The 58057-nt window shown below is 35.5% G+C and overlaps 1 protein-coding gene across 1 annotated transcript; it reads left to right on the top strand.

The window, feature by feature from the left end:
* Window positions 1-15106: 15106 nt before the first annotated feature.
* On the top strand, window positions 15107-49308 carry LOC128858967 (putative uncharacterized protein DDB_G0271606). The gene is made up of 3 exons (XM_054095596.1): window positions 15107-15559; window positions 43965-44443; window positions 44503-49308. The coding sequence occupies exons 1-3, from the start codon at window positions 15539-15541 to the stop codon at window positions 46196-46198; spliced, it is 2196 nt and encodes a 731-aa protein (XP_053951571.1). The 5' UTR covers window positions 15107-15538; the 3' UTR covers window positions 46199-49308.
* Window positions 49309-58057: the final 8749 nt, after the last annotated feature.

Below are 58057 nucleotides of genomic sequence, written 5' to 3'. Positions count from 1 at the left end.
GCTTCGACCCATTTTTAATAAAGCTTTCATTCATTTTTGATACCAAATAATTTGGATGCTTCAATAATTAAATATTCGTTATGTGACAGTCACTTTAAGCTTCTAGAAGTCCCAGAATCTACTTTTATTGAATTAAACTATTTGTCATAAAAAGCGCTGCAGAAAGCTTTGGGCCATTTCTGATTTAAAATGTTTATTTCACAGCCACACTAAGCCTCTGCAAATTTTCTCAACACAGAATTGAATTTTGTTTTTATAAAATTTAAGTTTTTTCAAAGTGTGTCAAAAAAAAGCTCACCCGAAAGCTTTCATTTTTTTTGTTTTGCATTAGATAATTTGAAAGATACAAATAAGAAGATACCGCAAATTTTCCTAAAACAGAATATATGTACTTCTGTTGAATTCCCTTTTTTTGGCACACAAATCTCTACCAAAAGCCTTAGTTAACACTGGGCTTTTGATATCTTTAAAGGCCAAAATTTCTTATTTGGCAGTCAGCTCAAGCTTTCGAAACTTTTTGCAAAAAAAAATGTCTTTATTGAACTAAAGTAGCTTTCGTCAGAAAAAGCTCAGCCAAAAGCCTTCATTTCGTTTTCAAATGAAATGCTTTTAAAGTTGAATGAAACTGCAAGAATTTTTTTTAAATCAGAGTACACAATGCGACTATTCCATTAAGTTTAATTTTTTGGCACACAAATATCTGCCAAAAGCTTTTGAAGCTTCCGAAACTTTTTTCAAACCAAAATCTACTATTATTGAAATAAAATTTTTCGTCAAAAAAGCTCTATAAAAAGTTTTTTTAAGCTTTCATTCTTGCTATTTGATTTCAGATATTTTTCCCGTAAAAAAAAGCTCTGGCAAAAGCAAAGTAAGCACACGTCTCAGAAGGCATACTCGTATGAAGCGCACTCAGGTCGCTCCTTATTCTTGGATTTCCTAATTTTTTTTTTTTTGATGAAAAATTAAGTTCTGCATCCCCTTGATTTTTGCTGCTGGACTAAATGATGCTCATAAATTTTAAGTATTTTTATACTAGAAAATTTATTATTAAATCCTAAAGCCTAAAGCCTAAATCTTTTCATCATCTTCGTAGTGGTTTCAAGCAAATACTCGTATCTTCTATCAGCTTCCAATTGCTTCAGTTACTTCCTGTATGCATAAATTAAGTAGTATTTTTTTGTTTGTTATTATTTTTTGTTTTTTGCTTGAGAAACTTAAGCACGACTGCTTGCCTGGCTGCGGCAGATGTTGCTCAGCGCGCAAAGAAAATCAAATCAAAATATTTTTTTTTTTTGTAACTGCAATCGAATTAGTGTTGGTAATCATATGGTGACAGCACTGGCGCCATCAATTATCGTACCAACAACTAAAGAAAGATCGAAGAGAAAGAAAAAACAAGAAGTGCAATGAAATGTCTCGACTTGACAGCGTGACAGTTATTGAGATGCTGTTAGAAAAGAAGAATTTCTATTTAAAATCGGAGGCAGAGCTTACGAGACGAAACAAGGAAGCAGTAAATAAAAGAAATAAATGTAAGAGGTATAAAAAAATAAAAAAATAAAACAAAAATAAACTAAAAATATAAATGGAAGATAAATATGAAAAATTGACTTTCATGGGTTAATAAATCGCGGCGTGTGATTTGCATTTGATTTATTTGAGAAAAGTTTCTTTGCGAATACTTTACAAATTATCGATGGGAAAATGGAATGTGCAGTATATAAAAACTGGGCGAAAAACGGTAAAAGTAACGAATTAAAAGACTTTCTCGCAGCTTTACGTGCACATATTCGAACACCCTATTTTTTCTATTTTTCTTTTTTTTTTGTAGTTCAGTAAAGCACTGATGCAGCCGGTGAAGCTTATGTGAGACTACCCTTCAGTTGGTCATGGATTTCAACATCCGCTGTGGACATGAAAGACGAACAGAAGGGAAGAACATTTTCTTATAGAAATCGGGCACCCTCCTGTAGGCGAGGGCAAAGTGCACTGCGAGTGTATTGCTGCCGTGAGAAAGCTTCTCATCTAAAACCTACTGCCGCGCGCAGGCGACAAGTAAACAAATTTGACATTAAAAAAGTTTAGAGTTAAAATGTGGGCAAGTAAAAATATATTTTCAATAATTTTAGATAAATTTTTAGAAATTTTAAGACACATATTTTTGTTTCGTTTCGTTTAGTTAATATATTAAAAATTTGTGGGGCGCTGCAAAGAAATCGATTATTTTTGGATGGCATTGCAGGCTTTATCCAAATTAGTTAGAATGATGGGATTTAGGATCAAAAATGTTGGATATCTTCTGGCCATTTTGAAGGTAAATCCCATATGCTTCGTCCCTGTTAGCTAAAAACAGTTCCCATTCGATTTTCACAACATACTCCTAAGGCGAAATAATTTACGAAGAGGCAATAGGATTTGTCTAGCAATTTGCTTGGGTGTTGCCGTAGGAATCACCGCTGCAGACATTTGCTGGTGACTACGCCACCTCTTAGACATCTCACTAGACATCTCTACAACTACACCTACGAGGTCGAGGACAAAACACAACTGCAACTACAGGACCGCACAGTAGACATAAAGAAATAAATAAATAACTGCGGCGTACACTTTTGTTAGGTAAATATTTGGCCGAGCTCCTCCTCCTATTTGTGGCGGGCGTCTTGATGTTGTCCTGCAAATGGAGGGACCTACAGTCTTAAGTCGACTCCGAATGCCAAATTGTTTTTTATGAGGAAGACAGTAGACATAGACACACGCTAAATTCATCGGGCAACTTGCACCACCTTTCTTAACTACCACCACTTCATGTTTTCATCCAAGGAGTGGCCTTGAAGTCCATCTGAAGGCTGAAACACAATGGGAATTGGTACGGCCCCTGTCCGGCATTGGACAACAGAGTAGGCATGGACTTCCATCCAACATTTTCGACATGCCGCTTCACTTATACCCTCTTGAAAAGAGATACAGTGTGGTGCTACCAGAGGCTCAATTGTGGTCAAACTCGGAAAATGAGCCCGGCAAATACTGTTCTCGCATTTTCACGGATGGCTCCAGTACCGAGCACGGCCCCAGCTCTGATATCTATGTGTCTGCAGCGACAGTAAAGCTGCGCTTATGGCCTTAGACAGCCCTCCAACCACTTCAATGGTAGTTGAGTCCTGTAAATCTAGGCTGAACTATGTCGGTAGACATAATATCCTGATGATAACATGGGTCCCGAGACCCGGGGATATCGCGGGTAACGAGATCTCTGACTCTTTAACTAGGATGGGCTTTGAGGGCAACTTCTTTGGCCCGGAGCCCCTTCTGCAGCCTTCAAAGCCACGCTTAGCAAACGGGTTACTTTAACCCACAAGCGAGCTTAGCAGGCTGAGAGAGGCTTCTTCTTCTTCTTCATTGGCCCGATAGCGCTTACAAGATTTTGGCCGAGCTTAACAAAGCGCGACAGTCGTTTCTTTCTCGTGCTAATCTGCGCCAGTTGGACACACCAACACTTTCTGTGTGTCTGTCCGACCTTCGCTCGAATCAGGTTTAAGGTCTTTGGCACTGATATGTTAAGAAGCGATCACCATGGCTCCTTGGCACCACAAGATCTAATCAGATGTCTTCGGAAGTCGGATAGATTTAAAGAAAATTAGAAAATTAAAAAGGAAACCCGAGTGCGGTACGATGGACTTAATTGTGTCTGAGTGCTCTACTTGCTAGTCTGTCCCGACAACAAAAAAAAAACCTTCCTAAACTCCCGACCCTCGAATGCCGTCATCGGCCACCACATTTCGCAGACGAAGAGCTTCAGTTGGGGACTAAATTTACGGCACTTTAATGTGCCGTACAAGAGATCGGAAAACCTGCTGTCTGATTTTCTATCGAAATATGATATTTCTTATATCGAAGCTCATTACATTAAAATTTAAGTATTGCACTCAAATATATTACTTTTTCGCATTTGAGCACATCGGATATTAGGATGGATTTTTCATAATTTTCCCACTTTGCGCGTTCATGAACTTCACCAATGATAAAAATGCTAAAATCAAATGCCTTTGCTGGATCGTGAAAAAATCGAAGATTTGTTAGTGTTTAAATACAAAAAATGCTATCGCCTAATAAAAATAACCATTACATGGCAATACTCATAATGCCACTATAAATAACAAAAGTTTTCAATTCGTTTCGAATTAATCTCTAACCGTCATGAAAAATTGCCAAATAATGCCATGAAGCGCAAGTCAGACTACAAATAGACTTCATGAAATGCTTAACTGATCCCATTAAGCGTAGTCAATTGAGATTATTGCCATGCATTACAAAGCATTACAACGATGCGCTACGAATAGAAAGGCTTGTAAGTTTGAAGCACAAAAAAATTAAAAAAAAACATTAAAAAATAATACGAAAAAATTAAAAAAAAAATTAAATAAAATCTTTAACATAAATTTACATGCAAATACTTGTACAAGCTTGTAATTGTATACAAATATATGCATCTATACGAAAGAGCAACAACAATTTCGTTAAATGCATCGTCATGGTTTGGTATTTTCAGCGCATCAGTCAATTAATATGATTAAGCATTGACGCATCGAGCAATTACACACACACACACACATTTACATACAAGATGAAGCTAATTTTGAAGTAATTATAAAAAAAAATTAAAACAAAACAACAGCATAAGCCACCGCCTTAGCAGTAGCTGAAACTGGCCTCTTAGGCCACTGATGCTTTGTATCTATGTAACAAATGGCCACAATAAATTGCGTCAAAGTGGATCACAGACGATCAATACAATGCAACTTTTACCACTGTGGAGGTCACGGATATTTCAAAATAATAATTTAATGTACAAGGCGAGGCGAATCCGGAAAATATTTAGTAGGGCCTAGAGTAGTGATTGCTTATGAAGTAAAAGTTGCCTATACATTTTAGCCGAATTTAAATCCGTATGCAAAGCCTCTTTACACTAAGGAAACTACTATGTTGGTCGTTATCTTCTTTTTGTTCTGTTTGTCAATGATATTTACTCTTGCTTTTCGTCAGCAAGATTCCTGCTTTATGCAGACGACGTTAAGATTTATTCGACGATTACTAGCTCCCTCGACTCTGAATTGATACAATTTGATTTAGATAATTTCAGTAACTGGTATATCAATAATCGTCTATCGCTCAACAGTGCTTCCAATTACCCTTTCGAAGCGCGCCACTGCTTTTGACTCCTCTTTTCACATATCGAAAACACCCCTGTCATGTGTAAGTGTAATTAGAGTTGGGTGTAATATTTGATTCGAAGCTTACTTTTACTAGACATATAAATTTAATTATACAGGCATGTTCTGAAAATCGCGCGATTTCAATTCGGTTCCGAAATGGCAATTCGTACGATTTTGTTTTGAGTGATATGTAATTCGTCCGATTTCATTTAAATTCGAATTTAAGTTCGAAACAGCTGATTTCTCTTTGACAACTAAACAAACCAAATGACAAAAGAATTCGTTGGCATTAAATACGAAATAATTTCAAAATAAACGGATTTAATTAAAAAATGATCATGTTTTTTATGGCAGATTATGTGTTAAACGAACAGGAGCAAGATTACCAAAGTAGAATAGATAATTTTTTCTACTTTAGATTTGTTTCCAACTATCGCCTAAACAAGTACGCTTTTTTAGAAGTGCTCAATGAAGTAAAACCTTTCGTCAAAGAAACGTCCATACCTATTTTACTGAAGCTGGCAGCAAGTCTTAGGTTTTCCGCAGAAGGTTCCTATCAACGTTCCGTCGGAAAGGATACAGATATTGCTATGGGTAGAAGCACATTTTCAAAAATATTATCCGAAATGATCAATGCTTTGGAAAATGTTCTGTGTAATAAGTGGATTAAGCTGAAAATGTCTGAACAGGATTCTAGAAAATCAAAACTTCATTTTGTAGAAAAATTCGGTATTCCAGGAGTAATAGGGTGTATTGATGGAACACATGTGGCTCTGATTCAACTTTTTGAGAACGAGCATCTATTTTTTACCCGAAAATGTTTTTTTTATTGTAGCATAAACGCAATGATTGTAAGAATGAATTTAAATTGTGTTTCTAAAATTTAAAATTTACTGCCTTTACCTATTTTACAGATTTGTGATTTTGTTATGATAATAAGAGCAGTAGATGGAACTCGGCCTGGTGCAAGCCATGACGCTTTCGTATTTAGTATGAGCAGTGCAAAACACTATTACCTATCGCTGTATGGAGCTGGTGACCGAGTGGTCTTGGCTACTGGGAGATTCTGGTTTTGGTATAGAGCCATTTCTACTGACTCCATATAGAAACCCAGACCCAAGATCAGCAGAACACAGATTTAACCAGCAGCATGCAAAAGCATGTAACATCGTTGAGAGTGTTATAGGAGTATTAAAAAGTCGGTTTCGTTGTTTGAAAACTACCCTGATAATAGATAGATAGATAATAAATGTTTGTTGCGCACTACATAACATATGTAGGAGTAATCAAATAGATGACATTGAAACAGAAAGCGTATTAGAAAACAATCCAATTGATGAGGAAATTGCTGAAAATGAGGAAAACAGTAGTTTATATGGTGTTGGCAGAAATATAAGAGAATCTATTGCTAGAAATTTAATATTATGAAACATAAAATTTATTCATATTAAAAGTAAATATATATATAACAGTACAATAAGATTATTTTATATTTATTTTTTAGTCTCTATCTCAAGCATTTTAATTTTAATTTTAACTATTTCATGTTGCAACTGCTCCATTTTGAGGTAATGTCTGTGCTTTTGCTCTATACTTTGAGTCTTCAAGCGATTTTGCTCTGCCAGCAATTCATTTTGTTTCTCAACAGCACGACAAAGTCGTCGAATCTCTTCTGTTTCACCTTCCTGCGATTTTGCAATCTTGTGTTGATTTTCGCAAATGTTATCTAAAGTGGTGGATATTTTCTCCATACAAGTAGATTTTGTTGCCATACACGTCTGAAGGCTGTCCCGCGTTGACACTCGTGGCCTTTTTGCAGCTCTCGGGGTAGCCACCGCTTCCCTACTTGTTTGGGGACGTTCTTCCTCAGATTCGATAGCGCTATTATTTTCTTCTGTCCCAAAGCTTCTAGAATGGTTTATGCCCTCAACGGCTGCAAAAAATCCACAAGTTCTTGCAACACATTCTTCGTTGCTCGTCAGTACATACTTATTAAAGGGTCCACCTCCTGTTGCCCTCGATTCTAGATTGTTATGGGCAACCTTTTTCCGAATGCACCCCTTCCAGTCAGACCATATCTTGAAAAAAGACAACTCAAAAATATGTATTTTAATATTTGACTAAATACTTACCTTTTTCCAACCATTAACATCTTTTTGGGACGGCCTTTCTGCATTTAGCAGCGTCGTTAGCTCTTTCCACTTTTCCTCAACAGCAACTCTGTCGCCCTTCGAAAAATTCTTCGCCAAATCTGGATGAGATTCCATAAACGCGACTAAAATTAGCTCTTGCTTGGAGTTCTTGTGTTTTCCCCTAAAAGTTTTTGAATAAGTTTTAAATATTTTAAATAAACACTTTTATTTACATAAATATAGCAGTTATTTTGAGTAAATACTCACGTTTTGATAAATTTATTTCAACAAACAGTTTATAAGAATGCCACAAACCGCTAACATTTAAGTTGCCGAAAATTTAACTGGAAAATTTTAACGATTTCGATTTCCAGAACAGGGTGACAAAACGATTTGCTGATGTTCGAAAAAAAAACGAAAACGGAACGATTTACAGCACATGTCAAACGATTTGAAAACGGAAAATGCGAAAATATTGCCCGAAAACGATTTGCAGAACATGCCTGATAGCTCCGATTTCTCCGACCCTTATACGCTGAAGCTTTTGTATATGGCGTTTGTCCGTTTCAAACTGGAGCATGCATCTTTTATTTGACCTCCGTATTATTCGTGCCATGCTGCTAGAATTGAACGAATCCAGAAAGTATTCTCACATTTCCCGTTGCGTAATTTACGCTTATGAATCCTATCCCTACATTTGAAGCGCGACGCTTATTGATCAACTTAAAATCATTGCAAATCAGGAGAATAATCCTATCTTTATCTTTCATTTTCGACTTAATCCGTGGGGCTGTTGACGGTCCGAGCTTCTTGAGAGGATTTTCTTTAATATTCCGGCCAGAGCTCTGCGTAGGTCGGAGCTCTTCTATATTGGTATTTCAAAGTCCCTTTATGCTCAGAATGCTCCTATTTCTAGAACCTTAATTGAGTTTAATAAAATCTCTAAATTTGTTGATATAGATTTTTCATTTTCAAAAGATCACCTATTAAAATCTTTGAATATTTATTATAAATAGTTTAATTCTACTTTCTTTTTTTATTGCCTATTGCCCATAAAATATGTCTAATTAGCCTATAAGAATCTATTATATTCATTGGTTTAATCAATAAATAAATAAATTATCATGGTGCGTTTCGTAATTTTACTGCTGGTGGAAGCCTGATGCATCACCTACACGTGGTAACGGCTGAAAACGGTTTGTGTTGGTCAACTAAGGTGATTTATTACACACATTGTTTGATGCACAGACGGCTAAGACAGACAGACTCCTAATCCAAGGTGGACCCGCATATGCCGAGGGATGCGTGACCAAAGATGCGAACTACGGATATCTCATGACCTCCGGTTTCAACTAAAGCCTTCGCGCAGTACCAGAATGTTATTGCGGGTAAGTCCTTTCCCTACTACCCGGCTATCTTGGATTGGATATGGATTATAAAACGTGCAATGATTTCAGTTTTATTTTTGGTGATTTAATTTTTTTTTATTTTTTCTGAAAAGTCGGGATGTACTGATATAGGTTTGGATCTCAAAACGCTGGACATGAAATCAGGCGTCATCAAAATGACGTCAGCTGAAAAACAGCGCTTACAGCACCAGAGCCTGCAAGTCCAGCACCAGAGTAGCCAGTCTAGAGATAAAATGGAGCAAACTGCGAAAAGCGCCTTTGTGGCTGAAACGGTGAGCTCAGAAGAGTCATCAAAGGATATGCCAGCGGGTAAAAAAACTAAAGTGTCTCCCCATGCAACCAAGCGATAGCTAATGAAATACATTCATTGAAAGGAACTTGCGAAGATTTTTTGACAGAATCAAACGAAATTCTAACTTATTTTGATTATTCTTAAAGCTCCAAAATTTTTTCTATGGCCAAAAAGTGAGATACCTAATTTTTATTTTCAATTTTTTTATTTTTATTTAACATTTAACCCAGACGCCAATGCTTTAGAAATTATCATTCAATTCCTACAAATCAATACAATTTATTTCTCTCTTTCAAATTTCCTTAACAAATGTCCAAAGAATTATGTCTTGAACGCTTGAATTAAAAATAATAACAATTTAAACTATTTTTTACAAATTCCATACATACTTTGTACAAGAGCTATAAAAACAACGACAACCCTTCATGAAAATTTCAAACCTTTTGATCAGAACTAAAAAAATTGGGTACGCAGTTTTATATGTAGCTCATAAAATTTTAGTATAATAAAGTGCAAGTTTGGAGTATCTCAAAACTTTTTTTTTTGATGTTTGCTAGTTTTCCCTGATGGAGTTGGGCATTTGATTCATATAACAAATTCATGAAATGTTTTTTTATATGGAGAAATGCACAGAATTGTCAAGAAAAAAAGTTATTAAAAGTCAATGATAAGTTTAAGCCACTTCAACTTACGCTTTATTGTATTAGATCTTAATGAGCTTTCCAACTCTTCATTTTTATCTTTTTTTACTCTGTTGAAAAACTTTCAAGTTTTGAGAAAATTTTGTTTTCATTTTTATCTTATTTTATTCTGTTAAAAACTTTGAAGTTTTGATGAAATTTTGTCGAATTTTCATACTTAAGTTTTGTATAAAGTTTGAAATTTAGATTAATATTTTACTGGTTGTAAAATTAGCAATATTTTTAATTAAAATAAAAGTTTACTGAAATTAATTTGAAAAAATAAGCTTATCAAAATGAGTTATATTTTTAAAAAAAAAAAAATTATTAATTTGAAAAAAGGAATTTTTAACGCTTACCAATATGACCAAATGAGCTGTATTCAAAAAAAAAATTTTTTTAAATAGACAGAGTTTATAAAAAAAATAATAATTTGAAAAAAAGTAAAATCTTATAAAAAAACAAAAACAATTATAATTCGAAAAAAAACGAAAAAAGCAAAGCTTATGAAAATTTTAAAATGAGCTATATTTAGAAAAATTTAAATTTATTTATAAAAAAATAGTAAAAGCTTATAAAAAAACCAATAATAATTTGAAAAACTAAAATACTTAAAGCTTATCAAAATGTCAAAAAGAGGTACATTAAAAAGAATTAAATTAATTTGAAAAAAATAGTCAGAGCCTATAAAAAAACACAGTAATAATTTGAAAAAAAGGTAAATATTATAAAAAACCAAAATAATAGTAATTAGAAAAAAAAGAAAAAATGCAGAGCTTATGAAACTTTTTAAAATGAGCCATATTTAAAAAATATACATTTATTTATAAAAAAATAGTCAAAGCTTATAAAAACAAAATAATAATAATTTGAAAAAATAAAATAGGCAAAGCATATCAATATGTCAAAATTAAGTACATTAAAAAAATTTAATTAGGTTGAAAAAAAATTATAAAAAAATTAATTTAATTTGAAAAAAAAATAGTCAGAGCTTATAAAAAACATAAAAATTACTTGAAAAAAAGTCAAATCTTATAAAAATTCAAAATAATAATAATTAGAAAAAAACAAAAACAGGAAAATTCTAAAATGAGCTACATTAAAAACATTAAATTTACTTAAAAAAATAGCTAAAGCTTATAAAAATGTGAAAATGAGCTATACTTAAAAAAAATGTAATTCATTTTAGAAAACTAAATAATCAAAGCTTATCAATATGACAAAATGAGCTATATTTAAAAAAAATTAATTATTAAAAAAAACTAGTCAATGCTTATAAAAAATAATAAAAATTTCAAAAACAGCATTGTAAAAGCTTATCAAATTGTCAAAATGAGCTACATAAAAAAAAATTAGTTAATTATGCAAAAAAAAATAGTCAAAGCTCATCAAATGACAAAATCAGTTTAATAAAAAAAAATTTTTTTATTTGAAAAAAAATAATCAATGCTTATAAAAAAAATAATAATAATTTGAAAGAAAGAAACAATAGCCAAAGTTTATAAAACATGAACTATTTTTAAGAAAAAAATTAATTTATTTAATTAATTTATTTGCAAAAAATTGTTAAAGCGTATCAATTTGTCAAAATTAGACGTATTTTTTATAAAAAAAAAATTATTTACATATAAATTTAATTAATAAAAAAAAAAGGTCAAGCTCATGAAAATGTCAAAATGAGCTGCATAAAAAAATAGTATTTCGAAAAAAAAAATGGCTAAGTTTATCAATGAGCTACGTTTAAGAAAAAAGATAATTTATTTGAAAAAAATCAAAGCTTATCGATTTGTCAAAATGAGCTGTATTTTTCATAAAAGAATTTATTTATACCTATATAAATTTATTTAATTAAAGAAAAAAATAGTCAACCTTATCGATTGTCAAAATCAGCTCTATTTAAAAACAAAACAAAAAGTTTACAAAAAATAGTCAAAGTTTCTATGCCACTTCCTTTATTCAAAATTGGGTTGCGAATTTCAGCATTTATAAGCTCAATAACGTTTACTCCGCTGTTTTCGAAAACTGTTTATGATGAAGGTTACGTAACGTTCATATGGAAATATAATCATTATTAGCTAAAAGTTAGCCGGCAATTTTCATTGGGTCCAGTAAACTAATTGAAATTGCAAATAGTGAAAAAAGTTGAAGTAAAGTTGGTAAGCTTAGTAGACTACTTTCACTCTGATCGCTACGAAAATTGCTGGTTGAAATTATGAAAGCCGCCATTGTTCAAACTATACACAAACTGCCAATGGAAGTTTTGAATCTTGCGGTGACTCCTAAAGATGCTACTGCAAGCGGCACTAATTTTCAGCTGCTGCAACAGCTGCTAATGCATGCATATATATTTGTGTGTATGTGTGTATGTATACATGTATGTATATACGTATGTATGTATGAGTGTAACCACCATTAGCAAGCACATTTGATTTGTTACTCGACCAGCAAAAAGTTCCAACGCATAGCCTTAGTTTAAAAATTAAGGAGCTGTTGAGCTTCAGACTGCCAGTGAAGAATACACATAATGACCAACATAAACCAGGCAGCAAGGCGTTCAGGCAGGCAAGAGACATATTTTTGCCACAAAATGCCATTAATGCCTAATGGAATTGAAAAACGCCTTTGTTTCTCTCTTTGTTGTAGCTTCACCAATGCGTTAAATATTTTGATTTTCAGATTTGTACATTTTTAAATTAAATTTATTTTTATTTTGATTTATATATTATATATTCATCCCAAACTACGTCGAGTGCTCTGTTAGTTATTTACATGCATACACTACTGCAGTGGATATATTTATTATACGCAGCCACATGTGTATAAGCATACCTGCAAGTTCGTGCCTTAAGTCTTTCCTTCGGTTAGATACATAAACTGAAAGGAGAACAGCAGTATTGCTGGCGCTATTACATATTTGGACATTTTACATGAAATTTTCATAAAAAATGTGTATTCAAAGAAACAAAAAACCAAAAAATACAACATTTATACCAAAAATTATTTTATGTAAAATTTGTTTGACAAATCATCATAATCCGAATACGCTGATAATTTATGCCCCCTTTTTTGACACAAAAGCTTGTGAGTTTTTCGTTACAATCTTACGTGCATGAATGATTTTATGAATGTAAGTGTATTTAGTTTTATTACTATTTTATACAATTTCAATCTTTTAATGCTATTTCGATTTTTTTTTCTCTAAAATTTCGAATAATGCGCATACATTCACTTAACACCTTCACCACTAAAACACAAATCAGCTGCAGCTAGCAACAACATAAAGGTTTGTATGTATGTATATTCCCATGTATATGTTTTTTGGCGCATCAAAATCAGTTATGCGCTTAGATTGGCAAATATTTGAAATTAGAATACATATATTATAAAAAAGAAGAATAAAAGATTTTAAATAAAAAATTTAATAATCAGTTTTTAGGTGTAAAATTTGACTTAGTTTTCATTTTAATAGCATGTGGAATGCCTGAAATTGCAAAGGCGGCAATTAATTTTGTACTCATATTTCAATATGCGCATTCCGATGCGTGTGTATGTGTGCGTGCTATTACCAGGCATGCATGAATTGAAATATTTTCCCATAAATGCGTGCTTTTGTTATTCATATTTAAGTTTTTTTCTTCTTTTTTGTATTATTTCTACCATCTAATGCTTTATATTATCAAAAGGAGGCTGTTTGCCAAAAATTGCTGTCATTGAATAGCATTCGAAATTTATGACAGTAAAAAGTAGTCTACTTTAATATGAGTTTGTGGCAAACGAAATCCAATATTTTTGCGTTGAATTTTTTCGCAAATGGGTTAAAACTGTTTTATAATCGATCTTTAGCTACTGGGTGATGCTACGGCTACTAACAGGCCGACTAACTTCGATCATTGCTGTAGTTTTATCGAAATTTTCTTTAACATCAAAAATTCCGAACGGAATCGAGGAAACCAAAATTGTACTCCATTCACCATTTCAGTGGCATGGCTTGCGTTTTCGTCTTTATCAAAGAAAAACTGTAAAATGTACCAAATTTTCTCTTTTTTCATTTCCACTTTCCACATCCTGTAACTCACAACTGAATGGAACAAGCAAAATATAGCAAAAGAATTTTATTTAGCAAAATAATTTATTTATTGCGAAATGTCACCTTGACAACGAGCACAAACTTTAAATTGTTTGGTCGGTACTTTACGAGATATCGATCACTACAGCTATCTGCCGAGAAAAGAATGAATTTTTTTCCCCCCAGTAATTGAATTAAAGCCCAGCGTATGACCCAAAGCCTTTCAGGCAGTGTTCAGGCACGGGTCAAGTCAACTATTCATTTGATAAGTCGGATGAGAGTTGTAGATTTGAAGGCTGGTTATGAAATGTTAGCTAGCTAGCGGCTGTACATAATTTTTACAAAAATTGATAGTCTTACAACTAGGAAATTCTGTGGGAAGGGACTTGATTTAAATGAGTCGCGCATACTAAAACTAACCCCAATTTTAGGAGCACTTTTTATATTTTAAGCAGTTTGGGTTTCCTATAAATTGTTTCATAAGGCAATTGGGAATACCAGATATGTCAGTCAGATGCATAAAATATAAAGGAAGAGGGAGAATAGTATGTTTCTTCTAGCCGTGTGTAGCTGAATGTCGTATGGAAAAACTTTGACCGACTAATCGATATGCCAATATTTCCTATAATACTTAGGAGCCGCACGTATTTCGTAAGAGTTTTTAACATATTTCTACAACAAATGCATACAGTATTGAATACCCCAATGTAAGCCATTCTTTTCTGCCCCATTGAGTGTAGGAAAAATGAAAGGTACCTTTTCAAGGCAGATCTTGCAAATGGACAAACATCTTTTGTGTATGTATAATGTGTAAATTTTTTTATCGTTTTGAACTTGAACCGATAGTTATTGTTAAAATTTCTAAAGCAACGCCATGCAACTCCACACACGTCCATTCACGCACACGCATACGCATACACACATATGTGGTCTTGTGACCGCAAAAACCTATTGCAACATTTAAATCGTCACACCGCAACACTTCCAAAGCAGAGTGCGGAGCATCTTTTTCCCCGACCCCCCCCCGCAACAAATGTCCCACACACATATCATTCTGCGCTGTCTCTCTGCTGATCTGCTGCTATGGTGAATATGCAAATTATAATTGTCGGCTATCGGCCAACTGCTTTTGAAGACACACCAGTGCACTCCAACGCACAGCCAGCAGACTCTTTCGAATTCATCTGACTCTTCTCGGCGCTAATCGCTCAGCTGCACAAATGAGTTTACTCGATCAGCTGGTTGCTTGGCCGCTTAACTTACTCGCGGTATATAAACGAATTGCAGCGCCAGCATTAGACATAGTGAGTGACGCGTTAGTGCAACGTTCGGTGGCACGCAGACACCGATAAAGTTAATAGCAGCAGTAGCAAGCAAGCGATCGGGGCAAAAATTAAGGCAATTTACAGTTCAGTGTTCGAGGCAAAGTAGCTTTGCTGTTAAAGAAAGCAAAAAATATTTGAATAAAAATACGCTGACACTGTGGTGTTTAGAGCAAAATTGACAATTTTGAAGAAGAAATTGAGCAAAAATACTTTTTGAAATTTTTGAAAAATAAAATATGTGAATTCCAAAAAACGTAAAATAAAACAAATCAGAAGTGAACTGTTGTTTGAACGCGCGCGCGAATTCAGAAAAAAATTGAGTTTGTGTTTGATTCGTTAAATTTTCGTTTCGTACAAAAAAACTTTTTTGTTAGCACCAGGCGACTTCAACCAAGAGTTTTCGCGAACAGTACATTGGCGCAATATGAATATTCATTTATTTTGGGTAAGAAAAGTTAAAAAATAGAAATTATTAGTAATTTGGAATATATTTTATATACAATATTTAATGAAAAAATGGTAAAATACAAAGCAAAAAAACATATAATATAAAAATATTTTAAAGAAAATTTACTTAAAAACAATATAGTCAAGCTTATCAATATGTCAAACTGAGCTATATTTTTTATAAAAAAAAACATTAAAAAAAAATTTATTTGAAAAACAAAAAGAATACTTAAACATTATAACTATAAAAACAAAACTAAATATAAAATTTGCAAAACATCTTAAATTATAAAAAAGTTTCAAATATAAAAAAGAAAACATAAAATGCAACCAACTATAATAAAACATTAAACGATATAAAAATTAAAAAAAAAAATTAAACTAAATAAAAACAAAATACTAAAATGTGAAACAAAAAAAATTTTAAAAATTAAGTAAAATATCCAAAAAATATTAAAAAATTATAAAAGCAACATAAAATAAAACAAACAAAAATTTAAATATAAATAAAATTAAATTAAATACTAAAAATATTAGAATATAGAAAAAACTAGAATATAGAAAAAATTCAATAAAATATGAAAAAAATAATAAGCAAATAAAGCGTAGAACCAATATTAAAATAATAAAAAAATAAAAATAAAATATTAAACAAAAATTAAAATATAAAACAAAATATGTAAAAATTCCAAACTAAAGAATTAAATAAATTAAATATGCAAACAATATTAAAATATTAAAAAACAAAAAAAGAAATATAAAAAAAAATTAAGAAGTAAAATAAAATATGCCAAAAAATATCAAAAGCATTAAACAAAATATGCCACAAAGTATAAATTATAAAAAAGATATTAAAATATTAAAAAAAGTGAATAAAGTGATTGGTTGGTTTAAGGGTGACCCCGCATCGGAGTGCCACATAGACCGCAAGTTGGGTCCGTTGTGTTGCCCTAGTGCTCATTATGTTATATGATTTCCCCACCTAAACGAGATTTTTATTGTAGATTTTGGTCAAAGATATTAATTCGTTTCGAGAATTTGATGAGAGATTCGATTTTCAGGTCCGAGAGTACTGAAAGATTGTCAATTGTTGTAGAGCCTAGAAGAGCGAGTCGACTTCTGGCTAGGCCGGGACAACTGCTCAGCAAATGCCTGCTCGATACTTCCTCATCTTTGTCCTCGCAGTATCTGCACAGGTCGTTTTGAGGAACCCCGAGCCGACGTGCGTGAGTGCACAAAAGGCAGTGGCCGGTGATAAGAGATATTATATGCCTTAGTTCGTGTTTCGAAAGACTTATAAGGGTTTTTGTCTGTTTCAGATTGTAGGATGGCCAGATTTGTCTGGTCGTAACGCAAGTAGTTTCCACTCGCCACCTCCGATCAGCAATGCTGTGAAATTCTCGATCGATGAGCATTTTACATGTTGAGAGCGGAATGTGGATTGTGGGTAAATTACTAACATTTGATTGCGCAGCTCCAGCTCTTGCGAGCTCATCAGCTTTGCAGTTACCTTCGAATCCACTGTGACCCGGTATCCAGATAACTGACAGAATTCTGAACACTTATTTCATTAAGAGATAAGAGACAGGATCGAACCACATCTGAGTCGGTATAAGAGGAGCTGAGTACCCCTGATCACCTTTTTTTAATAGAAAACTGCGAATTTTTTTAGTACGTCGTACCATTTCGTAGTAGAGTAGCCACTAATTAAATTTCTTTCAACAGAAAATCTTAAGTGGGTTGCCAATAGTTGATTATTTGTTGTAGAAAATTCTAAAATTCTGTTAGTACTCCGCATCATGTCGTATTAGTAGGATTGCCACTAACTAAATTTGTTTAATAATAGGACTATGAATAAGTTCGTGCGGTTTTACAACAGATGGCGTAACTTGATTATTATTCCATCGATCCACATTTCCAAACATTCATTGGAGAGCTACTGTCGTAAGGCACAAACGTCAGTATAAGTTTTTTATTTGAAGCGTAAACAACAATATTTTTACCACACTTGAAAATGTCGAATTTCGTGCCAAATAATGTGTTTTTGCGGGGAATTCTTCTTCATTATTTTAATATGAAGAAAAAAGCAGCCGAAAGTCATCGTATCTTGGTGGAAGTTTATGGTGAGCATGCTCTATCTGAGCGAACGTGCCAGAAGTGGTTTGCACGCTTTAAAAGTGGTGATTTTGGCTTGGAAGACGAAGAACGCGAGGGTGCGCCGCCAAAGTTCATGGATACCGAATTGGAGGAATTGCTCGATCAAGATCCGGCTCAAACGCAAGAAGAGGTTGCAAAAACTTTGGGAGTTGATCAATCAACCATTTCCAAACGTTTAAAAGCCATGGGAATGATCCGAAAGGTAGGCCATTGGGTGCCGTATGAATTGAAGCCAAGAGACGTTGAACGCCGTTTTATGGCATGCGAACAACTGCTTCAACGGCACAAAAGAAAGGGTTTTTTGCATCGAATTGTGACTGGCGATGAAAAGTGGGTCCATTACGACAATCCAAAACGTCGGGCAACGTATGGATACCCTGGCCATGCTTCAACATCGACGTCGGCGCAGAATATTCATGGCCTGAAGGTTATGCTGTGTATCTGGTGGGACCAGCTGGGTGTTGTGTATTATGAGCTACTGAAACCGAATGAAACGATTACGGGGGATGTCTACCGACGACAATTGATGCGTTTGAGCCGAGCACTGCGAGAAAAACGGCCGCAATACGCCGATAGACACGACAAAGTTATTTTGCAACATGACAATGCTCGGCCACATGTTGCACAAGTGGTCAAAACATACTTAGAAACGCTCAAATGGGATGTCCTACCCCACCCGCCGTATAGTCCAGACCTTGCGCCATCCGATTACTATCTCTTCCGATCGATGCAACATGGCCTGGCTGACGAGCACTTCCGTAATTACGATGAAGTCAAAAAATGGATCGATTCGTGGATTGCGGCAAAACCGACCGAATTTTTCACAAAGGGAATCCGTGAATTGCCAGAAAGATGGGAAAAAGTAGTAGTAAGCGATGGACAATATTTTGAATATTAAATTTGTAACCATTTTACGTCAATAAAGTTTCAAATTTCGAAAAAAAACCGCACGAACTTATTCATAGTCCATAGAAAATTGTAAAATACTTTGAATACTACGTACCACGTCGTACTAGTAGGGCTGCGACTGGCTCAATTTTTTTCAATAGAAGACTTCCTGCCTTCCATTTGGCCTTTTCTTTTTCATCATTTTTATAATTCACTCAATTGTACCTATCTTATTACATCAGCAAATGAGTCACATAAAAACTGCTTTTAATGCTTCAATTGTTTTTATGTTATTCATTTAGTTGGCTTTATATGGCCGTGTTGTAAAAAATATGCAAATTAAGATGAAAAATTAAGAAGGAAATCAAAGAAAACGAAATATTAGCCACGGCATTATAACATTCAAAGAGAAAAATTTGCATATAAACAACCAGAAGATGCAGGCAATTGGCGCATGCGCGAAAAAGAGTGAAGTGTGCGAGGAAGTGCAAAGCTGTTGTAACGGCTCAGGCCTTGATTGCGGCCAACTCTTGCGATCAACATATCATCATAATTGGCGCGCTGTGGGTGTGCAGTCAGCGCCGCCTACCAATACACACATACATATGTATATATAATATTGTGTATATATTATATATACACACATCTAAATGCATACACACACACAAATTCAAGCGAATGTATGAGAAAATGTGAGTGTGAGCGCGCACATGTCAGCCTGTTATGTAGCCAAAAAGTTGCACAGCCGGCAATGTGCATCAATAAAAGTAAAAGTCAACAAGCAAAAGTGTGCAAAAGCAAGTAACTGCAACAACAACAAGATTATTTTTGTAGAAAAACGTAAGAAGCAAAAAAGTAAATAAGTTGACGCGAACTCCAGCAGTCAGTTCACTGCTCCTTTGACGCGGCGCAACATTGCAGGAGGTACATATTAGAGGTGACGCTTAAAAAACAAAAACAAAAACAAATATATACACATATATGTATATGTATATTTGCAAATAAACCTACTAACATGTAAACTTACATATGTGCATGTGTGTGTGCTTCATAGAAAGCGCTACAACGTTGAGTGCTCGTAATAAATAAGAAGACAACTAAATATACATTCGTATATACTTAACTAAGTAATCACAAAAAATATGCCAAGAAAAAATCCTTGTCTAAGCACCAGCTACGAAAATACAAAATTAATTGCGCGTTGCTCAGTATGCGCATACATTTCCGGCATTCACATAGCCACGAAGCGCAAGGCGCCTATGTCTTTTGCGGTTTCACTCTCACTTACTCTCACTCTCCCGCGCACGCTTTCTACCTCGCTTGCTTACACACACACTCCAATGGTTGCATATGCCTAACGGGAGGTATGTAATTTGATGCTCTTGCTTGGGATTGTGGGCTGAGCGGGAGTCCCGTAAAAGGTTGTAGTCTACACGAAACTTAACCTTTTGGTACCCATCTGTTATTCTGTTAACATTATTAAAAAAAGTAAAATTTCGTTACAATGCGTTGTAACATAAAAAATGCATTTATAATATAAAAACATTTTTCAAAAGCCCTCACACACTACAGGCCTGCCCTCGAGCTAGCGTTCAAGCAATTTTGTTGTCACAACAAATTTTGATAAATCTTAGTACTCAAGAGTTAAATCGCCAAGATCACTGTGTGTTGCTTGTTAGTGGAATTACATAATTCCGTGTGCTTACGCCACAATGCGACGAATGACAGCTACAAAACTCACCCTCTACGGCCATCGAAGAATAACTGCGCAGGGAATAAGATTGAAAAAGGTGCTCTAGAAAGTTAGCTTGGCAGCAAAAAAATTAACCTATCAATAAAAAATGTGTCTAGGTTGATTTCACATTTATTTAGCAGAAGCCAGAATTACTCAGTAGCGCTGCAAAAGCGGTCGACTCATACCACAAAATGGAATGGAGAGAGCTACATTTTCCATGTGTGCTTTGAATTTAAAGTATTTGTAGAGCCACCGCATCTGCCGACCAGTACAAAAGTAGTTCCCATGACAGTCGGTTCTAGATACGTTACCTGAACGTCCCGGATTCATATTCGACTAACGACTGTGATTTCTGCAGCATTTTTCAAAAAAGCACGTCATGCATAATTTGTGAAAATGATCGTTGTCAAAACGTGAAGAAACAGCTCAAACGGTGCCCCCACCAGAACTAACGGCCGGAAAGGTTCTACCAGGTATTTTATGAACATATAAGGAATAATTTGTTATGAGTGGCTTCCGTAAAGCCAGACACTAAATTTAGATGTGTACTGACAACAACAGGACGATTTGAAGCTAGCGATTGACCAGAAACGACCGGAATTGGCCAACCGAAAATGTGTTGCGTTTCATCACGACAACGCAAGACCACAAACGTCTGTAATGACTCGCCAAAAACTCCAGGCGCTTAGTTGGGAAGTTTTAATGCATCCATCTTTCAGTCCCGCCCTGGCAGCAAGCGATTACCGCCTGTTTTTCTCATTGCAAAACTTCTTGAGTGATAAGAAATTGGCATCAAACGAAGATTGTGAAAATCGATTAGTACAGTTTTTCGCGAATAAGGACCAAGACTTCTATGAGAGAGACATTATGAAGCTATCTTTAATATTTGACCCAAATTGGATAATCCGAAACATCTTAAATAAAATTTTCGATAGAATAATGGATTTCTTCTCCCCTAACTAATATTTATTAAACATTTTCAAAATTTCGTTCTTAACTAAAGTTACTCTCGAAGTACTTCTTTTGACTAATTTTTACTTCAATAAATAAAAAATCAATAAATAAAGAAATTTAAAAAATATCTAAGAAATTGAAAACATAGCAGCTTTACTATAGTCGCGCTCACACAGATATTTATTTTTTCGTATGCGATAAGAAAAAGTTTACTTTTATCGCACTGTGTAATAACGCAGGGGTTTTATCAGAATTATGCGTCTAGATCAGAGCAAAGTTGTTTGTGTATGTACATTAATTGCTTTCATGCGTTTAAGCAGTTAATTCATTCCTGCAAATATGGGAAAAGGAAATAAGATGGTGTATTTTTTTTGTTTGTTTTCCTTTTCTTTTTGCTCTAGTTGCGCTATGCATTTTTTAGAAACGATTTGGCAATTACTGATCTCCTAGTTCATCATTTACATACACATAAATTCATTAAAAACAATTACTCATTACTCAGCGCAAGCACGCACAATTGACCAATAAGTGACTTACTTCCTTGGCGAAGTCTCTCTCTCTAACTGCACGTGGCCACATCTTGTACATACATATACACATAAGCCTATGAATTGCTGGATACTTGGCACAGATCACACTTGCATGACATTGAGCGCGACACTTTTGTGGATTGACCAATAAGCGACTATTTTAATTTTGAATGCTATAAAACAACAACAAAAAGTATTATTGCCAAATATGTGTGGCCACACAATATTTATCTCTTTTAAGTAAAGTAGCACATCCAACAAAATAAAAACACACACACACGCACACATTGAAAAAGAAAAATTATAATGATAATAGTTCACAAATAAGCAAAACAAAAAAACCAAAACAAAAAAAAAGCAGCAAAAAAAAACAAAAAACAAATATGTATGTAATTTGTCAAATATTTTATTAGAAGGCATTGTCCAAACAAAAGCATGTGCAAGATAAAATATTCAACGTAGGTCAGGCATAAAAGCTGTGAACCAACAACAATGCGTACAATAATAATGAACTAACGTAAAACAATTGCGGTCCGATTGCATGCCGCATAGTGTTAATGAGGCGCAACTAATTGGGATGTTTGGGCTTGCATTATTTTATTAAGTGGCCGATATCGCACACCAAATCATAAGGTATACATTCATACATACATACTTACAAACATAAAAGTTTAATTAATGCGCATATTTTCACACTTACTTCTTAGCTGTTTGTTTTTGGTGTATCTTTTGTAAATTCCTTTTTGTACAGAAATATCTACATACATATTTTTTAATAGCTAGTGACGCACACATATTCCTACGCACATGAATACATTGTATTACTTAGGAATTTTCTTTATTATTTTGTATTTTTCTGCAAGATGAAATAAGTGAGTTTACAGAATGATATGGAAGGTCAGGTGTGAAGCTAAATTGGGGTAAAAATTTGTGAAGTGGGACAACATTTCCCGGCAGCTATAATTATTTTTTATGGAATTAATTTTTTTCTAGACGAGCGGTTCAGCCAAACACCCAAAAAGGGTGTAAGCGTCAATTTACATTTTAGATTGGCGAAAAAGAAATCCATTATTTTCTCGATAGACGGCTGTAGCGATCGATATCTCGTTACGTACCAATCTAACAATTTCACGTTTATGCTCGTTGTCAAGGTGACATTTCGCACTAAATAAAAATTATTCTGCTGTTTTTTGTTTCGTCCATTCAGTTGTGCGTTACAGGGTGATAACAATGGAAGTCAACAAAGAGAAAATTCGGTACATTTTACAGTTTTTCTTTGATAAAGGCGAAAATTCAAACCAGGCCACTGAAATGGTGAATGGAGTGCAATTTTGGTTTCGTCGATTCCGTTCAGGATTTTTGATGTTAAAGAAAATGTTGGTATAATATCGAAAATATCGATATTTTTACAGAAGTTGACCGGCAGGTTAGTAGTCACAGCATCGCCGTGGTGCTAAAGATCGACTATAAAACAGTTTAAGCCAGTTGCGCAAAAATTTTACACAAAAATAATGGATTTATTTTACCCCAAATTAATATGCATAATTTTTTCCAGTTTATGATAGTTCAAAAAAATCGAATTTAAAATTTTTTCGAAACTCGAATTTTAAGATTTTTCAAAACTCGATTTTAAAATTTTTCGAAATTCTAATTTCAAATTTTTCGAAAATTAATCATCCGATTTTAGTTTTGAATAACTTTCTTTACGAAATGAAACAAATGATTTTGAGTGATGGAAGCCATTTACGAAAATTATAATTCTTCCAATAGGATGAATTTTTTTGCGCCACCTTGTATTATTATTATCCCACGCCACTCTCGCCCCCGCATACCGCGGGGCTTAATTTTTACCAAGAGGTTTGGATTTATGGCCCCATTCCCAGGTAATTTAATCTGCATCGTGCCACTGCTGGGCAGTCACATAGAACGTGTTCTGCTGTTTCTTGTGCCCCTGTGAAGAGTCTACAAGAATCGTTTTCTATTGCACCATCTTTTTCATGTGATAATTAAGTTTACAGTGTCCTGTTAGTAGTTCAGTGTACAGTTTTATGTCCTTTCTGCTTAGATTAAGGATTGCTTCTGCCTTTATCCATTCCGGATCTATGAGCCTTTTCGATTGCCGCATGCCCGATTGGGCTCTCCAGTGATCGATTAAGCCTCCTTATTTCTGCTCACGTAGAAAGGCACATTTGAAGCTGTTGTTTACCCCGCAGATAGGTTCAGGACCTATAAAGGGAGCGTTTACCCCGTTTTTCGCTAGAGTGACCGCAATTTCATTCCCTTCATGTCCCTCATGTCCCGGAACCAACATCAAGGTAATTAAGTTTACTTGTATTAACTTTTTTGGAAATTGTTTGGATTTCATTTATTTTTCGCGATCAGTAATATCGATTTTGCTCATTTTGCAAGCTGCTAAAAATTATGATGTTTTCCGATCATTTATAAAGAGTCTTTCAAAAGTCACGCCTAGAAGTCAGTAGTAAAAAATTCCTAGACGGTAAATTTTTTCTGTCATCTTTCACATTTGTCAAGTAGGTAGTTACATAACTTTTCACGATAGACCTACGCTTTAACTTATTATGAAAATGGTTGATCTGTTGGAATAAAATTCTTGATTTTTTTTTTTTTTGTGAAATAATCGTCCAAATAAGATCGATTCTTTTAAAGATAGGAAAAGGACTGAGAGAAAAAAAGCTAGTCCCTCTGTTGAGAATATTGCTGCTGTAGCGCAAAGTGTTGATGAGCAACCTTCGACAGCGACGTCTCGACGTTCTCAACAATGCAACAAGGCATTCATGACACGAATGTTTGGCGTATTTTACCTGTAGACGAGCTAATAGTACACGTAAAAGTGTTAAGAGCCCGGATTTGAATACAAATAATGAAACCTAAAAGAAACTAAATTTTTACATATGATATTTTATTTAAAACAATATCTAGCGCGTCTTTTGAAGGTCTCTTTACTTTTGATAAGTATAAAGTTTTTTTTAAAGTTCGAAATTAACTTTAATGATGTATACGGCGCATAAGAAAAAAGTGCATCACCTAAACATGTTGACTGGTTTTGAATATGTATTTATTTATTTTTAATTGAACAATTTTTTTTTATAAAAATGTAGTTCATCCTAAAATAAAGACATCCAACTTCTAAACGTTTCAGAAGGTTTATAAAAGTTCAACGAATTTTCATTAAAATTTCAAAATTTTTAATCAGAGTTAACCCTTTACTGCATGAATTAATAAAGCGTTAAAAAAAAATTGTTTCACGGTGAAAATAGCTTTATTTAATTATGAATAAGACATTTTAAAAGAAATATAATGAAAAAGTGTTACATATTTGTTCAGAATAAAAACTAGTTGTAAAGTAAAGAAAACAATTGAAAAGCGGAAAAAGTTGTATCCATGGAGAAAGATGAGTATGAAAAAAAATGAAAATATTTTTTTTATGCTGTAGCAGCATAAGCATCCCCCATACATATACGTTGGTCAAACATTTTTTGTTGTAGCAGCATAAACATCCCCCTTACATATACGTGGAATGCTGCTGAATTAACAGTCCTCGGCCGGATATAAATCCTCGTCGTTCCGGTAGAGCAGACCGTCGAGAGAACGCTGTCAAAAAAGTTCTTACATTTTGCGCTGTTATCGTTTTTTGAAAATGAGTCACTCGCACTTTAATTCTTCCTTTTCACCCACTTACACAAAAGAGAGGTTATATAAAAATGTCATGAAATGATAGAAAATTGTCGGCGTTTCATTATTTCTAAATATATATTTGATAGATTAAAATAGTTTGAATTATTGTATAACATTTAATCCGGAAATAAAATTGAATCAAAACTGCAATACCATACATGGGCGGCTCATATGCTGTAAAGGGTCAAAAAAGCGAAAATTTGGTACGCAGTTTTAAAACGCACTAAAGTTGAGGACGGCCTCGGTAGTCTAGCGTACACGCACTAGCCTGCCATTCCAGACGATGTGGATTCAAATCCCACGTAAAGTACGGTCCTCGCACTTTTCCAAATTTACCTACTTTCCCTGCTTCTAAAAAAACAAAAATCTCTTTCCTCAAACCAAAAAACTTATCCTTTCCATCCTTTACCTCATTACTCCCGCACAATAGTCAGCGCATTTTTTGCATTGTGGTTGCTAAAACACGCAAAAACAAAGAAAAACACAAGAGGAAGCGGGCAGCCGCAGTAATCGCGCAGACACTTCACTCTAGCGAAGTCCTCAACCACCAGTGCGAACCTTCTGGCCAAAAAATGTGAAACACAGATGGCGCTCCCAGCAGTAAGGAGGCGTTGTTCCTAAGCAACGACAGGTGGGCATTCTCACTCCTTAGGACTGATAGCGGCAGGCTAATCACTTACCCTGCCAGAAATGAAATAGATTAACGAAACCAACGCAAGACAAGTCTTGTCGAGGCGCTATGCTCCCGAGAGGAGTGAACAAGGAAAAAGAAAATAAAAAAGTTGAGTGAAATAGAGAAAGTTGAGCCTAACAATTTTCGTTTATTTTTAATATAATAGTAAAATATTTTCCCTGCCTGATGTTGCCTATTTTCTCCATGCAAATTACAAATTTTGTAGTTTTCTTATAAGGAGATAAGGCGCAATACTGTCGAGAAGAAAATTGTAGAAATTCAAAGAGACTTCTAGCAGCTTCAAACTTGCACTTGAATTTGCTATTACATTATTACATATATACCGTTACATACTCTATTTAATTTCTTTAATACTGACTGAAAAGTTAAAAATTTGTATGACAATTTGTTAATTTTTTTTTAATTTTGTATAAAATTTGAAATTTGGATTTATATGGTTTTATGTTAGATATGAGCTATATACTTTTATTAAAAAAAGAAACAGAATATTAATAAAAAAATAAAAATTGTCAAAACTGCCAGAAATTTTGAGGTGCTATTGTATATTTCTTTCGTGTGCTGTATATGCAGATGATTTTTTCGCACCAAATGTGGAATCTGTTTAAACTCAGATTCAGATTCAGATTGTTGTAAATCTGAAAGTTAAACTGCCTATTTGATGCAGTAAATTTCGATATCTTCAACTTAGAGTAGAAATCTCGAAAAATTGATATCCAGAAACAGACCAAGAATACTGACCTGAAGCAGCACAAAGTTGTGAAATTAGGTAGCCAAATACAATTGAATGTCACAGCTGTACGCTCACATTGTACATATGTATGTATGGGTATATATATTATATTTTTGCATACATACATAGATGTGTGTCACTATATCGACACGCTTACTGCATTGACTTAATTAATTTGCCATTTATGCTTTAAATACTTTAGTGATTGCTTTTTTCTCACAATTATACTTTACAACTTTTACTTTCAATTTTTAAATTAGTTAAGATTTTATGTCTTTAAAAAAGCATTCACTCAATTTTATTGCAAATAAATATGTCAGTCAATGGAACCGCAGTGAATTGTTTATACAATAATTGCATATGAGCGTAAATAGTCATGGCAAATGGTTTCCTATTCCTACACACACACATATGCACATACACTTGCGCATGTTTAACCACGAATGCAAAGCGCATTCTTACAGAGTGCAGACGGCAGAGTGGCAGTCTCAGCTCATGTCACTGTTGTTGTTCCACAAAACGTAACAAGTGAAGGTGAGTAAGCAATTGTTGTGGCGTGTGAAAGACGAAAATGATATTTGCAATTGAAAACGTGATTGCAAAAAACGAGGAAAAATAATAATAACAGACTTAAATAGGATGGACAAGTAGGAAAAAATGAGGCATATGCACGCATTTATGTATGTATGGGAAACACTTGAGTGGGTCGGAAACCTTTTTTATCGAATAAACAATGAGAACCAAAGCAAATATGCGTTGGCGCGGAGTGAGAAAAGTTTAAAGAAAATAATCAAATTGAAAATAATAGGAATCTAAACTTCCAGACACATCAAGCAAAGTGTGTTCAAAATAAAAAAAGGAAAAACATATTAGAAAAAAAAAATACCATCAACTAATCAAATAATAGGTAGCAGCTTGGTCAGCATCACACAGTGACCAGTGTAGCCGCTAATTTAAATGCATTTGCTGATCCACTTCAACAGACAAACGACTTAAGCAACGAACTTGAAAGTCGTAGCAAGAAAAAAATATACATAAAAACAAATATATGCACATAAAGCAATTTTCGAAAATACTTGTGCGAAAAAAGTTTGTAAAAATAAAAATATAAAAAAATAAAAATACAAATAAAAATAAAAACAAAGCAACAAAAAGAAAACCCCAAACATTCCGTGTAAATGACCTTTTCTGAAAAACGTGAAATATTCGTGCATTTATTTGCATTTCAATCTCTTCATATGTCTGTCTCTTTGTATGTAGTTATATGCATATAAAATGCGCGAAATTGGTGGAAAGAGCATCGCTCATCATATACTACTACTACTAGGCCGAATTTAATATTTTTTACTTCATTTCAACGCCTATTGATTGTAGATGGTTGCACTCTTTTCAGCAGAAAGCAGCCACCTGTTCACAATTCAAAAAAGCAATTTATTAAAAAAAAAGAAATAAAAGTTCGTAAAAAACATAAAAAAAATATATTGTAACCACATGAGTTTTAAGGCAAGGTTGTTTAAGAAAACTTGAACCTTAAAAAAATTTTTGAAAGTATTGCCACCTTGTTTTTAATGCAAAAATAGTAACTTATGACACAATTGATTTAAATGTGCGTATTTAGGTAGCGACGTATGCTGTTTGAACAAATTTCGATAAAAAATAATTTAGCAAAGGCGTGGACACTTAGTTTTTAATGCAAATACGAGATGATTTGAGAATACGGTTATCAAAGCAATTGTGTTCAAGAGGAGAAGAAAATTTGAATTAAAAGATGTAAGGCGTTGCCACTTAATTTTTAGTACAAAAATATAAATTAATTAAAAAAATTTGCATTTAATATTGGAACATGGTTGTAAACGAACTGTTTTTGAGAGAAGAGAAAATATCTTGTTTAAACAATATTATTTTATGAAGTTGCCACTTAATTTTTTACGTATAAAAATTGAAAATAGTTTAAAAAATGTTGCATTTAATATTAGATCATGGATGTAAACGAATTGTGTTCGAAAGAAGGAAAAACTATTTGCTTAAAAAATTTGCTTGTATGACGTTACCACTTAATTTTAATACGAAAATAGAAATTAGTTAAAAAGGTTTGAATTAAATATGAGAATGTGGCTGTTAAATGAAATGCACTTATAAGAGATAAGAAGACTTTGATTAAACAATATTCTTTTATGAGGTTGCCACTTAATTTTTAATTTAAAAATAGATATTTGTTAAAAAATTTTGCATTAAATATGAGAATATGGTTGAAAACGAACTGAGTTCAAGAGAAGCAAAAATATTTTGATTTAAAAATATACTTGAATGACGTTGCCACTTAATTTTAAGTACAAAAATAGGAATTAGCTAAAAAAATTGTACTTCAATATTGTAATATGGTTATCAAACGAAATGTTTTCAATGGAAGCAAAAGCATCTTTATTAAAAATATGGTTGTATGGCGTTTCCACTTAATTTTGAATGAAAAAATAGAATTTAATTAAAGAGCTGTGAACAAATATCAGAATATGAGTGTTACATAAAGGTGATTATGAACACTTTTGTAAAAAAATTACTTTCAATGGTGTTGCCACTTAATTTTTAATGAAATGAATTTCTGATCTTTTACATATTTTCAATATATGTACAAAAGAATTTTGAAAGTGCATAAAACAAAAGCTATTATTTTGTGCTTTAAAAATAATTTTTAGTATTTTATCTTTTTCTTTATATTTTTTTTATTAAAAATTTCTTAACTTATATTTTTGAATAGTTCTGAAACCCCTAAAATTAATAAGCCAATTCCCTTTAATTCAGGATTTACAGGTGTTTAAAATTAAGTGCAAATAATCTGGCGTCCTGGCATTTGCAAAATACCATGTCAGCACAACAACAAAATGTATGTATTTGCCATTATAATTTGCAACTGCCAGGATGACAGTTCATTCATTCTTAATTTTTAACTGCTCAAATAGGTAATTGAACTGAATCGACAAGCTTTTGAAGGTTCTCAGAATTTTTCAAAAATTTAATTAGAAAGCAAATTTTTGTAAAAAAAGAATTAAAATAAATCTTGAAATTTAAATTAGAAATTTTTAAAAGAAGTTTAGAAATTAAAAAAGAAATTTAGAACTTTTTAAACGAATTTTAGAAATTTATTTTTAACAGTTTTTGTCAATTTGTTTTGCTCTTAATGAAATCTATGCAATACATTTTTTTAAAACCTATTTGTCAACATCAAATTGAACGGTACAATTTCACATTTAAAGTAATTTTTTCGCAAGTATGAGCATTTGAATTTCTTTCAACGAAATTTGCAATTTTTGTGGTTTCCATAATTTTTGTTTTTTTCAAGAAAAATTTTACAAATTTTTAATTAGAGTTTACCAAATTTTTTTGCCAAGCATTTTTTTTTTATTTTTTTGTTTGTTAAAATTGCTACTCATTGCAGTTTCATTGCTTGCACTCAACAATTATTGTTTTTTTTTTAAGATCCATTTGTGTCATTGTGTGCGTGCGTGTGTACTTGTTTGCACAACATTGCATCACACCACATATTCGCTTAAATTTCATGTCGAACCACTTGTACCCATCTAATGAAAGACGCATCGTACACTTTCGCCAAATGTACGTATGTAGAAAACAGTGCAGTCAAAAATAAAAATAAAAAACTTTTTATAAAAAAAATCGCAGCAGACTTAAGCAACAAACTTCACGCGAAAATTTCACGCGACAAACGCTCACTTGTGCAAGCCGCGTTGAGGTGCATTGTGAAGCGCTGGCTATATACAGGAAAATAGCGGCAATAACAATGAAAAATTAAGAAACTGTAAAAACAAATCAAAACCAAAAAACGACACATCATAACAGCAAAAATAATGGGAACTGTGAGATTAGCGAGAAAAGTGGGCTATAGAAAAAAACAACCATTTACTGCTATGTTTAATTAAATTTTAATTAAATTTAGGTGGTTTGTCTTTCGCACAGTTAAACTTTGCGCAATTAACGATGAGCTAAAATAAAGTAAGATAAATTTCTTCAACCAGTCAGCTTTGGCGAGTTTGACGGCTTGTCCCTGCTATCCCTACATAAGTACGTTCTACGCTGTGTTAAATAACTATAAAATAGTGGCTTATTGGCAAGTTTTGACTGTTTAAAAGCTGCTTATTTATTTTTAATAATTTTTCTGAATTGTAATATCATTCATTCTACTACAAAAACCACATAACGACAAGTCCCAAGCTTTGTGCAAATTAAAAAAAGTAGTACACATAACACAAGTAAAACTTTCAAAGCAAACAAAGAAAGAGGGACCAAACGACCAAAAAACCCTCCAAACAGTAGGCAGCAAGGCAATATAACGCCAAAAAGTAGGCACCAAAAATATATTTCCTACAAGTTTGCACTAACAAACAAGCGCCAAAAAGGAGGCAGTAGTATTTCTCACTAGAAATTAGCAACCACAAGGAAAAACTCAGGAAAAATAGCCTAAAATGTATCTGAGATATAAAGGGTGGTTAAATTTCAAGGGCCGATGTTCAATGTGAACCACACCTAAACGTCAACGAGACCGTTGGACTTCTTTCTTTGGGGTTATTTGAAAGAAAAAGTGTACGTCGATAAGCCAGCAACAATTGTAGAGCTAAAGGATGAGATAATTCGGTACATTAATGGCATAGAACCTCAATTATGCCTCAGCGTCATCGAAAATTTTGACCATCGGATGGAGGAGTGTCGCCGAGGTCGCGGCGGCCATTTGGCCGATATTTTGTTCCACACAAAATTGAACCATACCAATATTATTATAATAAAGAAAAACGACAATAACTTCCTAAAAGAAATGTATTTTATTCAAAATTAACTTCGGTCCTTGAAACTTAACCACCCTTTATATAAGGTATAGCTCTCTCTCTCCTTTTCCTCTACGTTATATCTTTTTTCTCTCTCGCGGAACGAGAATGCCCAAAACGTTGCATGGCCTTGAAATTTTACTCTCCATTCTCGCTCATCCATCGACGCCTCACTTCAAAAATATATAAATTTTGTAAATGTCATCAAAATTTCAAACTTTTTAAACAGAAATTTTTTGAAAAGTTTCATCAATTCCTATTTAATCCTCTTCAAAGTAACCCCTCTCGGGTATAAGATACTTGTGCCAGCGCTTTTTCCAATCCACCAAACGCTTTTGATATAAAGAATATTAATAAAGAAATTTAGAACGAAATTTATTCCCCAAATAAGGAGACTTTACATAAATTGCATAAAACCACAAACATGCCACGTCTATAAGCCGAAATGTGTTAAAAAAATATAAAATTAAATTTCAAGCTACAACAAATCAAAAAAGGCGCAACCGATCGGAGTATAGTTTATTGGCTTTAAACCCCTAAGCTCTTTACTAACACTCTGCATTAATGAAATTTATTAATTATTTCCTATTACTAATAAAATTTTGAAAATAAGCTAAAAAGTGTTTGCAAAAAATTGCTACGTGTACTTGGCATAGCCACCATTAATTCGTACCACTACGATTTCTTCTCATATACAACTCACTGCAAATTCATAAACACACCACTATTTTTTATAAAGAAAAACGGTACGCGTAACGAGAACTTCAAACTTAGCAAAATAAAAAAAATTTAATTGCATCAAAACTTAACTTAATTTCATCAACTTTAACCAGAATTTTAAGAATTTTTCAGGAGATGGCAATTTAATTTTAGTACAAAAAAGTGCAAATTTCAAGTAATTACAAAATACCGTTAATTTTTCATACTTTGTTCGCTGAGGTGTCCCGCTTTTTTTCCATTCGAGGTGCATGCTCGAATTTTTTTATATGGAAGAAAAATCCTAGCACCGTCGAAAAAAAAATATTAAAAATCATCTTGCACTTTATTGTATGGAGCTATATTTAAAAGCATGAGAGCTTAAAACGATATTAAAAAAGAAAAATATTGTTGGAAAAATTTGTTTTTTTCATAATAATCTGGTAGATAATTTCATTGCATTATTTCTTTGAATATGATATCCGGCATATGTCGAGTTATATGGCCCATTCGATCAGTCCAATTCTAATTACTTTTACCACTAACTCTGAATAATAAATCCAAATAAGCCCAATCAGCAAAAATGCCACGTGCCAATGTAATAGAAGCAGGATGCAGAACGTCTCGGGGACTCCACTCCACTCAATTTCCAAACTCGTTGCTGTGTTTACCGGTCATTGGACAATCGGCACACAAGCGGAAAAGCTAGATTTACTATCTAACTTGCATTGCACAAGCTGTGGTGTCCTTTCAGAGAAGGAGACTGTTGAAGACTTTCTCAAAAAATACCCAGGTCTGGCAACTAGACTATTAAGGTCACTGGGTGCTTTTTTATTCGAGAGCCTGGAGCAATGCTTCAACCCAAATCCCATTAATCTTCTCAATTAAATCAACAACTCTGGCTGGGTGTAGAATTGAGCCTTTGGAGGTCTCAAAATGGTATCGATGCCACAGTATTTAGTGCCACTTGGGGAGTGCCAGACTAGCACTTGAGCTATCATCATCACTGTCTTACCTTCAAACCTTGAATAGTTTTAGAATTTTTAATAAGAATTCAAAAAACAAATTTGGGCAACAAAGTGCAAGTTTGAAGTCACATAAAATTTTGGATACTTTTTTTTCTAAAAAAAATGAAAACTGATCAATATTAGGTGTCGTTATAATAATTTCTGGGGTGTGCTAGGTATTGAGAATAATTGACAATTAAAAAACATTGTAGCGAACTGGTTTGTTTCTACTTACAGGTAAGTATCTTGCACGAAGCGCTAATTCACATATTGGAACAACCTAATTTCATTGAAAGCGAAAAAAGGATGGAGTATTTTTTTTCTTCGCTGTTTACCTCCACTAGGCTCTTGAAGTTCAAACTATGAATACAAATTACTACCAGAGGTTTTTGGCCGAAGTCCCTGAGGTAATAACAAAATAACTGCACGAATTTTAGAAGAAAAAGTCTTGAGTTCTATGATAATACAATGCGCCGGCTGATTACTCATTACCTGTCTATGCTGTGCGAATTATATCTAATTCCTTGAGTGAAATCTACAATACATTCAAAAGTACAAGATTTGGTTATGAGTTTGAAGTTATGAAAGGAAAAGCGCTCAGGGTTCTAAAAGTATCTACCGGAGAAGACTTCCACTAAAGCGAGGTTTTTACTGAACCCAATAATAAAATGTTTTACAGCGCCAGTTTCGTTTTTCAGTAGCCACACTTCGCGTACGAGTGTCATTTGAAAAGTCCGTGTAAAGTCGAAGAGAGGTTATATTTAGTTAGTAGCATCTCTTGTACGCGCCAATTATATATATATATACATATATATCTCTTGGCGGCCGCCGTGGCCGAATGGGTTGGTGCGTGACTACCATTCGGAATTCAGAAAGAGGACGTCGGTTCGAATCTCGGTAAAAGATCAAAAAATTAAGAAAAAGTTGTTTCTAATAGCGGTCGCCCCTCGGCGGGCAATGGCAAACCTCCGAGTGTATTTCTGCCATGAAAAAGCTCCTCATAAAAAATATCTGCCGTTCGGAGTCGGCTTGAAACTGTAGGTCCCTCCATTTGTGGAATAACATCAAGACGCACACCACAAATAGGAAGAGGAGCTCGGCCAAACACCCAAAAGGATATATATATATATATCTTGGAAAAACACGCATCAAGCTTAAATCGAGGAAGCCGAGGAAGTCGAGTCGAGGCTCACGCCTCAGCAGTTCATGGAAATAGAATTCCAACTCGTTTCCCAACCACTCTATTCTTCAGCTTTAACTCTCACGGATCCATCGGACTTCTATTTGTTCCCCAGTTCGAAGAAATGGCTGGCGGGAAAAAGATTTTATTCAAACGAGGAGGTGATTGCAGAAACGTAAGGCTATTTTGCAGATTTGGCCAAATTCTATTACTCGAAAGGGATCAACAAGCGAGTATAAGCCTAAAAGGAGACTAAATATCTCAAAAAATAAAAAAGGTTTACCCCAAACAATGAAATAGTTTTTATTTTTTTGCACGAACTTTTAAAACCACCCTCGTATTTCACTAAAATAGTGCAACATCTGTTCCTTTGTAAGCTACATAGTTTCCCACTTGAGGAATTCTCATGAGAATTCTCACTAAAACAATATGAGTGCTTAGCACTCTCACACTTACACTCACACCAACAACTTTTTTTATTCACTTCAATTAATTCATAGTTATCAGTCATACTCTTTTTTTAGTTGCAAATTTTCGGTTTTTACCTGTACTTGCGAGGGTTCAGCGCACAGCTGCGCATGACAAGTGGCTTGAGTGGTTCTTCGCCAAAATTAAATGAAGCTCGTTGGAACTGATGCAATAACGACTTTGGCCTTGGCCACAATTCTAAGCTGACAGTTATTAATGTGGTGGGTTTTCATACAAATGCATACATTCATATTGTGTAAGTATACGTAGGCTGATGCTAAACATTGCTGGACAATATTATCGAATTTTGAAAAATTTCTATTATAAAAGTTAAAAGCTTTTCACCAAAGCCATAAGAGCATACAAAATTTAGTCTGCGGAAACGAAGTGTGCTAACAAATGGTAATCAATTGAAGCTGAGTCTGATGAATGAGTTTCGTGGAACAATGCTTGCCAACTACGCATCGCTAGCACTTCCGTGGAACACTTTAACCGGCGAGCTGTGGCTTTGCCAATAAGAAAACTTTTTTTGTATTGAATTTCTAGACATTTCTGACTCAAAGCTTAGGCCAGTTTGTTAGCACTTTATTAATTTTTTTTTTGTTTTTTCATTCAACTAATTTGAAAGCTTACATCATTTTTTTTATATAATCTTATTCTGTTTTCCTTGCAAGTGACAAAAAATACCCATAATGAGGACAGTAGCGTCTTAATATTTTACCAAAATTATACTTGTAGAGTTCCACGGATAATTCTTGAATATATTTGGGGTCTCAGAGGCAAGCATCTTGCGTTATTATATGCCATTTTAGCCCAAAGGAAAATGGAGAAAAGCAGAAAAAAAGACGAGAAGTAGGCTTTAAAAGCGTAGTAAATGAGATATTCTCGTATTGTCAAAACCTCGCTATTGTTAATACTATTATAGACTAGACTTATTGGCTTATTCCTAGACTCACCTGCAACAGACTCTTCACGGCGAGCATACCGTCCAGACGAAAGAGGCACGTACCAAGGTCATGGCGAAGGGGGGCATCAGATTTCTATACAGATGGTTAAAAACTAGGCGATGGGGTTGGCTATGTCGTATTTTCGAATCTCGGTGAAACACCAAGAATTAAGAAAAACATTTTTCTAATAGTGGTCACCCCTCGGCTGGCAATGGCAAACCTCCGAGAGTCGGCTTGAAACTGTAGGTCCCTCCATTTGTGGAACAACAGCAAGACGCCACAAATAGGAGGAGGAGGTCGGCCAAACACCCCAAAGGGTTTACGCGCCAATTACTTATATATACAGGGTTTAATTGAAAAGTAATGAGCCTTCCCGCGCGGAGCGTCCGCCAAGTGATCAAGCGGCTGGTGGGGGAAATGATCGTTGGACCTTACGCTTCCACTAGAAACCGGTCCCAGTTCGCTGGCAACAGCGGTGTAGTCAACATCGCTCCGCGCGTGAAAGCTGTTTTAAAAGTGTGTTAGGATTTTGCAGTGGCGAAAATGCAGCTGATCATCTTTTTCGACTCTCGAGGCATCGTCCACAAGGAGTTTGTACCTCCAGGAAACACTGTAAACACGGACCCTTCATCACGACAATGCGCCGGCGCACACCGCCTTCCTCTGCACCTTTGCATTGGCCAAGATGAGGGTTCCGGTGCTTCCCCACCCTCCCTACAGCCCAGATCTGTCCCCTCCGGACTTTTTCTTGTTCCCGCACCTGAAAAGAAAGCTGAAGGGGAGGCGTTTCGACTCCATCGAGGCGATACAAAAAAATGTGACAGCCGAATTGAACGCGATTCCGGCGGATGAGTTTAGAAAATGTTTGCTGCAGTGGAATGACCGCTACCAGCGGTGCATTGACGCTCAAGGGTCCTCTTTTGAAGAATATGAGTTGTATAAGCCAAAAGGTTTAATAAAACTGCTTATAAAAAATAAGGCTTATTACTTTTCAATCAAACCCTGTATATTAGAATTACTATTATCAAACATCCCGTCGAAAAGAGAGGGGCAAACCCAAAGACCGTGAGAAAGAGGGAAATCAATTTTTACACGGATGGATCCAAGCTAGCAAATAAAGTAGGCTATGGAGTTTTTTCAAAGGAATCAGGATTAATATTATCCGTTCGACTACCAGACTACGGCAGTGCATATCAAGCAGAAATTCTAGCCATAAAAGAAGTGGTTACACATCTAAATACGCATCCCTTAACAAAAACTACGATAAATATTTCCTCGAATAGCCAGGGGGCTATACTAAGATAAAAGGTTGCACAGAAATGCCGAGCAACCCTATATGATATTAGCACCGTCTTCAAAGCCAGCCTCGTTTGAGTTCCGGTGCGCAGAGACATTCAAGGAAATGGTAAAGCCCTAGAGCTAGCCAGGAAAGCTACTACTCTTCAAATGCTTAGCGATAGAAGTATCATACCATTTGGATAGCTATGGCCATGAGGAAACTAATAATCAAAAGAGACATTATCAAAGAGGCCAATAGGTCATGGAGAGATGAAGGCTCATGCGTAACAGCTAGGCTACTGTGGGTGGTAAATAAATAAGAAAAAGACAAAGGAACTGCTTAGCCTTTCAAGAGAGGATATCTCGCAGATCGTATGTGGTGTCTGGTGTACTAGAGGTCAATGGCTATTTGGCAGGCATTCCTTGAGGTTAGTAGTTTTCTTCCATGAAGAAGTTGTGGAGATGAGAAAGAGGAAGAAACAATTGAGCACTTCGTCTGCAAATGTACAGGCTCGGCCAAAATCAGAGCAGGGTCCCTAAGTAGATACTTTTTCAGTTCTCTTATGGAACTGGGATTTGACCAATCCTGCTCTTCATAAGAGCCACAAAATGGTTTCATGAAGACAAATAAATGAGGTATTCAAGTCGCGCAGAGGTATCACAACGGACCTGTAAGGTCTAAGTGAATTGGTCGACTACCGACGACTACCGACTTGTTTAAAACACTGTAATATTTTAAATTGCATCTTGTTAGCAAAGCTAACAACCATAAAAACTAAGTGGTCGGCATTCGTTACTCGGCGTTTACTCAAAACAGAGTAGGATAAAGAAAGGTGTGTCTCAGTGTGGCGTCCTTTCACCCATGTTTTTCAACTTTTGCATTTCGAGAGGGAGTTTTGCTGGTCTCCTATGCTGAATGGCGTCCGGCGGCATTGGCATCGAAGACTTGTGTTCCAAAGTAGACGTTCATCTCGCCAATCTTTTTCCTTTTGTCACTACGGCGCGTCTCCAGTTTTAAAAAATAAAATAAATTACTGGCGCATATACTTCTTTTAGGTCTTTGGGCCGAGTACCTCTGCCTAATTGTAGCGTACATCTTGGTTTTGTTCCACAAATGGGAGAACCTACAGTTATTAGCCGACTGCGAACGCCAAATTGTTTTTCATGAGGCGGACAGTAAACTTAGACAGAGACGCTAAATTCTTACGGAGACTCTCACCACATTCACTCACTCCTGACCCTTGAGTGCCGTTATCAAAGGACAACCTTCACCTATTGCAGGCGAAGAGCTTCAGCTGCCTTGTGAGACCCGCGTAACTTTGGTCCAATTAACGTATGGATATTTAAATAGGTTAGCCAGCAGGCTACTTATCCAGCATCGATCCTGACATACTCAATATAAATATATCCGGCATTTAAAGGGTGAATACTAACTTCTTCCTCGGGATCCAACCCGTCGAAGCTGCACCTTTCCTGGCCGTTAGATGACTTAAACTATAACGAATGGTGACTACACCACACTGGGAGGGTCCGTATACTGCTACAGTAACAACAACAACCATAAACCTCGATACCAATATACATTTACATACACATTTTTACCTAGCGACGAGTGTGGAAAATTCCGGTTTCATAGGTATATACCTAACCAAGCTTTAGTATCAATTTTTTTTGTTCCTTTGCTAAGATTTGTCCCAAGATAATTTAGACATTTTAAAAAATATGGCACAGTGTGTCAATTTAAAATTTCGTGCGCAACAGGTTAGTAGCGAATTTAGTAGCCATATACCTGTTAGCATGAGTGTGTGTTCAAACTTCGCAAACATAACGGCTCATTTAAAGTGGCTGGCATTCGCATCTTCAAACTGAAGCAGGAAGTCATTTAGCTGGCAAACAAACAAATGCAGCCAAACCAACCACATAACCATTACAGCTGGTATATAGTAAATATGTATGTATGGCTGCTATTATATAATATACATACTTGTATGTACGTGCATGCATCCGCATATACTTATAGATATAAGCAGCTAGTTGGCCAAAATCGTTACAACACCATTGGTCACTGCATCTCTCGGGTGCCTTGTTTGCCTTGTAAGCCGCCAGCCACCAGTCGACAGCCGCAAGCCGCCAACAAACATATCATTAGGAGCAAATCCGCTTTGTTGCAAGCGCTCTCTCCACAAGCGAATCTTTGGCTTTTGTGGCACTTTTCCTGTTTGTGCTGCCATTTAAATTGTATTGTGATGTATGTTTTACATTTGTGTGTGTGCGTTATGGTTTCTTAAACTGCTTCCAGTCATTTTAACAAAGATTGTCGATAATGGTTTCATTATTATTATCTTCTTTTTTTCTATTTTTTTCCTCATTAATTTTTTTGTTTTTGTGGTTTACCGCCACTTATATTCGTATGAGAGAGATTGTAAGACAATGAGAAAAATATATTGAATGTTCAGAAATTATGCAAGAAATATATATTTTCATTTTCCAATCTTCTTTTATTTTTTTTTTTTTGTTTTTGATTTGAAAGTTTACGGCTGAATTTGATTTTAGTGCGCACAGAGCGAAATGCTCAGTAAATCAGAACAAAGTTTAGCTGATTTTTCTCTGATTTTTTTTCCAATAAGAAGCCCGTCTGGGATAAGAATAGAGATATTTTTTCAATAAAACCGAATAGATCACCTGTAAAACTAACAAGAAAAAGAAGAAGACTATTCTCATATAATTAAGAAGATAGCCCATTAGATCAAGATAAAAACCTTTTAATAAAATCTTGTAGATAATCTGTAAAAAACGATGAACACCTCTTCAAAATATGGGTACGATAAAAAGTTTCCGTCCTTTGTATATTGAAAACTTTCAGAACTGGGTATTTGTATTCTTGTGCTCCAATGAAAATGTATGATATTGGGGTTGTGGGTTATGAGAGATAATGTACTTCTATAAGCCAGGAATGTGGAACTGAATCAAATGCCTTCATATCCACATAGAGGTTTTTTTTATGCCTTTTAGATTGGCCAAGGACTACTTGCTCTTTGCATCCTTGTGATGCACGTATGCATCCTTTCTGCTCTTCTGCAATGAGACTGTGCGTTTCGATATGCTAAAAGGGTGCACATTTTGCAACCTGACATTTGAAACATTTTAATGAATTCCAAGCCTACTTAACAGTGCTGCTCATATATTACAATACTTGGTAATGAAAAATCAAGTCTTCGTCTACTTAAGGATTTTAAGCTTAAGCGATTTTAGTAAATTAATAATGAGGACGCCATTTCTTAACGTGAGACAACTTTTCCACCGGCGTGTGGGACTTTCAAGTTAAACGTAAATCAATTTATAAACAAGTCTGTGACTGTGTCCAATACCTTTTATGGCCACTTTGTGGCGGAATTAAATTGTTTGCACCATTAAAGAAAACACTCAATCAATTAATTAATCAGACGAGTCAAGTGGTAATGACAGTGAGTGAAGGTGGTGTCAAAGAGAGAGGCAATGAAATGAGAGTGAAAGAGAAAAAGTGAGGTAGAAAAAAAAGAGAGATAGAAAAAAAGAGAGATAGAGAAAGAAAGACGAGTAAGAGGAAGAGAAAGAAAGCATAAAAGGGAGAAGGAAAAGAGCATAAGCGAAGGAAAGTAGTAAGCTAAAATGAATCGCAACCGTTTTGTTTTTTTTTCCTTTCACTTATCAGGTCAGTCCATGAGTTAGTGCGTTTTTTAAAGGTGGTTTTAAAATTAATAAAAAAGATGTTTAAAGTATTTGTTAATCAATAATACTATATATTTTCCTTCATTATTTACAATGTCTTCTCAACGTTTAGGCATATTTTTAATTCCCTGCTCAAAGAATTTTTTGTCTTTGGAGCCAAAATACGTTTTGATATCCCTTTTTATAGCTTCTTTGGAGGAGTAGTTCTTATTACTCATATGGGATTGAAGTCCACGGAAAAGGTGATAATCACAAGATGCAATATCCGGAGAGTATGGTGGATGTGGCATTAGCTCCCATCCGAGCTCGTTCAGCTTGCCTAATGTTTGCCTTGCGGTATGAGGTTTTGCGTTGTCGTGGTGAAACAAAACTTTGCGTCTATTCACTAAAGACGGTCGATTTCTGTTAAGTGCCTCATTCAGGTTGGATAGCTGATGGGAATAATAATCAGCAGTTATCGTCTGGTTTGGTTCCAGAAGTTCATAATAAACAATACCGGCCATATCCAACCAAATAGACAGGAGAATCTTCTTTGGGGTGAAGGCAATCTCTAGGTTGGTTCTCGTGTTTCATCTTTATCTAACCATTGGCGTTTGCGAACAGGATTATTGTAAAGGACCCATTTTTCATCACCAGTAACGACACGGTTCAAAAAACTTTCATTTTTAAGCCGTTGCAGCAGCTGAGAACACACATTCACTCTCTGCTGAAGGTTGGCGACGGAAAGTCTATGCGGAACCAACTGAACCAGGTGTGAACTGTTCCATGCGATGAATTTAACCTCTGAACTATCCGAACGACTGTCAAATTTGGGTCAGCTTCCACGAGTTCGAGCAAGGCGTCGGAGTTAAAGACTTCAGGACGACCAGCGTGCGGGGCATCCTCCACGTCGCAGTTACCACTTCGGAATTTTGAAAACCACTTTTGGGCAGTCCTTACACTCACAGTATCCTCTCCGTGAACAGTGTTTATTTCTGCTGCAGCAGTTGGTGCATTTTTACCACTTTTATAAGAAAAATACAAAATATGTCTGTTATACGCGTTCGAAGATTCCATTTTATTTTTTAACAACACGTGCTTTTAAATTAAAATCACTTGTTGAATGCACAATATATCAAAGAATATATAAATAGTTCCGTTATATTCCGCGAATAATTTTTGTTTGCAAAAATCGTACAAAAGTAAAATTATGGGTAAAATACGCACGAACTTATGGACTGACCTGATATTTACGCTAGCCATTGCAGAGTTGAGTGCAGTTTAAAGAAAGTAAAAATTGCTTTATTTGGTTTAGATGTACAGTGTGCGAAATTTGCTTAGCCGCATCCATTTAAAATTAAAATAGAAAAGTTTAGATAAAAAATGTGCGTACGAGGTGAGTTCAAAAAATAAGGTAAAGGTTTTAAATTTCGGCGACTACGCACATTTGACTTTCGATTATTATTATTTTTATGTTGGTACACTCATCTCGAAGGCACTAGTCTATAATCTGAAAAATTCTTTTTGGGAGTGAGTCAATTAATTTTCGCAATATTGTCCAATGTCCAAATGCGGCCACGCCTGTAAAATTGATGTTTTTCTTAGGTTGGGGAATAAGTTCGTAGCGTTTTACCGAAGACTTTCATTTAAACAAAATCAAAATTAAAATAATTATATCAATAAGTTAATCAATTATATATTCGCCGTTGCTGTTTATAACCTTTTCCCACCTCTCGACAAATTCGTTGATGCCGTTCCGCCGAAAATCGCCTGGCCTGGTGTCAAAGAAGTTGTTAAGCCAGTTTTTAAGGCCCTCTTTGCTATCGAAGGTAACGCCCTTCATATGGCTCAACAGGGAGTGGAAAAAATGGTAATCGCTCGGTGCAAGATCCGGAGAATACGGCGAATGCTGAAGAACCAGCCCTCCTATTGGAGCTCTTGTAGTGCGGCTCTGACGACTTGTGCAACAGGGAGCCTGGCGTTGTCGTGAAGGAATATTGTTTGACCATGTCGATCAGGTCTCTCCAGTCGAATAGTAACATTCACGCGGTATAGCTGGGTACTATATAGCTCCTTTTTGATCGTGGTATTCTTTTTCAGCATTTCCCAGTGCACCATGTCCTCCCAGTCCCACCAAACCCATATGATGATGGCCTTTGGATAAAAATCCGGCTTGGCTCACGGTTATGGCGTATCTTCTGGAGCCACCCACTCACCTCCTTTCTTTGCTTCATATGCTGCTGTATAGGCACCATTCCTCATCCCCCCTGATGATGTACAAAAAGCGTTTTTGACGGACTGTTGCACGATGGCGGGCGAGATGCTGGGAAGCAATTTGAAGGCGACTTTCTTTGTTTTTTTTCGTTGAGCTCGTGAGGCACCTAGGCTCCCCATTTTTCGGTAAATCTCATTGAATGAAGGTGATTGAGAATCGTTTTATGATCGCAGTTAATCTTTTTCGCCAATTCACGACTGGTTTGGCGTCCGTTCTGCTTCAAAAGTCATTTCAGACGTTCTTCACCAAATTCAGTAGGCCTTCTGCTGCGGAACTGTTCATCGATGTCAAAGTCGCCATTTTTAACTTTACAAACAATTTCTGTGCTGTAGACTCGCCTCCATATACGCGCTAATGTCCCGGGCTGCTCTGGCAGCTTTTGATCTCGATGAGAAGCAAAGAAGAGCAGGTGTCGCAAATGTTGATTTTTCTCCTGGGTATTCCATGAATCGCCCTTTCTAGTGTTGCGTCTCAAAAATTATTTGTAAGCGGGTACTGAGCTGGTATTAGGTTTTTGCAGCTTCCTGATTTTTTTTTTTTTTTTTTTTTAAAAAAGCTTGTTTTGGCTTGTTTGATACTAAAAATATATATCTGTGAAGACCTTAAGTTCTGTGTTAATTTTTTGCTCACTTGTTATTTCTTATTTCAGTTACCGCTACTATTAGCGCTGCTCTTTGTGCACACACCAGCCGATGGCGCTAAGCAAGAAAAGTCGTTACAAAACGACGACATAAATGCATCGCTAGCAACCCCCACTACCGCCAGCAGCGATACAAAAACAGTTTTGAAAGACAACCTCACTGTCACTGGGAATAGTGCCACAGCCAAAATTACCGAGAAAGCCAGCTACCCGAAGAAAGTGCATTCGCTAAAGAAGCGCCCTACAAAAACCTCAGCTTCCCATATGACGACGGCGTCAACACAAAACTCGAAAAACAAGCGCAAGAAAGTGACGGCCGATGTGACGGCCGCATTCAAGGATCTGCCCGCTGACGATCTGGAGTTCATCAAGGAGCTGGACAAACAATTTCAACTGCACGGTGAGAAGATCAAAATTAAAGTGGAACACGACAATAGCACCGGTGAAGAGAAGCAAACTAGCAAACGCACCATTGACGGCGAGTTAGGGTGAGTGATGGCTAATTGGGGTTTTCAGATGTTTATTATATACTTTTGATCATTTTCAGCTATGGCGCTTACCCTGCGCACAATGGTTACGAGTACGAGCGTCCCAAGTTTATGTTCTATCCCTACTCGCAGCACAACATTCCAGCCGATGCGCCCGGCTACTATCCACCCAAAACTGATGTAAGCATCGAGCCATCCTACTCGTATGAGCTACAACCGCAGAGCTACACAAAGGAGCCGCAGCCGGAGCTGGAGCACAGTGTGCAACAGCCACCAAAAGTGGTCGATGTGCCACAGTATGCACACCAAGCGGTGGCCCATCAAGGGCAGAATGGCGCTTACGAAGAGCCGGTTATTGTTTTGCGCATACCAGGCCCCACTAAGTACGCCTCCCATCTGCAGACGCTGCTGCAGCAATATTTGGAGATACGTGCGGCTCAATATCTACGCATACTGGAGGAAGCCGAGCACCATAAGCAACAGGCACAACTACAACCGCTTGGACAGCACCATCAAGAACACCAATTGTTGCAGCATCAGCATCAGCAGCAACAACAACAACAGCACGAACAACATGCGCACGTATATGAACAGCAAGTACAGCAACAGCACGCGGTGGTCGCACCAGCGCAAGCGTACGCTGAGCCAACGCTCAAGTTACTGCCGCCAACGCATGCACAGCACACCGCGCCACAGCCCGCGGCAGAGGAGGAACACGGCTACACGGATGAAGTGACGTACGCACATCAGTTGGCGCCGACGCCACAATCGGTTGCATATCCCGAAATCGATGATGTCTATCAAGGCTACAAAGGCAAGCTGCAGGCACACAAAGTTGCCATTCAACAACAGCACCATCAACAAGCGCAAGAAGAAGCGGAGCATCCACAGCAGTTGCAACACGAGCAGCGGTACTTTGTGCACGCCGCACAGCAGCCAGCGGTGCAACAGTACTATTACGCGCCTGAAGCACAATTTGACGGGCACGGCGGTGTTCACTACCAAAACGTATACTTTATGGCCATAGCACCACAGGGCGCCTACAATGCGCATGCCGCGCACGCCACTACTTTACAACACCAGCCCATCTATGTGCAAGAGGAGGAACAGGAGCTGCAACAGCACCACTACCAGCATCAGCACGAACAGTCACAACAGCAGCTGCATCTGCAGGAGCAGGAGCAGGAGCAGCAACATGAGCAACAGCACGAGTTGGCCGCCGCTCATGACGCTCATGCCGCTGCCGCACTGAACGAGAACAGTCCGCGTCAAACGCACACCAAAGTCATATACACACATAACAGCGAGAAGGGCGCTGCGGATTATGCCGCTGGCTATGCACTGCCATCGATACGGCCATTTGAGCGTCATGCCGGCACGTCTGCCACAGCGTACCACCACCAACAACAACTGCAAGCGCAACTGCTGCACGAGGAACAGCACGAGCAATTGGAACAACAACAACAACATGAGCCGCAAATCGATTACGACACGCCGCCGACACATGCCGCCCCCGAGCATGAACAATCGGCCGCCATCTCGCCGCGTCCATTCAACTATCATGCGCACAGCGCGAAGGCGGCGCGACGGGGTAATCGCAAGCGTGGTGCTAGAACGCCAACAACCATCGCCACGCCAACGGTCGCGCAGGTGGATGAGCATTTGCAGAAGATACGCGAATACGTGCGCGACAATTTGGGAGCACAAATGAGCACAGCAGTGGAGTTCAAAACGACGGCGTTGGTGCGGAGTTAGGTGACGCGACGCGGCAGCGCGGCGAGGAGTGAAAAGGCGCTTAGGTGTATAATGTTTTAATGTGGTGCACGCGCCTTGAAATATGCTACGAAATGTAAAGGCACAAAAGGAAATGCTAGCGGCACTTAATAACTAAATTGATTTTTTTTTTACTTTTGCGTGTGTATGTATGCATAGTTGTGTGATTTTTAAGGACCACATTGCACTGCACACTTCCAACTCATTTTGTAGTTTTATAAAAGCTACACTCAAAATGTTAACTTTTGATTTCTTAGGAGCGATTGTTGTATGCGCCCAGCAGCAACCCAATCTGAATACTCTCACATTTCGTACTGTTAGTCACAAATTTTTTAAATGATTGGCATAATTTCAGCTTCCTTTCAAAGAAAATTGTTCCGCCAAGCAATGCTATGAAAAAATGTATAGTTTTCTACATATTTTTGCAACTGTAGCCGCTTGAAAATGAGAAACTCGGTGTAGAAAAATCAATTCAGTCGGCAATTCGCGCCAAAAATGTATGGGCCTATGCTGAACAAAATTTTCACAGAATTCTCAAAATCGAACTTTTCTCTAAATCGTCTAATTTTGCGAAATAAAAGAGTGAAAAGAGAAATATTTCAGAAAATCGAGTTCTAATATGCCCTGAGCAGAGTAAAATTAATTTTAAAAAAATGTATAGGCCTGCAAAATTTGATAAACAAAATTTTCATTGATCTTTAAGCATCGTTTTCTAGCCCAGCCAATGCAATGAGCTTTACTAAATGTTCCATTAAACTATTCCTAACATTAAAATGTTAGTTGAGAAGTGATCAATCAAGTGAGCTTTAGTAGTCTTGCCTATCAGTTATTCCTAACCTTAAAGTGTACTTTAATTTTTATTAATTTTCTCAACTTCTGGACAAAGATAAATTTGTTAATTCTTAAAGTCCGTTTACTATTGTATTTTGTGCAACAATATTCAAACCTGGTATGTCCGTGACTAAAACTAGCCGATTTTTATGCAGATATTTTGTGCCATTCTCCTAAACCAAGCAATAAAGTGAGCTTTACTAAACGTTCCAACAAACTATTCCTCACCTCAAAGTGCACTTCAACCTTAATTCACTTTCTCAACTGCCTGACAAATAAAAATTTATTGACTTTGAAACAAATAATTCAAATTTGATACAAAAATATCAAAAACTAACTATCTTGTTGAACTGCTAAAACCCTGGTAAGGGCAAATTGTTGGTTAATGGTTAATGGTTGTAAAGGGTTAAGGTGTGGTCCTTTAGCACTGCGACCATATTGATCTATTGTGCACCTGGGCAAAATTTTACTTCATTTTAATCCAACTATAAATTTCAAAGGTTGAATGTTGATACTTCAAATATAACGCCCCGCGCATTAGCAAGCTTCTGAGAGAATGAAAATATATTTATCGGCATACTAAAGCGAGCGGTAATGTCAGAGACCACTTGAGAAATGGTATTACACCACTAAAGTGACCTTTACTAAACTCTCCAAACAACTATTCCTAACCTTTAAGTGTTCTTTAACGTTTTTTTTATTTTCTCAACGCAAATGCGTGTTTTCGGTATTGAGCTATGCACATTGCTCGAAGCTTGATGCAAAAATGTTTCGAAATCGAAAAATTTATAAAAACAGATTAAAAAAAAAACATAAAACAAAACATTTGAAAATAAAAATATCTTTTTCGAAACTAATTTGGATTGCAATACAAATTGTTCTCGCACGTAAAATGTCAAAAGCGTTAATTGACCCCTAATAAAAAATAAATACTTACCTGCTGAGGGGCAACCGCTGTTAGAAAAATAACTTTTCCCCTGACTCCTAATGGATTTGCATACTTTTGAGCTGCCATTGCTACTTCTTGATCACATTCCTGAAATCTTCTTGCTCATATAGCTCCCTCTCTCTCTCTCCCTCTCTCCAGGTGAAAATGTGCACCTTCACGCCACTTTATCTTCTGCTCTCTAGCACCATTTTTCAATCCTGCAATAAGCTGAATTTTCTACAATTTGATCTTTTATAGCGATTTTTCACAGTCCCTGGGTCTTACGCCGCTATGCATACTTACATACACAGTTTCGTTGCTATAACAAAAAACAAAAAAAAACGAAATTATATTTTCGCTTAAGGCCAACACTCCAAAGCCTGCTTAGCTTAGATGTGTTCGCATTTTGTAAAGTTCTTCATTTCATTTTTACGCATTTTTCGTTTCATTTTTATTCTTGTGCAATTAGGCATAAAAGTGAGTTTTTTAGAATTTTTTGATTTGTGAGATGTAAGATTTATTTTGAATACTCTTTATTTGAATTTTATACAAAATATTGCCCATTGGATAAAACAACAATATCTCTAAAATTACAGTTAAGGTTGTCTGCCAATTTGAATACTAATTCAAGAGAATTTGCTGCCTCTTCAGCACTTCTCGGACAACTCACTCGGTGATGAGCGTAAGTGATGAGGTCTGCCTGAGGTCTCACAGCCGCATATGGTATGACGATTCCAAATAGGGGAACAGTTACATAGCAGATGAGTAATCTTCGTTACAGCGGAGAAATTCTCATGTGTCTGCTCGTGCTTGCAAACTTCGGAGAGTCAGACATTCAGCCATTTTGTATGTTTTTTGTTGAGTACCGGCCTGTAAGAACTCTGTCTATCACAGATACATATAGCCTTTTTTTTGTGTATACACAGCCAGTGCTCGTGTGTGGCCGTGAAATTCAATAAACTATGCTCTCCTCTCGCCTTCTCCTATTACCTAAGACACTCGTGCGCTGAAACCTGCGTTGCAAATTCCTTAGAATTTACTTTTAAACCCAATTTTTATTTATTTTTATTTCTCTTTTCTTTTTTTTTATTCATATAATTATATTTTTCGTTAATTGCTTTCATGCGATATATCTATATTTTATTTTTCTTTATTAATCTCTATTGTAATTTGTTTTTCAGTGGAAAATACAATATTTTTTTTAACACATTCATTCATAAAGACTAAAAAAATAAAAAAGGTTTAGTAAAACAAATTGTATTAAATTTGTGCAATATTTAGCATTTAAGATATGTACTATTTTTCCACACTGTGCTCAATAAAGTTTAACACATTTTTAAAAAACTGCGTACAAATGTATTATCAGAATAAAAAAATATTATTTTTGCAAAATTTAGTGCTAAAATATTCTCGAATGTCACGGGGCAACGCCTTATTTGAAAATGTGCATGGTATGTGGGCGGTAAACTCGGAGACTACTAAACCAGTTCTTAAAAAATGTTCGTTTATTGTAAAGTGGAATATTCTGGAGTGTCATAGGTCATATCTTATTTGGAAATTTTCATGGTATGTAGGTGGGAACTCGAAATTAATTTAATAAAAATTTGGTATTTTCTTTGCTTTACGCCCCTCCCCTAATTTGAAATGGTGTTTTTTCGGTGTTCCTTTAAAAGCGTGTAAAAAAGAAACGAAAAAATATTTATTAATTATTTTAGTTTAGTTTAATTTATTTTAGTTTCCAGTATTTTATTTCTTGATTCATTGTTAAAAAATAAAAATTTTGTTTTGGTCATACGAAGTTCATTCAAAAAGTTGACAGCCTTCAAAAAATGGTCTTCACATGCACAGTGACACAGATATAGCCGATTGCACTGAACCGATTTTGAAGAAATGAAATTCAAATGACGTATAACTGATGTCGTTATTGTGTGAACTACGATCATTGGGTAGAAAATTGTTTAGTAAAAAAAGGTAAAAAAACTGACAACTTTTTTAATGAACCTCGTATAGCAAGAACCAAATTTTTATTTTTTAACAATGGATCAAAATATAAAACACTGAAAACTAATACAAAAAATCTTTTTTCGTTTCTTTTTTACACGTTTAAAAAAAAAAACACCCAAAAAACAGAATTTCAAATGAGACGAGGATCTTAAATGCGCATGTTAGTGCTTTTTATATCCAAAACTAGGCAACACTGCAGTTGCGAGAGATAATGCCTCTTCTATACGCCATTTCCCCGCTCGCTATATCTATGCTCGATTAACTTCACGAAAAATTTGGATGCGAAAGCAACAACAAAGTTATCGAGTAAGATTCGATGCTAGCGAGTATGATTATAGCTCATTAGACCGCACTGCCTTACCAGCACATGTAATTTAAGGCAGCTCTCTTCCCGCTTTGCTGACAAATGTTCATTTGCTTCATCTATTCGCCACTTGCTAAATCTTGGCGAAAAAAAGAGACCTATAGAGAGAGATTTGACTGCTCCAAAGAGAAGGAGACGAACAAACTTGAAAAAAAAATGTAAATAAAGTGAAGAAGTGTCACACAAAAGTTATTCAGAAATATAAATAACCCACACCAAAAATAAAACAATGGCCGACAATGTGGCCAGATGATAAAAATAAGTAAAGCTAAATAGGAATGAGTGAATTATTGAACTAATTGAAATATATATATAATTATAAAGATCACATTTTAATTAAAATAATCTAAAAAATGTCAGGGAGAAAGAACTAAAACTCCGAGGCTAGGGAACAAAAAAAATAATAAATCAAAATTACGAAATTGTTTATCTGGTCAAACTGATCACCAATTGGACTAGGGTGACGTCACGAAAATCAACGCCAGTGCTGTCCGAAAAAGTAAATATAAAATCTTAGACGACCCAATAAAAGAGCACTGAAACAAATACATCTTGTCTCACTAGCAACATTTTTTTTGCAGATAAAATATGACTACATTTTAGGTTTTATTTGTTATACAAATTTAAATAAATTTTTTTAAATAAAATTTTAAATTTTAATAAAATAAAGAAATAAATAAAATTTTTAATTTTATTTGTTATTCAGAACTGTAATAATGATATTAAGCCTTTTCTTTTCTCCAAGTCCTAGTAAGTGGCGAACAGATGAAGCAACTGGCACAAAATATATTGGCAAGGCGGAAGAGAGCTGCCTTAAATTAATTTATTATGTGTTTGTAAGGCAGTGCATATAATAATACTCGCTAGCGCCGAATCTTTCTAGACAACTTTGTTGTTGCTTTCGCATGCAAATTTTTCGTGAAGTCAATTGAGCATAGAGATAGCGAGCGGGGAAATGGCGAATAGAAGAGGCCAATGTCAAATTCGCTGAGCGCAAAGTAACGGTACCACTATAGGCGCCACTTCATTACTCTCAGTGTTTATTACGCAAGTCGGAGATGTCCACAAGCAAACGCAGACAAAGCCAAGCTGCGCCGTTCGACACTTCTGTTCTTTACCACCAACCACCAGTCTCCCCAAGGCTTAATCACAGCGCAATAAGTTTTTAATAGACTTTGTGTTGTTGACATTTCTATAAGCCTAAATGTATGCAGTACGCCAACTTCCATGACCAGCAACGTTTCCACTTGCAAGCTTTTCATGCTTTCCTTCTGTTCCGTTTTTTTGTATTATTTATTGCTTAGTGTTGTGCCATTTGCGCGTAACTTGCATTGGATATATTTAACAAAATAAAATTCCAAACTGGCGAACTGCCACACGTAATACTTTCATGTGGCTTACATAGCTGCTTTTTTTTAGTATTTTTCAGCATTACATTTTTTCTTGCTTTATTTTATCCTTTCTACTGTTGTATTTTCAATTATTAATCCGTTTCTGTCTAATTTTGCTACGATTTTTATTCAATACGATTTTCTTGCTTTTTTTCTGCCATTTATAATTATTTTTAGTTTTATGAGCGCATGCAGCTGCACGTAAATCCACCAACATACACATAAATCACATACCATATGTATGTATGCGTGTGTGTGTACGTACATAATTCAACTGCATGTACGCTGCCAAACCGTCTGCACTGATTGACCGACCACTTGCTCGTCCGAATGCCAATGGTGAAGTTGGCGATCAATTATGCGCGCATGCGTGTTGGCATTTATAGCGGCATTTATTAGTTGCTGAATCAACTTGGTAATACAAAGCTCATTTGATTTGACTTGATTTGGATTTTTTCATGCATGTGCACAGATGTGTGTATGTGTATGAGTAGCGCTGCTGCAAGGCGTTTCCTTAAAAATGACGAAATATATTATATAATCTTTTGCATTTGTTGCATTCATATGGCGTATGAGCGATATCGGTTTCCGGTACGACGGCAAGCACTTTCACACGCACACTCACACACAAAGGCACTTGACATTTTTTTTTTTTTTTGGTACAAATGTAATAGAGTCATGCTTAATGGCAGGTAAGCGGTAATCTCGTCCCTAAATTAGTGAGACGTTAGTTTGGAATCAACTTTAAAATTTATACCGATAGTATACGAGTACTACTCTTTTGTTCAAGCTGACATTAAAGGCAAATATACATAGGATGGGATATATATTCGCTGACAGCTATAACGGTCTGTTATTGGTCATATCTTCTCAATTCTTTTCATCTTGCATGAACAAGAAGAAGTGGAAAGAGGGTGAGTAACTAGAGAAAGTCGAAGTAACCAAACCACTCACCGCTCTCGGAATTGGTGGTGTGCTAATTGAGCACTGTTAGAATAGTTTCATACTAGACTCTATAGTTGATGCACGCTTAAACAACACTGAGCCAAGTATTTCCAAAACTCTCTCTCAGTAATTTTTTTCAATACGAAGTCTTGTATTTCTCATGCCATTTTGCTGGCAATATCAGGGATATAAATTATATAGTAGCATGCATTTTTTTATTAAATTCGTGAGCAATCCTCAATGGATTTTAATAACTTACAACTCCTTGAAAACACAATTGAAGGTAGTTTCTTCCTATATAATCTTAAATATACATAAAATAATCGTTTAAAATGCTACTCGAAATGAAAAAATTTACAAAAATTTCAAATTTTCCCGACATTTATTAGCATTTTATGTAAGTATACATATATGTATATATGTTGCAATATAAACAGCTGAATATCCTTTTTTAAATGGCGTGCAAAAGTGCTTGAACAAATAAATAAATATAAAGTTATGGGCAAATTGGTTGTTCGGTCTTTAGTTCACATTTGCAGGATCAATTCAAAATTTTGAATATGCAGTTTTTTTCTACTTGCTTCTATCAACAGTTTATGTACGAGTACATACTACATACAGTTTTGGCCAAAACTAAAGCAACCCCCTAATGGCATTTTAAATAATGTCAAATAACTCAATAAAACAACGTCGAATATTACTTACTTTTACACCTTGTTTCTTCTTATTATCCTAATGATTAATATACATAACAAAAAAATTTCAACATTTCTTATATTAAAAATTAAATTAAAAAATATTAATATTATTCAAAACTTGTCTGGACAAAACTAAAGCACCCCCCGAAAATAATTGTTTTTATTCTTCAGTATTTTGTACTAAACCCATTATTTTTGATATCTTCGGAACATCTTTTTGGCATAGAAGATATTAGGTTACTAATAATTTCCGGAGAAATGTTGTACCAGGCTTCTTTAACCGCTTCAAACAGGGCTTCCTTTGTGCTGCAATTTTCCCTATTAATTTTCGAATTTACAATCTCCCACAAATTCTCAATGGGATTGAGATCGGGAGATGGAGCTGGCCAGTCTAAGACCTCTACAGCATTTTGCTGTAACCACGTTTTACAGTGCCTAGAGGTATGCTTCGGATCATTATCCTGCTGGAACCTCCATCTCAGTGACATTTCCTCCTCAGCGTGTGGTAGCATTACATCTTTAAGGATGTTTGTGTACATGAAACGGTCCATAATTCCCTCTATTCGATGAATAGGCCCGATACCCTGGCCAGGGAAAAAACCCCAGACCAAAATGTTCCCCCCCCCCCATACTTGGTAGTTCCGATACAATACTTCGGATTTAGTCGCTGTTGCTTTGGCCTTCTTACTCGCCTTATTCCATCTGAATGTTTCAAATTATATTTGGATTCATCAGAGAATAATACAGTTTTCCACTTTTGAACTGTCCAATTAATATGCAATTTCGCAAACTCGAGTCTAGCTTTTTTGCTTTTGGCGGAAATAAATGGCTTTCTAGCAGGTCGTCGACTGAAAAGTTCGGCCTCCACTGCTCGTCTTCTGATCGTTCTAGAACTTACCGGCAAACTTAAATCAATTTTTATTTGTTCAGAAGAGACTGTGGTATCACTTTTTCTTTTAAGCGTGGAGTCGTCTTGTCGTGTAGTCTTTCGTGGCCTTCCTGCACTATGGATTGCAAAAATAGAACCCGTTTGCTCAAATTTTTTTATAAGTCGCGATATTACACTTTTATTTATTGAATATTTCTCACTAATTTTGTGTTGCGATAAACCACTTTGCCAATCACTTATTATTTTATTTTTAAATTCATTTGAATACGCATTTCTGGCCATATTTGCTGATTTCCCGTATGAAATGTTTTGTCCTACTAAATCCGCACGTGTTTTGCACAAATTATTCTAACGAACTTTGACTCAGCTTTAAATACCGTTAGGAAGAAAAATTAACTTAAAAGCAACAAAACAAAGGCGTAGTTAAGAAAAAAAAGAGGTTGTCTGTAAAGTCGGTTTACTGACGATAGTTTAACGTGACAACGTCATAAGAAAATATTGATGGAATGGTTGCATTTTTCAAAACAAAATTTTAATTTTATTTGTTTGATAGATATTTTGTATGGATATAGAGGAGGAGGTAAATGGAATTGCAATGGAATAGGTCGAGTTACATTTACACAAACGTGAAAAATGACGAAACATTTATCAAATTCATGAAAGATATCTTCAATTTCGATTGTGCATCAGACGTTAATAAGTCAACAGCACTAAGAGGCACCATCATCGATTTGCCTTTTTCAAGACACTTTACACTCGAAACACTCCCTTTCATTTCCTATTATTCCTATCATCGTTTATTCTCAACAGAGAATTGGTTCATTACCATGCACCCAGGAAGAAGGCATATGCAAAAACAAGTATGTGAATTTATATACCTACATATGCGCATATACATACATATATATGCTCACTCAAGTAGGAGAGAGGCAGATGTCGAACGTTGCCGAACGCGGGGGCCGATTGTGCTCTTTGTCGTTCGTTCCGCGCTATCGCTTGCAGTTCAAGCACATTAGCTTACATTTGCTTGCGTACGGAATAGATTCGTATATTGGATATGTCCATATGATTTGTATGCATCTTTAAATATAGATTTATTCTTTTTGAAAATTGTGCGAAATTGTAAATGTATATGCATGTTTATATACATATATTAGTATACAACATATCTTATAAGGTATGTGGTAAATATTACCATACATTTTTTCCTTCATATATAATAAAAAAATTAATAATAATAACATTAAAACAACAGGTATTATTAACAAACTTGGTTTTATTTTAAATTCTTCAAGTAAATCAAATTAATAATAATCAATAAGAAGGCATATGCAAATACAAATACGTGAATTTATATATGTACATTTGCGCATATACATACATATATACGCTCACTTAAATAGGAGAGAGCAAGATGTCGAACGTTGCCTTTCGTTTGCTTTGTTTGCTTTGTCGTTCGTTCCGCGCTTTCGCTTGCAGTTCATTCAAGGTAACGACAATAACCAAGGTAACGACAAATGAGCAAGGTAACGGCAATGAGCAAGGTAACGACAAATGAGCAAGGTAACACTAATGAGCAAGGTAACGACACATTTTTTCGTGCGTGCAGCCTGTTAAATCGAATTATAAGACGTTATCACGACAAAATGTGGGGTGCTTTAGTTTTGACCATTCAGTTTTTAAATAATATGAACATTTCAATTTTTTTTCAGTATAACTAAAACGCTGCATATTTGGTACTATATTTTATAAATACTTAAGTAACAAGGAAACACATGGCATATGTATATGCCATATTTCAAGATGTTTGATTGAGAGATTTAGCATTATTTGAAATGCCATTAGGGGGGTGCTTTATTTTTGGCCAATACTGTATATGTCTCGAAGAAAGTGTATTTTCACTGTCACACAGTTTTATCGGAACATATTACAGATAACTTTTTTTACGGCTTAGCAATTCTTTTCTCAACATAACATTACAGAACCCCATTACAGATCAATGCAAGTGTATACATGTCTGTTAGCAGCATGCCGATTTAATTAGCAGTTATTGTTGTTATATTAACAGTAACATTGGCTATAGAAGTAACTGCTCTGTTCGGCTACAACGAATAAAACCGACAAGTATGAGCAGCATATCCAGAGAATTTATAGGAATTGTATTTGTAGTTTGGTTTGCTGAAGCGAATAATTTTTCCAAACTGAGAGTGAGGAATATATGTTGGGCATACTCATCCTAGGCAGAGCGCGTGTCTGCCTTAGTAAGCTCGTCAACTCTCTCATTTCCCTTTACCTTAATAAGTGAAAACGGGATTGAACTTTTTCTCTTTTTTTATATATATCTATTTTTTTTATAACAAGGCTCTAATTTTTGCTATGACAATTAATTTTATAATTCACTGTTATTTGGTTATTTAGGACTTCATTTCTGTCAGCAGTTTTTATAACTTGTTTCTCGTTTTTTTTTTTTTTTGAATGCGTTTGCTAATTATAAATACAAAATTTACGATTTTCTTTTTATATCCAGCGCATCACATGCAACAATTCGCTTACGAATGCATTGCTCATATAACACGACTTGACGTTAATGCATACCAGCGGTTGTACATATTTTCATTTGTTAAAAAACCAATGAAAATTTCAACAAACCTGAACTGAAAGTGTTACATATAAAGAAGAAAAGCCAAAAAAAAAGAAATGAAAGCACAAAAAATAAAGAAAAAAACCAAAAACCATTCGCCAAACCTCTTAACCAACGGAAAACTGCTGGTCTTGTTAATGAATGTTAGTTAGCTATTTGTTGTTGCTTTTATTTTATGCATTTGCTTTTCTTTGTTGAGCACCGCAGCAGCTTTTCATGGTCGCTGATTCGGCGCATTGTAATTAGCTGACGCACAGCTTACGTAGGTGCCACCTTACAGTGCAATATGCACCGCTTTCTACTATCAGGCTGCAACGGTATTTTCTAGCCAACAGCACTCCTGCATTCTTTTTCTTTTCACGTTTTCCTTTTCGTTTCCTTCAACTGCTGTTAGCCATTGGTAATGGTAGCTTTCTGCAAAGTTTTCCCCAACTTTTCCTGCTCACTGATGTTTCGTATATATAATTACCTTTGTTTCGCTTTATTTACATACATATGTATGTGTGTGTGGATGCATTTGAAATTTATGGCTTTTGAAATTTTTCTATTACACCTTCCACCGTACATCGCAAACTTAATGATATAATATAATACATGCAGGTTGATGTTGATTATAGTATTTTTGTGCATGTTATGATCTTTTTTTTTCTTTTCGCATTTCTACTACTCAACAGAACAAAACATTTTCAATTTTTAATTTATTCGCGCATATTAAAATAATTGAAATTCTGTAGCTCTATCGAGTAACTGATAAATGGTTGCATTCAATCACATTTTACCAACACTTTAGCTATGAATACTCATCTATCTGGCTTATGTATGCATGAACTTATGTGCACCAGGTCGTATGAGGAATACGCGCAAACGTTAAGCCTCGGTTAGAGAGAGCTCCAATACGTGCAATTCCGCTTATTTGCAGAACTTGTGTGCCATTGGAATTACGAGTTAAATTTAAAGGATTTTCACTGGCTTAGAGGTTTAATTTAAAAAAGTTGATACTTACAACTTATTTTATTCAATGTATGTATGTATGCAAGGTGGTAGTTAGAAAGCGCAACTTGTGGGCTATATGACGAGTGAGGTAAAACATTTCGCTAGCTATTTTGCATGTAAGCGCCACGCCATATAACTAAAAGTATAGTCGCCCGAT

The sequence above is a fragment of the Anastrepha ludens genome, chromosome 3, assembly GCF_028408465.1.
Source record: "Anastrepha ludens isolate Willacy chromosome 3, idAnaLude1.1, whole genome shotgun sequence".
NCBI classification, from domain to species: Eukaryota; Metazoa; Arthropoda; class Insecta; order Diptera; family Tephritidae; genus Anastrepha; species Anastrepha ludens.
This window is presented reverse-complemented; position numbering and strand designations above follow the sequence as displayed.

Excerpts from the sequence above, each read along its gene's own strand:
- LOC128858967 (XM_054095596.1), top strand. The coding sequence starts at position 15,539 with ATGAATATTCATTTATTTTGG. Across the intron at positions 15,560-43,964 it reads TGAATATTCATTTATTTTGG|TTACCGCTACTATTAGCGCT; the intron begins GTAAGAAAAGTT and ends TTCTTATTTCAG. Across the intron at positions 44,444-44,502 it reads ACCATTGACGGCGAGTTAGG|CTATGGCGCTTACCCTGCGC; the intron begins GTGAGTGATGGC and ends GATCATTTTCAG.